Here is a 67,190-nt window from a genome sequence, read left to right as displayed (position 1 = left end):
GCCAGTTGCCACTTCGCCTTGTTGCCTGCATGCCAGCCCCGGAGCCACAGGAGGTGACGAGACATGATGGACAATGCCATAGCCCTGGAAGCAAACTTCATAGCATTTCAGCCGAAAACTGAGCAACTTCCACTAACTAGTTTAGATCCTGGTGCAGACAAACGTCCTCCAGTGGAATATGCGCCTGGATCTGCTCCATCCAAAGAATGGCCATGTGATTGAAGAATAACGCAGAGGCCGCCACCTTAATGGCCCAAGCCGATGACTGGAAGCTCTTTCTGAGGATCATCTCCGCCTTTCTGTCGTCTGCTTTCAGGTTGTCCGCCACATCCTTGGGTACAAGCGAGGCTGGAGTAGCCAAGGCCACCACAGGAGGATCCATGGAGGGCATCTGCAATGCTTGGGAGAAATCTGGTTTGATATTATAAAGCTGTCTGTCATTACTACCCGGAGTAGGGAAGGGCCCAGGAGTGTCCCACTGCTTTTGTACTACCTCTAGGAATAAATGAGGAGCAGGGATCTCCTCCTTAGCAGTTTTGGGCTCAGAAAAAAATGGAGCCTGGGGCTTCTTCGCTGGCTCCCCTTCCTTAGCCACCTTGCCGCCCCCCCGCCCCCCCAACTGCGCAGTGGCATGCACCTTGCACAGGAGGGATCAGAACAAGGTTGGAGGGAACAACCCCGTGAACGCGGGGGTTCAGGCTCCGGAACCTCCTCATCCTCAGAGAGATCTGGGTCCCGCTGCACCTTCTCCCCCATGACTGACCCTTCACTAGCTAGGGATGGGGACCCAGGGCAGCAGACCACCTGGGCATATGCCTGTGGGGAAGTGATCCTGGGAGCCCTGACCTCGCCCTGAGAAGCAGGACATGGCCCCTGTCACTGCAGGCCTGCAGCAACATCAGAGACGATTGCTCTTTCGATGAGGTTCTGAAGGCCAGCACGCAGATCCTCCATATCCAAAGAGTCCCAGCTAGAGCCCTCTGAGGCCTGACTGCGACTGGGCAAGGGTGCCAGGCTAGGCCTGGAGGAGGCCCTGCTTCCAGGCTGGGCTCCTTGAGAATCTAACTCAGCCTGAGTCTCTGCCTAGTCCTGGTCCTCCATAGAGAGAGAAGAAGGGAAACCTCCCAAAAAAACTCCCTCAAGGAATCTGGTGAATCAGGAGGGAATTTCTGTCTCAAGGCGCCCCCAGGGGTGATCTGGATCTGGACCTGGGCAGGGTGGGACTGATCTTATCCTGCAGGGCCCTCAATCTCTCAGCCCTGGAGAAGGTTTTGGTTAGGGCCCCGTGCCTCCTTTGTTCATCCCTCTGGGAAGCCCGGGAGGGGCGAGAGGGATCTGGAGCTGAAAGCGTCCTGGAGGAGGCAGTGGGACACTGCCTGGAGGAAGTCCCCTCCCCAGAGAATATTGGAGAAGGAGACCTGTCCGCCATTGCTGCCTCTACTTACGACCACTCCTCACGCTTCCGTTGCTGATCCACTTCAGCAGCTGCAGCAGGTCTTCAGTCCCCTCGCAGTTCGCTCTGATTTGAATTTGCTGCAGTTGGTGCGCTCTGGGGCTGCTGCAGCTTCCCAGGGAATCTGCTGCCACCACGCACCTTCCCAGCCACTTCCACAGCTTCCTGTGATGCCATAAACTTCGCACTCTTCTCTGTGCTGTCTCCACTCTCTGCAGGCAGGCTAGCGGTCCGTTTGAGGCTTTAGGGGCTGTCAGGTTGGAAACCAGAACCCATTAGCCCCAAAGCCGATCTCCAGGCTCAAGGCACCACGTGGCTGCCAGCTAAAAATAGCCGCTGGAACAACAAACAAGACTTCGGAGCCTCCAAGTCTTGCGTTTCCAACCCCAGGCAGCTGGAAAAACTGCAGCCACCACCAGGGTCTTACCATGTTTCCCCCGAAAATATGACCTATCCTGAATCTAAAGCCTTGCCACATATTTCGGGTGGGCAAAAATATTAGCTCCCCCCCAAAAAAATAAGCTCCCTGGACAACCTCCCCTCCAGCCAGGCAGAGCACCGCTCGCCAACCTAGCGGTATCCCAAGGCACCAAGCCTTGGAATGAGGTGGGGGGCAAAGGCGCTCACATTGCTTGGTGCTTTCGGGATACCACTAAGTTGCCCGCTGCTTGGGTTTTTTTTTTTTTTTTTGCGGCTTTCAAAGTACGGAAGACGGATGCCGCTCTGGGAGTACGCTCTATGGTTGTGGGCTGCAGAGCGTACTACCATAGAGCATACTCCCAGAGTGGCATCCATCATCCGTTGCGGCTTCCAAAGCACGGAGGTAGTATACCGCTCTGGGAGTAGGCTCTATGGTTGTACACTACAACCATAGTGGCATCCATCCTCCGTGCTTTGAAAGCCACAAAAAAAAACCCAAGCGGTGGGCAGCACCAGCAGTGGAGATGCCCTGGCTCTGCAGGTACTGTAGAGTTAGCCAAGGGCATTGTGAGCCTGCGAGTCGCATAAGCGGGGAGCGGAAAAGCTGCTCGCGCAACCCCCCTTTCCAGCCATGCAGAGCCCCATTCACTCACCTAGAGGCATTCCGAAAGCGTCGAGCTGTGGGAGGCGGAGGGCGTCGAACAGGCATTCGCGTTGCTTGGTGCCTTCCAGGTACCGCTACGTCGGTCAGCGGTGCTGTGCCCACCTGGAAAGGGGGGTTGCTGGGCGGCTGATCGCAAGCGTGGTCACCTCATGGCTGCTGTGTTGCTGCTGCGACAGCGCAACACAGCCATTCAACCCTGAGGCTGTGCTCGGCTCTTCGGGAGCCCGTTCGCAAGGGAGCAGCCGCCCGGCAACCCAAAAACAATAAGCCCTCCCCTTTAATAAGCCCAAGGCCATATTTCATGGGTCAAAAAAATATAAGACCCTGTCGTATTTTCAGGGAAACACGGTACATTGATGTGGAGGTAGGGTCTCCGTGAGGAAGGAAGCCGGGTGGGTTGAGGAGGGTCCAGACATGGTAACTTTTCTCAGGTGTCAAAAAAGTAATGTTCTCTCTGGCCAGACTGGATTGAAACTGGAGTCAGAAGGGGGAGCTCAGGGGTGTGGCTTCAGCTTCAACCCAATCTCGAGGCCTATTGGCTGTGATAATACCATTTCTGGACCATCCTGCAAACATTTCTGGAAAATGGCTGTGTTCAAAGTTATCTCCAAAGAACCCTCTTCCCCCAGGAAAAAAAAAGATTGGAAGATCATCTCATTAAAAAACTATCCCTAAAAATTGAACAAATTTCTCAAAAATTCTATACCTTATCCCTTCTCAACAATTCATATATCAATCAACAATCCATTGTTTCAAATCAGTGACCTTCCAATGTTATATAATAATTATTTTGGCCATCCACCATGTACACAAATATTCTACAGTTCTAGATGTACCAGTTGTTGATAATATGATCAACATCTGATGTCCTGTGAACAATCTTATATGAATTTCACCTAAAAATAACATGATAGTAGGACAGATCCAGAACATGTGAATTATTTTTTTCAAATTCTGAAAAATAAGGCAATTGCTACAAACTTATATTCTCCAAAGCACCTGGAGACAGGACAAGACTTAACAGATGAAAGATTATCAAAGAGGGATCCAACCTAGAATTGAGTAAAAATTTCCTGTTGGTGAGAACAATCAGTGAAATGGCTTGCTTCCAGAAACCATGGGTAATCCTCATAACTCACTGGAGGTTTTTAAGAAGGGATTGGACAGCCATTAGTCCCAAACGGTACAGGGACCCCTACTCAAGAAGGGGTTTTAGACTGCAAAGTCCCTTCAAAATCTGTTATTCTGTATTCTGCTTATGATATCCAGTACTCACAAAATAAGACAACATTTATTGTCTTTTTTTTTATTGTGAGTACACTGGCCCGCATTAAAAAATGAAACTCTGTTGCCTCCTTTCAAAAGAAAGTATATAGTTACCCATACCCATACATAACACACATACATGCTATATACATACATACATACATACATACATACATACATACATACATACATTAACGCACACACACACACACCTATATGTCTATTTAAATTATATGTATGTGTGTCTATCACTGTCCATTTTGAATACATAATGGAAAGATGAAACTTTAGAGTTTACAGAGTTGATGCTCTTTTCACAAGGTGGATGCTGAATTTGCTATTGTAATAAGGTTTTAAGCTTCATTTTAAGGTTTAAAAAATTTAAAGCAACTCTCTACCGGTTCTCAAGAAAAGGAGCATTTAAGCACCTTATTCTAACGTTTATATAAATATTAATTCTTATAATACCAGATTAAAATATTTTACTTACAAACGTATTGCTTACTCAGTATGAGACTATAGAGACATTTTCACTTTTTTAATATTAGAAACTAGGCTAATCCATTCTTTTTCTGTTCTACTTGTACTAGTTCAGGAGATAGCATAGCACTGTTTTCATTGTAATACATACATCTATTCATTTTTTTTTAGTTGAAAACTTCTTTTTTGTTCCTTTTTTTTTTAGTTCTGGAACAAAAATAGTAAAGATATACCAGGGACTATCTGGATTTCCAATTTATCTGGAAACGCTGCAAAAAGCACTGATTACACATTTAGTAACTTAGGTTCACAGGCCAAAAATTGAAGGAGCTCCTTTAGAAGTGGAGTTGACCCCCTCCCCAATCCGCCACGCTTTGATCAGCAATCCTCATGTCACAAACTGCTTTTGAAATCTCATCTGTTTCAAGCGAGACTTGCTCTGTGGGGTGAGGGGCTGCAGTTTGAAAAATCATGTCCAAAGTCCCATTGGGCACATGGAACCAATTGAGTGGTTCACTGGATACCAGCTTTAAGAGACATCTAATGGCGTGTATATACTGAATATTTTAGAAAGACCCTTAATATACTATACTTTCCCAAAGTAATTTCCGAGATCATTAAAACAAATATTTGAAGGCATTCTCTCTCCTTGTTTCCTTCTCTTTCAAGTATGCACACAAAACATCTGTCTCCGGGTTTCTCTTGCCTCTGTAAACATACCACATGTTCCTAGAACAGATGTTGGACAGTCCTTTGCATCAGACAGAGGCTGAAGAGCTTTCATGTCATAAGAAGTGATATGTGGGAAAGGGTGCACACTCTAATATTTGTGGCATTTCCCTTTCCTGAAAACAAAAGCAAAACTGAACACTTACTTTTTTATTATTTTTGAAAAAGAAAAGAAACAGTCTGTTCAAAGGAACAGATTTCATTCCCATAATTCTCCAGTGAAAAGCATTAATGAGATCCTTTGTACCATTTTGCAGTGAACTCTCTGACCCTCATAAACTAAAATTACTTTTAAAAATCCAGGATGTTTCATCCTAATTTTCCAGTGACTGTTGTTTCCGCATTTAAATATGGAACAATTTTCAGATGTATTAGAAGCAGGTTTTGACAGAGCTGAAAAGATGAAAACATAAAGTAATAGCAACTTCAAAGGAAGGTATAAAATTAGTTGTGACTCAAAGCCAAAGTCTATTCCTTTGGTAGATATTTTAAGAGAAGTCTTAAATATTTAGTTGCTCTCACCATTGTGCTCTGAAAGATAATAAACACATGTGCCATTAGTGTTACTTGTCAGGCACTAAATGAATTTTGAATGTTTCAGATGGAGGCATCACACTTTTTTAAAGGGGTTAGCTGGAAGGTACAGAACACAACCATTTTTCTTATGCTAAGCAGATCAAATTCTTATGTAAGAAAAAGGTGAATAAGAAATGGCAACTGTTCTATCAAGAAGCAATTGCAAAATGTGCACCAAATAAAATGCATTATTTGACGGCGTGGGATGGATATAGTGCTAAATGAGCATATAATGTACACATGAAAGCGATTCACACAGGCAAACAGCCTATGTAGTCCTCATTGTATACCTGCTTACACTTGTGTAATCTAGGCACAGGAGAGTTTGACTATATAAATTGCTTTCCCCCCCTCTCCTCCAACCCTTCGGGGGCATAGCCAAGAGAGTGTGGAGAGGAAGAGATGTGTGGCATGCTTAGGGCTGCCAGTGCCACTGCATTTCACATTATGTATATTTCCCACTGTGTGCTGGGTTACTCTCTTGTGATCTCTTCATCTCCAATGAATATAATACAAGCATTAATTCCATTGTTGTTAATTATCCCAGTGCCAATGTGACTATTCCAAATGACAGAGAAGTGGTTAGGAAGACAATAAAAGCCCAAGATTTCTCTTCTCACTTTTGAGCTGGCTACCCAGCACCCAGCTAAGGGGAGAATTATGAAGAGTGGGGAAAGGGAAAGCACAATCATGAGAATGTGATTTCTCAGTTAGTTGTCAGTCCCAATTGTGGAAATGCAAGGACTACCTGCAAAGGGAACTTGGCAAAGACTGGAAAGTTACCTTAATAAACTATAGTTCCAGAAGATTTCTTTTAGGAAGGAATAAGCTTCCTTAAGGCATTCTAAACTGCACTTACAACACAAAAGAGGGAAAATAAAGATGAACCCAATAATTTTTCCATTCTTTCCATTTCCATTCTTGTCGACTTCCTCAAATTTAGAGTGAATCTTTGAAGCTAGAATACTACATCCAGTTTTGCTCACTAAAAAGATGTTGAGACCCTGGAAAGAGTGCAGAGAAGAGCAACGAGGATGGTTAGGGGATTATAGGCTAAAACATATGAAGAATGTTTACAGGAACTGGACATGGCTAGTCTAGTGAAGAGAAGGACCAGGGGAGATATGATAGCAGTGTTCCAATATCTGAGGGGCTACCACAGAGAGGAGGGAATCAACCAGGGACGTGCGGTCAGGGGAGGCAGGGGAGGCAGAGCCTCACCTCTCTTCATGAAATAATAGTATATAATATTATATACTATATATATTTATAATATTATAATATTATATACATCCATCCGGGCGCGCCCGGGAGCTGCAGAGGCAGAAATGTTGTCGGTGCTCTCGGATGACGAAGGCACGAAAGCGACTGGGGAACGACGAGAACCTTCCTGCCTCTGCTGAATTTCGCGCGCTGGGTTGCCTTCGTCATCCGGGAGTGCCGACAACATTTCTGCCTCGGCCCTCCGCAGCTCCCAGGCGCGGCCGGACGGATGTAGCCACAGCGACGCCGAGGCGGTCCGGGCGGATGAAAGAGCGAGCGAGGCAGCCTGATCCTCGGTCGCTCGCCTGCCGGACTGCCTCGGCGCCATTCTGGCTACCTCCATCCGGGCGCGCCCGGGAGCTGCGGAGGGTGGAGGCAGAAATGTTGTCGGCGCTCCCGGATGACGAAGGCACGAAAGTGACTGGGGAACAACAAGAACCTTCCTGCCGCTGCTGGATTTCGCACCCTCCTCGCGACTGCAATATGCAGTCGCGAGGAGTGCGCAAAGTCCAGCAGAGACAGGAAGGTTCTCGTCGTTCCCCAGTCGCTTTCGAGGATTGCGGAGCGCGAGCCGGCGGAGCACGCTCAGGAAGGTGGGGAATGGGATCACGTGTGCTGGAGGCTGAGGCAGCCTGAGCCTCCAGCACACGTGGTCCCATTCCCCACCTTCCTGATGACGTTACCAGCCTCACCAGCCATAAACCTCACCGCACGTCACTGGAATCAACCTATTTTCCAAAGCACGTGAACACAAGGAACAATGTATGAAAACAGATAAATGAGAGATTCAACCTAGAAATAAGGAGAATTTTTTTGACAGTGAGAACTATCAACCAATGGAACAGCTTGTCTTCAGAAGTTGTGGGAGCTTCATCACTGGAAGCTTTCAAGAAGAGACTGGACAGCCATCTGTCAGAAATAGTGTAGGGTCCCCTGCTTGGGCAGGGGGTTGGACTAGATGACCTACAACAGGGGTGTTAAACTCACATCGTCACTGCATCATGACATTTCATGACTTTTCCCCCTACACTAAATTGTTGACTATGGCCAGCGCATGATGTATCCAGCCCACGGGCCATGACCTACAAGGTCCCTTCCAACTCTGTCATTCTGTTAAATTAAGCTACAATCTTTTGTTATTGTGGAAACTTTATACCCGTGATGGCGAACCTATGGCATGCTTAGCCATTTGTCAGGGCAACCCAGGCATTGCCCTGTCAGCTGCAGTGCACATGCGTGCACTGGTCAGCTGACTTTGGCCTTTTTTGGCCATTTTTCACCCTCCAAAGCGCCCTCCACCCTCCTGAAGCCTCCAGAGGGCAAAAAGCAGCCCTATGGACAAACTGGAAGTTACTTCCAGGTTGCCCGTACGGCTCTTTTTCACCCTCTGCTCCGGATGGCGAAAAACGGCCGTATGAGCAACATGGACATTCGGGAACTGTGACTTCCAGTTTGTCCGTAGGGCCGTTTTTCTCCTTCCGGAGGCTTCAGGGAAGCCCTCCCCCCACTTTTGGCATGCGATCCAAAAAAGGTTAGCCATCACTGCTCTATATAATTCTCTGTGAGGTTTTTCTTGTGTGGATGTGTTTTTTCATCTATGTTGTAATGAGTTAGGCAGCTTATAAATTTGATTTATGAATAAATAAACACCACTGTGGAATACTTTTGTATGGACAAATAAAAACTAGTTAGCAAAGTATGCATACAAATATGATTTATCTTGTATTTTCTAACTTGGCACTTGTTACGCTTCTGCACCCCATGCATTCTATCAATGCATCAACTTTGTCCCATAGTGGTAGCATAGAGAAATGCTTGCTATCTTGCCATCAAATGTGAAATAAGGGACATGCAATTAAAAAGAAATCAGGAATATATAGTATTTTATAACTGAATATTTTTTGCTAGTTTAAATAAATCAGTTCATTTACTATGGCCATCAGGTTATCTGTTGTACTCTTAATAGGACTCACAGCCTCACTGTTAAATAAAAATAATTTAAAATCACTTAAATTGACAACATGTTGTGAGATTGGATAGACCAGGGGTCAGCAACTCATGGCTCTGGAGCCAGATGTGGCTCTTTCATCCCTCTGTTGTGGCTCCCTGTCTCTGGTCGGCGCCACAATTTTGAGAGGAGCTTCTGTTTGGGAGGGGAAGCAAAGGAGGAGACTCTATGGCAAGGAGCCAGTTTTCTGATCAGCTCTATAATTGACAGGGCTTTCGGTTAGGACAGGTAGAGGAAAAAGGACGCCGCGCTAGGAGGAGACTCTATGATGGGGAAACCAGACTTCCGGTTGGCTCCAGAATTGAACAGGGGGCTTCCGGTTAGGACTTTTCTGGCTCTTTGAGGGTTTAAGGTTGCCGACCCCTGGGATAGACACAGGCAAGTTAACTAAGACATACATCAACTGATATTTCCAAACACAAGAATAATGGCCATGATCCACAGCCCTCTTATGGAGGATTCCCCTGGTTTCTTACTATAAAAGCTGATATTAACCATAATGAAAAGATGAGGCGAATTTAATATAATTGACTCTCCACTTTTAAAGGGCCAAAAATGGGCAGAACAACCGATCATAAAAAGGTCTGAACTTCCATTTGTTGGACTGCAGTTTGAAGTAGTTTGTCCAGACCAAGGTAAAAGATAGAGATGCCTAAAAACAGAAAGCAGGGTTTCTAAAGAAGCCTATCAGCCCTGAGCTTCAGAAATCCAGATAATGAGCAGAAATATTGAAAGCAGCAAATTCTTATGTATGTTGCTGTTATCATTACCCTCCTTTCTTTACATTGTGAAGATCTGAAGATTATAAGTCAGTGTTGGCAAACCTTTTCCACACCGCATGCTTGCCTTCCAGTTTCTGACGCGCATGCATGCATGAAGACCAGCTGGCCAGCGTACATGGAAACCACATGCGTGCCTGGGAGATGCTCTTCCAGTTTCTGGCGCTCCTGCACATGCGAAGATCAGCTGGCTGGTGCACATGTGCCTGCTGGAACCCGGAAGAGCAACAGGCAATGGCTGGCATGCCCGGAGAGATGGCTCTGTGTGCCACTTCCAGCACGCGTGCCATATGTTTGCCATCACAGTTGTAGCTAGTTCAACTTTTGTCTAGTTTTTACATCTTGACACAGGATGCAAGGTTTTTTTAAGGGCAGGATAGCTATCAGGCTTTCATCCTTCCAACAGAAAATTAGAGATTTCTTTGGGGTGGGTGGGGGGGAATTGAGTTCCAGACTGTTATTTCCTTAAAGTGCAAACAGAAAATACTTTCTCACATAGTAAGCAGCTGCTGTAAATACACTGTGAAAATTGTAAATTGCCTAGATTGATAAGATATAAACATCGTCTTCATATCAGAGTTAATTGACTAAAATCAAAACAGACTTGCAGAAGATTCCTATAGTATTGCTAAAAGGTACATGCAAATATATTTGACACATTAGAATAGAAGGTTGGTAGGGAGGGAGGGAGATAGACAGGCAGGTAAAGAAATAGCTAGATGGTAGTTGATCAGACAGATAGGCAGATAACCAGTTTCTCATATGAATGTTTTGATAGAATCACCTGGTATTATGATTCTCCTGATGATTCCCCAGATATCTCTCTAGATGTCAGCTCGGGAAAGGATGAACTGGTTCCTGGCACAACTGAATTGATTGATGGCTCCAAACAGCTGTCTGTGAGGGATTTGGCTGAGGCTCCAGGTGGAAAAAGCATACAGCTGCCACCAGTCAGTGAGGACAAAGAGGAACTGCCTTCTGCAATTGATCCAATAAGAGGTAGGGCAGAGAAAAGACAGGAGCAGAAAAGGTCAGCCAGACTATTCAAGAAAGCCTTGCCCTTCTTATTGGGCCGCACCAGAAGATGGCTATTTAGCATAGTAGACAGATGGAGGTGATGCTGTTTGGTTCCTAGCAGTGTGTTTTCTGGTCATTGTGATTCCTGCCTCGATTTGGATTGACACCATGTCTTGACTTGGATCATGCCTTGGAAACTCTGGACTGTTCTTGGCACGTGAGCCTCTCACGTTGTGGATTTAAGTTTACCTGGTGGATTTATTTTAATTGAGAAACTTTCAAGTGCCTTGTGGACACTGACCATTGCTCTGTGGCCAGCATTGGTCTGCTTGTGGCTGAACTTAATTGGGACAGTTCTGGGTTTTTGTTGAAGGGAATTGCTGGGAAATATTAATACACTCAGTAAACCACAGTTATGCGTACATTTGAGTGAGTGGGACAGGACATCCGATGATGCTGTCACTACATGGTCCTCTCATAAATCTTTGCATGTTCTCTCGGTTATTTAGACTTAACTTGTAGGTAACAGTGTGTTGTGATTTGGTGCATCAAATTATAAGTAGGTGATTATGGTGGGGTTGACAGGTGTTTGTACAGTGCAAATGACCATTGAAGGCAGAGAAATAGGAAAAGGAAGAGTGGCCTGCCAGAGCACACACCAGCTGGAATGGAGACATTTGTACAACACTGAATCCAATCAATCAGGTAGACTGGAATGGGCTGCCCTACTCTTGTCAAAAGAAAGGGGGAAATGCTACTTTTGGTGTATGGCAAGAATATTCAGATGAAGATCACCTTCTCAACATGCTATCAGTGGACTGAGAAGAACATCCTCTCCTCCTGCCCTCCTAAAATAGTAAATGGTATTAACCCACCCATGCACTGAGACAGGGGAAAATGAAAATGAACCCTACGGTTGATTCTGTCTTTAATAACAACTTTGTTATTTGTTATCACTGTGTCAAAATGATGTATTGACACATGGAGCAATAGATATTTTACATGGTTAGATTTAATATCAAAAGCCTAAGCTAGTTCCATAGTAACATTTGATGGATGGTTTCTATAAATGTCATTCACTTAGTAATTGTTCTGTTTTTCCTGATTTTATTAGCGCTGCACTTAGCATATCTTCTGATTGCTATATTTATACACACCCAGAATGTAATAAAAAGAAATAAGAAAGACAAAAGTCACTTCACTGCAAAATTCTATGCATATGCAAAAATGGTATGCCATGGTAAAATCATTGCCATAGGATAGTACCGATTAGTACATACATAGATTTATATGCATGAACCTGTGTGCACACATACACACTAAACTATATAGGTGTCTGTAATGTGATTGAGATACTCTTGATTGCACCTAAGGGTCACTTTACCATGATTGCAATTTATGATTATAATAATACTTGGTCACATGACCTCCACATCACAAGATCCATCACAAAACCTTCATCTGATGTGACCCACACCTGACCCATCACAGGACCCTCACCTGACATGACCCTCCCATCACATGACTACTGACCACACAAAGCCCTCATAAACAGTTGAACATTGATATTCCCTAAATTTCACTGAAGATGTTACCTAGCCTGATAACTAAATGTTCGGAAACCAACCCACAAGCTTGGAGAACAAACCTCCACCCACACCCTACGCAGATATTGGCCAGGTTGCAGAGTGATAGGGAAACCAGAAAACATAGTTAAACCAGCAGAATGCACGTGACTTTGTGGCAATAAGGTAAAATCAAACAAAAGATGAAGAAGGCATTTGACGTAAAAATGAAGTTGAAAAACAGAAGCCTTTTCTGCAGCGGGGAAAATAATATTTTGGCAATTTGGAAGTACAGATTTCAACACAATAGCACTTCTTCTGCACATGATAAAAATCCGCCCAGAGAGAGCCGATGGTGCTTTGCATCAGTGCTGCAGTGTTGTGTGCTGCAGTATGTCAGGCAGACATGCCAACATATTGCAGTGGGACTACCAGTTGAGAAGGAAGATTTAAGCTGACCAAGTAATTGAGCTGCAGTTCCTGGAACCCTTGGGAAATCTCATTAGTTTCAATGAGAATTACATAAATATATCCAGAAAAATATATATTCCACCTCAGCACAATTACAGTGAAAAATCAAGGAGAAGTTTTAAAGACAAGAGATCTGAATCAATGTTAAGCAATGAGTGTCCAAGGATTTTGATTTGATCCCTGCTCTGTGGGGTTCCGTCTGTTATTTAAACCATGTGTTATTGGCCTGGTATTTAGGTCCAGTCTTGCTGCTGTCAGCATTTATTTTAAAATCCGTTGCAATATATTAACTTGATTTGAAGAATAACAAGCAGAATTTGTTGGTGTAGTAGGAGGGGAGATGTGAAACAAAGAGCCGAATAAGATGGAAAGCTTATGGAAATAATAAAATCTCCAATGCTAGAAAAAGAAATGGAGTCTTCCCAGGAAAGCAAGTTTACAACCTTCTTGGCAAGTTCTAATCAGACGCATGTAACAAAAGTACATAACCAGCTTCTATATAAACAACAAGCATACTTACCTTCTACTTCCAACAAAAGGATTACATTTTAACGTTACCATATTTTTCACAATTACCATATATAGAAATACAAACCTCCGACTCTTTGGCACTGAGTTGGGAGCAAGAATTAACCACAGTTGAAAGAGCCGTTGATAAGGCACTTCTTTTTCATCAAGACATCATTTACTGACTTGTTATTTCATGGTGAAGAGGAATATACTCATCATGCTAACATTTACAAGGCAATTCTATCGCTTTTTCCACATAAGAAATCTCTTGGGAGACTTTTGCCTTTCTGAACTCCTTAGAGAGACAAAGCCTATATTGTTGGAGGTAGAGTCTTAATACAAAGCTCCAGTACTCCAGTGCTCCAACAAAGGTTTGTGACAAATGCCTGTTTATATTTCTCTGACAGATATCTTGATAGATACTGAAGAAGATAAGGGCAGACAGAAGATTTCCAACCCTATTGATCAGAAATATCACATACCTTCACCCTGGATTCCACTTAAATTTTACTCCTGTGAAACCTATACTGAACCTAATGCTTATATACTTTGGATTACATAATGAAAAGGCATGACTTATTGGAGAGATCAAAGGCAATCAAAAAAGAGGCCAATAGAAGACAAAATAGCTCAACACATGCCCGAATGAAATAAGCAAGAGCTTACAAGAACTCCAAGAAGAAATTTCTGACAGACCAACTTGGCAAAATGATGTCCGTCAGGTAACAAAGAGTTGGAAACAACTGAACAAGTGAACAACATCAACAAAAGTAGCCACCTGGGTTTTTGCAGCCCAGATCTGGTAGGCGCAATGCATGTATAAACATGTCTGCAACCCCCAACCCCAAAGTGGGTACCAGATGTGGCTTTTGGACCTAAATGTCTACTTTAAACAATTATTTCAACCAGACAAAACATAAACAACAAAAATCAGTAACCATTTAAGTCATGTTGGCACTCAACAATCCTTGGCCTTAGTTTAAGGCTTGCAATGCCAGCAAATAAACAACTGCATGAACTCAAGAACTGCCATAAATCACACAATTATGCCAACAGTGGACCGCATTTCATGTACTTAAATTAACAGCTAATCTTATCATATATTGCTTATGTATGCTTTGTTTTGTCAAGCCATATTTTATTGGTATCTATTAAAATGTTTTCTTGGCAGATATTTTAAATAAATGTCTCCTTTGCTAATTCTTTTTTTTAAAACAAAGATTAATTTTATGCTCCATCATTTCCCATTATAGTCCTGGATTAAAGGTCAAGGGGCTATTTATTGGGCTAGGTTGTAAAGATTCATACTTTTTTGACCTTTACTTGTTCAAGTAAAAATAGCCACTGACAAAATAGTCTTGGTTACATATAGTATATTACCACATTTTCTGGGCATTTTCTAAATAAACCCAAGATATAGTATCAAAGTGGACATAGTAACACATGGTGAATATCTGTAGCTCAGGTGAAGGATAAGAGTGAAGGTTCGTTCTCTGAGCTTGTGGTATGGTTTCTGAAAGTTTCTTTACCAGGATAGGTAACATCCTCAGCAGAGCTTAGGGGATGTGAGTGTCAGTGTTCTTCTGTTTATAGGGGCTTCAGGTGTGGGTGTGTCAAGTGAGGGTCTTGTGATGGGTCAGGTGTGAGTCATCACTGGGAATCTTGTGATAGGTCTTTTGATAGGGAAGTTACATCAAATCGGGGTTATTGGGAGGTGAACTGCTGGTGGGGGGAGTTGTGTGGGTTGGTTGAGTGTCAGTGCTGTCTCTGGTTGGCTGTGCAGTTGAGGCACAAACATCACATCAATTAACACTGGCTGGCAGTCAAATGCCATGATCCCAAATCCTTAATCTCTACCCACACTGACATCAAACAGCAGCAGTTCGATTGGAGCAACACAAAAATCATTGACCATGCTAACCCTCACCATGCTCATGAGTTCATCGAAGCTTGGCACTCCACAAGAAATTTCATCAATAGACGCATTGACCTACAACCAGCCTACAAACCTGTCAGAATCCAAATCACCACACCCATGCAACCCCCCCCCAGCAGTTTACCTCCCAATGACCCTAACCTGATGTAACCTCCCACAAGTTCAGAAAACGAATCTCCACCTTCAAGGTGCAAATGATTGGATGCTCATTTCTTGGAAGCTTTTTTAAAAAGTGCAGTTACTTTTTGTGAGAAAAGTGAGAAAAGCTCAATTTTTTTCCCAATTTAACCCAATATATATCAGAGAGTGTGTGTCTGATTTTCATTCCTTTGGCTTGAGTGGACAAGTCTGAACACCCCTATTTCAGTTCTAGATCTCAGAGAATCTCCATGCCTCCTCTCTTTTTCCAGGGATCTGAAGAATGGTGGCATTGAAGCTACAACGCTAAAAATCAAGAGGGAACAAAGGTCAGCACTTGAGTAAAATATTGTGGGGGATGGAAATCCTGACTACATGAATGAAGATTTCCCCTCAGATCAGAATCATCTTTGTGATCAAGTCCCCTCATTGGTCACTCAACCATAGCCTCAATGAGGTATCCATAATACCTTATTGTCACCAATTTGTTGTGCTGCTGTTTTGTGAATTTAGTCAGCTAGTAGACGAGCTGAGGAACTGAGGTACTTTTTTTTTGGAACCTTGAGTTAGGTCCTTATGTTTTGACCTTACTCCACCTATAATGTATCATTACATTCAGGAAGAGGCACTGTAATTCCTTACAAATGGCTCTTCTTTTTGCACAAAGCCCCCAACGTTTCTGCTTGAATTTGACAAGATATTCTTGATGATATGGGCCATTATTGAAACATGCTTTCTCATGGTTGGTCTCCCAAACAATATCACGAGCAGTATTTTAACATATCAGTCAAAATAGCACAATCAACTGGACCAATTTTTATAAACCATATTTCACATTTTTTCCCCACCATAATCCCTAGTTGGTATATAAATTTCGTATTATTCTGCTTCATTTAGAACAGGGTGTCAAACTGGCGGTCCACAGGCTGGATGTGCATTCATGTGTTAGCTCTGGAATGGTGAAAACATGAAATGTCACATGACGGCAATGTGACATGGTGACTTTGACACCCGTGATTTAGAAAAAGTTACCTCAGAAGCCCCACAGGCAAGTGTCAGACCTAATTCCGAATTAGGTTAAAGTGGATTGTGTAATGTCACTATTGCCCTTGTTTAATACCTGGGAACACTAATGAAGAAGTTGCAGACAGAATGTGTATACAATTGTTAATTTCTAAACCCAGCTGAAAAGAGGTTCCACAGCGGAAAGCACATTAATCTTTCTAGAAAAAGAAGTTCACCCCTTAGAGCAGGGGTCTCCAACCTTGGCAAGTTTAAGACTTGTGGACTTCAACTCCCAGAATTCCTCAGCCAGCTTTCTGGCTAAGGAATTCTGGGAATTGAAGTCCACAAGTCTTAAAATTGCCAAGGTTGGAGACCCCTGCCTTAGAGGATGCTGTCCCAAATAGTCATCAGGTCATATGCAGAGTTGATTTCAGAAGAGAGAGCCTATGGTCATATGGATATGACACTACATGTCTTCATGATGGAAATAAACTACAAGTCAAGGTGAGACATTATCACACAATAAGACATTTCAGAATAGGCCATGATTTCTTCTTGGTTTTATAGAAAATCCTTTGCATTGATACATTGTGATTTAATTCAAATTCTGATAATGAGGATGCAAATTCATTCTTGGCTTAGTTAACTTTTACCTTCTACTTGTAATTTTCAGAAAGGTTTCCTGCCATGTTGTTTCTATTTTAATTTGGAGGGATCCCTTTCTGGGAAAGAAAAAAATAGTTTGACAAACAACAGCCCAAATCTGGATCCACTTGCTTTCTCAAGAGTCTTCCAAGGAGAACTTTAATGAGGAAAGATATACATTCTTCATTTGTCTCCCCGCTGAAGGGAAAAGAGAGGGTGCCTCAAATTTTCAGAATTATTTATGTGCTGTATTTGTTTTGGGCACGGATTTGTGAGCCTATGTGTTTTGCTTGTTGCAGGAGCATCACATAAGTCAGGATGCCAGCCAAGTCCTGCCCCCCTTTTTATGATGCAATACATATAAAAGGGATGAAGCTTTGATTATAAGGCTGTTGTCTCCATTGTGATGTTTCGTATCCCCTCCTTGTAAACAGTAATCTTGTGAGACATTTGCCTTTCACTCTGTTATTTATTTCTCAGCCTTTTCCTGCTGCGAAAACATAGTGTAGAGAAAAGCAGAAAGATGATTAAGTAGGTATGTCTAGTTTAATAGAAAGAAGGACTAGGGGAGACATGATAGCAGTGTTCCAATATCTCAGGGGTTGCCACAAAGAAGAGGGAGTCAAATTATTCTCCAAAGCACCTGAGGGCAGAATAAGAAGCAATGGGTGGAAACTAATCAAAGAAAGAAGCAACCTAGAACTAATGAGAAATATCCTGATAGTGAAAACAATTAATCAGTGGAATGGCTTGTCTCCAGAAATTGTGAATGCTTGAACCTTGGATGTTTTTAAAAAGAGATTGGACAACAACTATGAAATGGTATAGGGTTTCCTTCCTGAGCAGAGGGTTGGACTAGAAGACTGCCAAGGTCCCTTCCAAATCTGTTATTCTATTATTCTGCTATCCACACTTCCCTAAGTCAGCAAAAAACTATACTGGCAGGAAATTCACTGTCCTCTTTGCCATTCTGATCATGCCCTGATTGTTAGATTGGGTAATGGATAGGCTTAACAGTAACAACAGCTCTTTATTAAGTACAACAAGTGAGAACAAACCAGCAAAGGTTGAGAATGACTTTTATAGGGAGCTGTCAGACCCTTCAACCAATAGGATTAAAGACCACCATCTTTAAAGCGCTCCATGGCATAGGGCCCAGTTACCTGTGGGATCGCGTCCTCCCACATACATCCCAGCGGCCAATTCGCTCTCACAGGGAGGGGCTTCTCCTGGTGCCGTCCGCTAGGCAATGCCAGCGGGTGACGCCAAGGAGTAGGGCCTTCTCTGTGATGGGCCCAACCCTCTGGAATGACCTCCCCCCCGACATTAGAACCACCACCGACTTCCGCTCCTTCGGGCAGAAACTAAAGACTCACCTGTTCCGACTGGCTGGCCTGGCATAATTTCAACGCCTATCTCCTGGCATTTATATTTTTACTGGTTTTTAAGGGGATTATTCTGTAGACTTAATTTTATTGGGTATTGGGATTTTAATGTCTGTTTATTTTAATTATTTATTAGCAATACAGTCCTGCACATCTTTTATCCTCCTCTTATCCATCTATTTTATATTTGTATATATATATATATATTGTCCATTTAGTAATTTTAATTGTTTTAATTTTGTTCTTTGACATGGACTGTACACCGCCCCGAGTCCCTTTCGGGAGAGGGGGCAGTCTATAAGCGCTAATAAATTGAAATTGAAATTGAATTAAACCTCTGTTCCCGCTGGAACAGAGGACCTTGGTGGAAACCACTGTAGTTAGAACAAGTATCTAACACCCCTCCCTCTTGGATGGAACAATCCTACTTGTTACATAGTCACGCAGGTCGGCAGGCTTTTGGGTAGCTCTTCCTGACCTGCGCAGTTCAGTAGGAGGGGTTTCCTTGGACAGGTCGGACGGACCTGTTTGCTCCACAGCTCCGCTTGGTGGAAGCTCCTGGAACCTTCCACAGGCTGTGGCTGGAGCTTCTAGAACCGGTTCGCTCAGAGCTCACTGTGGGCCTGCAACATAACCAGATAAGTTTCCTGGTACCCTCGGGCTTGAGCTGGGCATGGAAGGAGTGAGTGTTTGCTCCATTTGGGTAGGGCTTTGGCTAACTCATGCAGGAATTACCTCTGGTTGTCTAAAAGTGGAGTTGGAGAGGCAGCCACGGAGTTGGTCAATATGCCTTCTCCAATTCCTACTGTCCTTGAGCTCTAGGAAGTAAGAGCGAGGGCCGGTGATGCCTGTCACTGTGGCAGGAATCCACAGAGTTCCCCCGACGTAGTTGTGGGCATATACCGAATCCCCTACGCTAAACATCCGAATCTTGCTTGTGGAGTTTGGGGGCAATGAGGCAGAACAATTGGGGTATAGCCGGTCTAAGTGGGACCTTAGCCGGCGACCCATGAGAAGCTCGGAGGGGCTTCTCCCTGTAGTGGCAGTGGGTGTGATGTGCTGAATTAGCAAATAGTAGTCAACCCGTGTTTGCCAATCTCCCAGGCCCATCCTAGAGAGGACCTCTGTTGCAAATCTCACCATTCTCTCTGCCTGACCATTGGAGGCCGGATGGAATGGCACAACCAGGGCATGCCTGATTCCCTGAGCTACAAGGAAGGTCTCAAATTGCATGGCTGTGAATTGGGGCCCATTGTCAGAGACCAAGACGTCGGGCAGGCCGTGCATGGAGAAAAGTCTCCGTAGCACCTTGATGACCACTTCTGCCGTAGTCGAGGTAATCAGGACTACCTCTAACCATTTCGAGTAGGCGTCCACAACTACGAGAAATGTCTGGCCGTGAACTGGGCCAGCAAAGTCAATGTGCACCCTAGACCATGGTGCGTGAGGTCGCTCCCACTCCTTAACGGGCGCTTCTGGGGAGCTGGTCTGGACTCCTGGCACAGTGTACAGGTAGCCACCCGTTCTTCGATCTCCCTGTCCATGTTAGACCACCACACATAACTCCCAGCCAAAGACTTCATCATGACAATTCCAGGATGCCCTATGTGTAAAGCCTCTAATACTGCAATGCGCAGTTTGGGTGGAACAACGACCCAGTCCCCCCACAGTAAACAGCCTTTAACAACAGAGACAGGTTATTTCTCTTATGATAATACATTTTGAAATCAGACCCAACAGGCCCCTTGGGCCACCCCCTCCACACCCAGTTCAAAACCTATTTGATCATGGAGTCCCTGCAGAGTGGGAGGCAACATCACTAAGCGAGACGGAACCAGTCTCTAAACAGTCAATGTGAAAAACTGGCATCTCGGGGGTAGAGTTTGTGAGTAGTTCATCAGTGCTTTCATTGACACTGGTCACTTCCAGCCCCAGGGCTTCAAACCAGTCAAGCCCTAGGAGGGTCTGCACTGTCACCAGGAGCTGACTTCTGAAGTTGTTGACCACCATCACCAGGAGCTGGCTGCTGAAGTTGTTGAAATTCACCCGGAAGGTGCCTTGGCCCACGATAGGGACTCGGTTCCCCTGGTAATCGCAAAGGCGGATGTCAGGGGTGAGTAGATGTTGTTTCTTCAGGCTAGAGATAGCCTGCTTCAGGGTAGACCATGGCATGATGGTCAGTGATGACCCAGTGTCGATCTCCAGCTCACATGGAGAGCCCTCGATGAGGACTGTGACCTTCAGCTTATTTGACCGCCTTGTGCGGGCTTGGCCGATTGAGGTGTGATGGATGACTCTGTTGTCATCCTCTGAGCACCGTGGTGGTGGCCGTCATGCCCCTTGGTCAGGCCTCTGCTGGCGGTTAGGTCAGCTTTGTGGCTGCCAGGTCGTCGGGGGGGGGAGCTTGCTTTGACAAACCTTGGCGATGTGCCCCTTTCGCTGGCAGCGCTGGCAGATAGCGTTGCGGAGATGGCAAAATGATCTGGCATGGTCTCCTCCGCAGCTAGTGCAAGGTGGGAGACGCGGTTTGAATTTGTGCGCCAGCTGGGTGCGGCTACTGCGCATGCGGCAGCTGTCATCCTCTTCGCCTTCTGAGCTCTCAACCTCTGCAGCCTTGCGATGTAAACGTGCGCTCTTCCACGTGTCCTGTGAAGCGCCCTGGCACTGCAGGGTTTCTGCAGACTTAGCGGCCGATTCTGATGCCCTGGCTTCATCCAAGGCAATTTGTAGAGTGAGGTCAGATGTGGCAAGTAACCTCCTCTGTAGGTTAATGTCCCACACGCTGCAAATTATGTGGTCCAGAATCAGCTCGTCCAGGTGTCGGAATTCACAGTACGTGGTGGCCTTGCGCAGCACCGCAATGTACTCATTTATCGACTCGCCCTCTTTTTGGTTTCTGATGTTAAACTCATGCTGGCAAACGTGCTTGGACGGCTTGGGGTCATAATGGGTCCTCAACATTTGCTGGAGCATGGACCAAGCGACTGATTGCAGTGGTGTCAGCTCAGAGAGGTCTTTCGCTGTCTCAAACACTTCCCAGCCACAGTATGCGAGGAACATGTTCTTCTTGCGGCCTTCAGAAAGGCCCATGAGGTCATTTGCCTCGAGGAAGCAGTCAAATCGTAGCATGTATGAGTCCCAGTGCTCGGTGACTGGGTCATACAGAGTCGGTAGGGCGTGCATGGCCATTTTGTGTTCAGAGGGCGTTTTGAGTTTGCCGCTCAAAAATGGCTGCTCGAAGCCACGTTGAGCTCCAGGCTGGATGTACTTGCTGGATTGCTACGCTCTTTTGCCTTCCAATCCCATCCTCGTCGCCAGTGTTAGATTGGGTAATGGATAGGCACACACAGGCTTAACGGTAACAACAGCTCTTTATTAAGTACAACAAGAGAGAACAATCCAGCGAAGGTTGAGTCTGACAGCAGCCCTTTTATAGGGAGCTGTCAGACCCTTCGACCAATAGGATTAAACCTCTGTTCCCGCCGGAATCTGAATATATATATGTGTGTGTGTGTGTGTGTATGTGTATATATATATATATGTATATATATATATGTGTGTGTGTGTGTGTGTATGTATGTATATATGTGTGTGTGTGTATCAGTGACGTGCGGTGAGGTTTATGGCTGGTGAGGTTTGTGACATCATCAAACCGCGTGGTTGCTCCGATCGCACGGGCACAGCCCGACCGGAGAAGTTTCTCTTCTCAGAAATGTCAGAAAGGGACGGGCAGGCTGCCACAGCTCCACTGAGAAGACATTTCTGAGAAGAGAAACTTCTCCTTTCTCCTCCTTCCCCCCGCCCCCCACTCCCTTCTAGCACTGATGATGTTACCTAGGCATTTTTTGCATCGGGCGAGCCCGGGATCCTTGCAAGGGGAATGGGATCACGTGTGCAGGAGGCTCCTCAGCGCCAGCCTCAGGTCAGCACAGCCATGGCCCCCTTCCCCAGCACACGTGTCCCATTCCCCTCCTTCCTGAGCAAACATGTAGGGGACCGCGGCTGCGCTGATCTGAGGCTGGAGCTGAGGAGCCTCCTGCACATGTGATCCCATTTCCCTTGCAAGGATCCCGGGCTCGCCCGATGCAAAAAATGCCTAGGTAACATCATCAGTGCTAGAACGCGGTTTGATGACGTCACCAGCCTCACCAGCACGTCACTGATACACACACACATACACACATATATATGCATACATACATACACACACACACACATACACACACACACATATATATTCATATTTTAAATCTTATCTATCTTATGTAAATATATGTAATACAATAAGCAAGAAGGATGAGATGTAGTCATCTGAAACGCTAGTTTGGGGTAAAAAATAATGGCCCTTGGACAACTGTTTCTTATTTTCATTTTTGTTTTGTTTTCAACTGACTTAAAGAACATACATTTAAGTACAGGGCTTTTGTGCTTCGTTCTCTCTGGGTAGAAATGTGTTCTGTATTAAAGTTCCTGGATAAACTTGAACAGTCCCAAATCTCAACCTTCAGCTTTATAAAACACAAGAGACTAAGGAAGATAGTGAATGCGGTTTTATGACCAACAGATGGTGTAATTGGTGTCAGAGATGTTTTTATGTTAAAGGGTCGTAGGTTCAGCTTCCATCTGGAACCTTCTTAGTTCTACTGTATATCATCTAAATGATTAAAGCTGCTCCAGGTACAAAAAGGTCAAAATATCATCACCTGCCTGGAGGAGGGAAGCGTTACTTTAAAGGTGACCATTAATTACTGTGCTCCTAACTTGTGAGAGTAGACCTTTTAGGGATTCTAGTGCTAGAACTAGGTAGGAAAGAAAATCTTCTGTTCAAATGACTAAATCTCTTCGGTGTGGGGCATTTAGATTCATCAGAAATGTATACCTGAAGGATTTACATCTAGCAGTTCCCAGACCACATTATCTTCCCATGAAGTGGGAGTAAACAAAGGATTTGCCAGACAAGGCTGGGAATAATTTGTTATAAAGAATGGGTCAGACTCTATGTGATGCAAGAAATGGATACTAATGCTTCATCAGACGTGACATATATACACCCACATCATGCTATTCCCTTTTACAATAAGTAGCATTCTACAATAAAGTGAAAAATGCTACACAATATAGGGCAGGGCATTAAGACAGTAGACAGGGAACTCTAAACAAACCTACTTTACACCAATACCACTCACTATACTGCTCCATATCTTTGTACCTTTGCAACTTTCTAGTTGAGAAGGGTGGCAAACAAATTTAATAAATAAACTATCATTACTTCAGGGATGCGGTGGCTCAGTGGCTAAGATGCTGAGCTTGTCGATCAGAACGGTCGGCAGTTCGAATCCCTAGCACCACGTAACGGAGTGAGTTCCCGTTACTTGTCCCAGCTTCTGCCAACCTAGCAGTTCAAAAGTTAAAAATACAAGTAGAAAAATAGGAACCACCTTTGGTGGGAAGGTAACAGTGTTCTGTGTGCCTTTGGTGTTTAGGCATGTTGGCCAGACGGCCATGGAGACGTCTTCAGTCAGCGCTAGCTCTTCGGTTTTGAAACGGAGATGAGCACCGCCCCCTAGAGTTGGGAACGACTAGCACATATGTGTGAGGGGAACCTTTACCTATGATTACTTCATCTTGTCTGTACACTCTGTATTGCCATTTGGTATTTACACTTCTTTCTTTTAGCCTTTCTCATCTATCCAACTATGACTTATGTGGTCTTTCCCTTCCTTGTGGCCCATTCACTCTTCTTTCCTGTATTTGCTTTCTCATTAACTCCCTCTGCCTGATTAAACATCTCACTGTACATTTGTCATAGTATTTAATTCACTTTTATACTCAATCCACATCCATTTCTATTCATTGCTGTTTTACTATATACACTTTTTTTGAAAACATCCCATAAAGGATAGGTTGCACAAGTTTATTTACTTGCTCTAAGTGTCTATGGAGATTCTCAGTCAGTCCCAAAGGTGCTTTTTCAAGAGGCAACTGGACTTTCCTGTTCTTCTTTGAAGACGTTTCACTTCTCATCTAAGAAGCTTCTTCAGCTCTGACTGGATGGTGGGGAATGGAAGGATTTGGACTCCTTGCAGACAGTTGGTCATTTGCATTCTTTTAGAGAATCGTTAAGGCGACCTGGAGGTTTATCTGTGTCATCAGGGTCACCTTCTTGAAACTGTATTGTAGACTGTTGATAGATTATGTCTTATCCCTCCCCTTCTGTTCAAAGAGGGCTGTTCAGTTTTGACATAACAATAGCAATAGCACTTAGAGTTATATAGCACTTCATAGTGCTTTTACAGCCCTCTCTAAATGGTTTTACAGAGTCAGCATATTGTCCCCCAATAACCTCATTTTACCCACCTTGGGAGGATGGAAGGCTGAGTCAACCTTGAGCCGGTGAGATTTGAACTGCCGAACTGCAGCTTGCAGTCAGCTGAAGTAGCCTGCAATGCTGCATTCTAACCACTGCGCCACCTTGGCTCAAGACATGGATGGCCTCTTTGACCCCTCTTTCAAACCAGTGGCCCTCTCTGTCCAGAATGTGGACTTTGCTCTCTTCAAAAAAGTGGCTTTTGTCTTTTAAATGCAGATGGATTGCTGAATCTTGTACTTTGCTCTAAGCTTTTTGCCATGCATGCATGCTCACTCCATTTTTCTATCAAATGCAACTACTTTGGTCTTGAGACTAATTTTTAAATATATCATCCTCATTTCATCATCCAATGCAATTAATACTCACAGAAAATAATTGAGGTTTTCAGGCACTAACACACTCTGCCTACAGAGCTACAATTTCACATTCTCAACGAAGATATCATTTCCCATAAATAACAATATCAAACCATAGAGGTTTATTCCCTGCTTTGTGTTGAATTATGCACAAGGATTTCCATTTATTTTCACGCATGCTTTACTTCCATCATTTCACTGTCATCAAATTTAGCAACCAATTTTCAGCTTCATATTTGAACAAAACATCCTTAATTCAAACCTATTGTGCACATTCTGTAAATCAACAATTAAACAACTCTTCAGATCATATAAAACAATTAAACACTTTCTCATCTTCCTACATTCCTTGATGAATTGCTAAAGCACAAAAATAAACTCTGGTCCACATAAGCTCTGCACATCATAAAATTACAGCGTTCTTCTTAAATTTTTCTAAGTGTCACTTCTCATTTTATTTCAAAGTAGAAGATCTTTTAACATGTTGAACAGCACAGGTCTAGAAAGGAGCTATGCAGTACTTCATTTAATACTTTCCTTCAATTTGATAATGAGGTATTGATGCACACTCACCTTTATCTTGTAGCTCAATCAAGTGTTGCCCTCCTTCCATTTTTTCCTTGTTGAAAAAGTGTGCAAGTGCCCATACAGCATTTTATTTCTGAGAAATTGCCAATTGTCCTGTAATCTGTTTCACATTTTCACTGAGTTTTTTTTCCCTATCGATTAAGGACAGGTCAAAAGAAGTGATCTCCTTATGCCTTCTTTAGTCCTCTGGAAAATGAAACAAACTACACCACAATTGACAGGGCAAGCTATAGTACTGTATATAAACACCGTTCTCTTCCAGCACTGAAGATGTTACTTAGTAGGATAATGGAATGACTGCAAGCAAACTGTTGTGGTCCACTAGCGGCCAGCAGAGCTGGCAGCAGATTCGGACAATGAGGAGGTTGGGGAGGAACATGGGGCAGTCCTGGAGTCTGGGGAAGGCTTGGATGAGGGCTCTTTGTTGGAGGCACAGAGTGGATCAAGGCCATCTGGTAGTTATTTGCTGCCTAAGGAGCAGGAGTGGGTTACCGCCGGCATTACTGCCGGTTCAGTGCGCATGCAATTTTGTTTTTTAAAAAAGAGTCAGAGTTTCAATCATGATACTGCAGCTGCCATCTTGATGTCTTTTACATTTTTCTGTCTTCCCGGTGTATGCCTTTTGTTGGATTGCAGCGGTCCTGATTTTGGAGTTTATGAAAATGAGGCTCAACTTGGCTGTTTGTCTGAAATCTCCAGACTCCAGCCTTATAGTCATATGTTGCTTGTAGAGAGAAATGTTATGTATACATATACATAGATGCCTGACATAGAGGAAAAAAAGATTCTGAGAAAGTTAGTGTTTAGTTTCACTGTGACGAGGTGTAATTTAACATGTCAGCCTTTTGGCTGAAAGAGAGAGCTAGCAAGCCTGTTCCAAGCTTCAGAAAAATATTTTAGGTCTTAGGCCAAGTGGAGAATGAAATTGTTAAGGTTGTTTCCTCACAAAACACACTGTGGGGGTGGGGGGGTATCTCTCTCGCAGTTCAACCGAAATATAAGCAGACTGGCTGCTAAAACAGCATGAAAATAGTTTTCCCTTGAACAATTTTCTGTAATCTATTTTCGGTTAGAAAATAGCACCTGTGCACTACTGACCAAATGAGCACATTTAACCCAGTGCCAATGATTTCATTGATATTTGGTAAAGCCGTAGGGCAGATTGTTTCTGTTTCCTGTGCTCCTGAATGTACTAAATGTTATTTAAATACATTCCAGAATTGCACATTGCAAGAACAAACCCCCTGGAAAGGGATGAAGTGAGGAGAAGACATGGCCAAGAGACAGATTATTCCAGGGAGCTCTGGAACTAATGTTCCAGAAGGACAGAATATGCACATGTGATCTCTTCTCATGGAGATCACCAGAGCTGAACTGATTCCAACTAAGCGTGTCAATAGGTCCATGCCCAAACTGTAGGCATGTGATTTCTGACACATTTTATTAAGCCAGGCTTGCTTACCCATAGCTTATTGAATAAACCACTGCTGGCTCAGTTCATAAGCACTAAACCACAAATCCTTGTTTACTATCCAAAGGACTGGATGAACGTAGCCTTCTAAGCCAAAATTGAACAAGCCATAGGAAGGCTTATCACAGTACTAGATCCCATCAGGGATATGCAGATGCAGGTACACACATACCGTTTCCCTGAAAATAAGACCTCTCTGGATAATAAGCCACATCAGGCTTTTGAGTGCATGCGCTAAAATAAGCCCTCCCTGAAAATATTGCAACACAGCAGCAGCCATGAGGTGACCACGCTCGCCGGCCCTGCACCTCAAAAATAATACCACCCCAAAAATAAGGCCAAGCGCTTATTTCAGGAGTCAAAAGAAAATAAGACCATCTTATTTTCGTGGAAACATGGTACACACACATTTATAGTCAAACACACAGACATTTGGGGTATGGGTACCGGATCAAGGCTGCAAAACTCTGAATGATCACAGAATCGCAAAACAAATTAAAATGTTCTGTCTCATCATGTTCATCTGCTTTTTGCAATCTAGGTCAGAATCTGAGTACAAAATAGCAAAAGCTGTTTTAACAGCATAGACAAAGAGTTGTGTCTCTAAACGGTCTATGACAGCTTCCACTAACTCAGGGGAGAAGCTTGCAGGGATTCTCAACGATGCTGAGGTGAGAACGCCAATGTCCAACACTGTTGTAAAAATAATTACATTAAACTAAATTAAAACATCGTGGGCTTAACTATGCCATGTGGAAAAAGAGGGAGGATGTCATGGGTAAGAGATGGCACTAAATGTCATTGGGATGCAGCAAGGAGGAGGAGAGCTCAGGAAACAGAGGATGAAAGGGTTGAATTTCTCCAGAACTACAAGAAAAGATAGAGAATGAGGAAACAAGAAAAGATGGCAGAGGAAAGGGAAGACCAACTCAAGAACATGTGGCAAACATTAATTATTGTGAGAGTTCCTCAACCCAACAATATCTGCTTTCAAGAAGACCTCAAGAGAGAAATAGCAAGGCAAAATGCACAGTGCGCATGATATAATATTTCTGCTAATGTTGGTGCCGTGACCAAAGTCTGCCCTTCTGCTTCGTGCCATGCGTTCCTATTCTCTGGAGAAACCCCCATTTTCTGCTGCATGAAGGGAAAGGTAACAATAAGCTATCTGCAATCTCTACCTAAGGAACTGCTCAATCTATATAGCAATGATGAAGTTACTGCAAATGAGTTCAAGAAGAACATCAGACAAAATAACTGCCTTTCAAATGACATTCTTTGGTGCCAAAGGTCTTCCAATGAGGAACAGATGGAATCCTATGATTATACAAAGACAATTCCATCATTATATTGAACAGTTAATGCCAGATCTAACCAGCGAGTCAAATTTATTCAAATTTACTTCATGGATCCTCAAGACAGCTTAGAATTGAGAATCGATATATCCCACAATGATGGAATTCAACAAAAGATTGTTGAATTATTGGAGAAACTATTAAAACTGCAAAAGAACAAATATGAAACATGCCAGAAGTTTCCATTGTTATCGATCCTGATTAGAGACCATCATTTGAACATGAGAGAATATTTAATGCAAATTGCCAATGAAGTCACCATCACTGAAGTTGTAGCCACATACATATATCTTCATTATATATGTGGCAAAAATGAGGCTTTGGGGGATGTGGTAATTTCTGTCAGCTTCTACTAATTGTGAAATGAGGAGATGTGGATGTGCAGAATTCATGCAACAACAAAAATCCTACTTATGGAAATGCTTTGCCAGGTTTCAATTAGAGAAATATGTGATTGAGAGAGGGAGAAGGAAGATATGTACTTGCAACAGGAAAACTACAGGGAAAATGTTTGAAGTAGTGCTGTTCTGTTGATTTCCCTGTTGCAAGTACATAATTCAAACACAAAATAGTGAATCTGTGGACATATTTACCTCCGGGTATCCTTTTTGAAGGCAGGTGGTCACACTTAAGATCCTTTCAAACAAAGCCCTGTTATTTTCTCAGAACACCATTGGAGCTAAAGGCCCTAAAGGCAATCTTTGAAATGAAGATAATGCTAGAGTCCGGCATTGTCCTTTCAACCTACCAGCTGCACATTATTTACCTTCGAAATAAACTGATTAATGTATAATATTATTTTAGTCAGATAGGATAAGAACACCAGGAGCCAGCCCTACAGGGTAATTGGGATACCACATTGTCTACTCCTACACTGGGCTAACCCATTTAAACTTATGTTTTACAGTTCAGCACTATGTGGAAATATGGCAGTGCCTGTCTTGATTCCGCTTGAACTGAGGCTTTGTAAAGGATAGTGGCAATAATGTTGAGGAGCAGGAGGAAGAGCCGCAACAAGACAACAATCAGGCAAAAGAAATATGAGGCCCAAGGCAGAAACATAATTTGAGAAACCTCTCAAGACTTCACCTTCCATAGTTCCCTTGAAGATGGGAGAGAGGTGCATTCAGACTTTCAAGATTGATTGCAGCCTTTTGAGGTAGGCCAGATTGGGAAATCCATGTTATGAATCTTTATGCTACTTTCATTATAAGATTACATACAGGATTTTGCACCTCCCACTCTTTATCTTCCAGAAACATAGGAAGCAGAGGGTGCTCTTATTCCAGGTATATTCTCTGCTGTCATTTCTCAATATATGCTGAAGCATTCTTTTTAGGAAACTTGCCTTTTGTTTTTCCCACTTTCTCTTTAAAATTCTTTTGATATCTAGATATCCGTCTTTATTGCTATTAAAAGGGAATCTCTCATTACAATCTTTCCCATATGCAAAACTAAACATTACATAGCTACTCTTGTGGTTCAGCATTAGCCAATTCTGCATTTCAGGGTTTGGAGCAGAAAGAAAAACACCTTTTTTCTTAGCACTGTGGTGTTTTCTTAATGGCTTTAGAGGATTTCCTTTACAAATTTTAGTATTTCAACAACCCTTTCCCCTCAGGTGTGTATTCTATTCCATTCCATTCCATCACATAAAACATTACTGTTTCTGTTATTAAAACCCTTGATCACCCTGCCCAGAAGGCTGATTAATGTGATTCAGATTCATAAATCCAAATACTATTGAGATAAAGACTATAAGGTTGGTTCTAATTGCAGCCTCAGATTATGCTCCCATACTATTCTGTAACCTTTAAACAATGGTTTACACTGCAAATATTTCCAGAAAATATATGCAGGTAATATACTAATGGCTTAAGAGATACTAGAAACACCAGATCAGATGCTGCACACTCAAATGTGATACATAAAAAATAATCTTCTCATTTTCTATATTGCTAAATAATACCTGGAGATTCTGTTTGGTCCATTTTAGTATATTCAATTTGCATATCATAAATTTCTGATTTGGTCCATTTTGGTGTATTCAATTTGCATATCATAAATTTGCCTTCATATTTGTTAAATTGGTTCAAATCTGAAGAACACTGTAATTATTTATCTTTGCAACTTAATTGGCTTATTCAAGATAATAGGAGTTGGAGTTCAATTACCACATACCGTATATTGATATTTATCTGCTGGGTTGGGGGGGACAATGTGAAAGAGGAAGTTTGACAATATCATCTAATTATTAGTAGATAACAAAAATGAAGCTAACTGTTGATTTAAAATAACTGTCAAAAGGATATTTAAATTTGTGGCAGAAAGTGCTCTAAATCAGTCCAAATCAGATTCAGCTTTTTTTTAAAAAAATCAGAAACAATTATTGTAATTGATGCACACAATTGGGTACAATATAATAAAGACTTCAGAAATAACTGAAATACTGGATCAAATATATGCTTTTATTAAAAAATATGTCCAAATATAGCACTGGAATCCATTTAGCAGCAACCAAAGAAGGCACAAGGGTAAAGAATCCAACCTGGACATATTAGAAAATCTTAAACATAGTCTTAATCATGACTTTGGAATCCTACTTGTGGCAATTCACATTACATATATCACAACATCTCAGCTGCCTTGAAGGTTACAAGAATATTGGCTAATTGTAACTTCTCTGGTATAACTGACTGTTGGTTTACTGTAATCTCTTGCAAATCTATGCCAAAGATTTTGTAATCTCAAACAATTACATTCTAGGTATAAAGTTTGGAAATACTTTAGTACAGATGATAAGAACTCCATGCAATGACTTGTACAAATTTCTAGTTAGTTAATTTTTTTAGCAGTAAGTATATATAACATAGATACCTTTACTAAACTAATTTATCCAGTGATTAAAGCATCTACCAAATTACTGTTGTATTCTCTTTGTGTTCAATTTTTATTCTTGCTGCCAAATATCGGCTCAAACTGTATTTCATGAAGACATCAACCTTGTAAAACTCTTAATATACAAACTCACACTCCATCTGAAGTGTAACTAGGTAACTTTATGTCCATATTATGGCTTTAAATGAGTAGTTGGGGCACTGGTGTAAAAGTTAAGTACATAGTAAATAAAGATAAATGGCAACTCATAATGATACTGGAATGAAATGACATGCAATTTAAATTCAACAAAGATGTTTAAAAAGCTAATGCTTTCAAGAAATTCAGAAGTGGAATGATTTAAACAAAAATTCACATACAAGTGTAATAAAAGCTCCTTAAATACTTAATTCCATAGGATCCCATAATATCATGTTAAGTATCTATTATGACAACAGTTTTTTTTTTGAAAAATGTTCAAAACAGTATATTTTACTAAGAATGATTAAATTAAGAGTATTCTGTAAATTTTCATCTTTTTTTCCATATACTTTAACTTATTTTTTTAAAAAGTTATGCATTTAGAAAACTAGGGGAAAAAAGACTTTGAGAATGAAGACATCTTTCTCAAGTGAAATATCAGTGTAACAATGATCCCCAATTTAACCAATCTAAAAAGAGAGTTAAACTTTTATATAGTGTATGTTCAGTGTTCCAGTATCTGTATATCGGTTTTTGTGTGTGGAATGACCCGATAAAGTCCAACTTTCAGTTCCATCAGATGATAATCCAAATAATTTAAATCTCTGAAGTGCAAGTCAACACACTGTGAAAACACCAGCATCCTAGTGTTGTGTGAGACAGAAATCAAAGCAATCCAACCTCAGTTTAGTACACATTCTGCAGCTTCTCTGATGAGGGAGGCAGCTTTGTCCAATTCCTTCTCTGTTTGTTCTACCGTCACTACCACCCGTATGCTGGAAGGGACAAAAACAGTCAATTGACATCTATTTGCTGTACAGTTAAAAAAAAATAGCCTTACAATATCTAGAGATTAATATAATTAGACATGTACATATTGAATGAAGTTAAAATCTGAAGTTAGATTGATTACATCAATTGTATTGGCTATTGATTTCTTTCCTAATGCAATCAATAGTGTGGTTATTTTCCAAGCCCCACAAGTTATTTGAGAGATTATATTTGTCTGTACCCTTAAACTCATGCAAACATGCAATCTTTTAAAATCAATCCTTAGATTCTACCAAGACCTTCTAAGAGCGAGAGACTCTAGCCTAAGAATGTAGATTGTTTTCTCCGTTGAGGTTCTATTCCCAGTTTAAGATTTCCCTCTTTAGTAAAATTCAAACTTTAAAGTTTGGACAATCATTTGACTGAGATGGTATAAGGAACCTTGCCTTGGGCAGGAGATTGGACTAGAAGACCTTCCAACCCTGATTCTTTGATAGATTGAATGGCTTGTTTTATTTGTACCCTTTGTAGATGTTTTACTTATAATTATAATAATGCAAATAGTTGTCATTATTACTATATTTACTGGACTGTGCTAGTTGCTTTGCCTGCTTCTATTGGGAGAAAGGTAGGTTTTTAAAATGGATAAATAAAAATATACATAAATGGGATAGTCAATCTGTAAAGAAGGCTTGATACTCCAAACAGATAATATTGGAATTAATTGGCTAATAGAGTGACTTACTATCAACCATAGTTTAACACCTTTCATGATTCCATCAAGTTTGAGGGAGCTTCATATAAAAAATCTTGTTTCTTATTTTTTACATTCCATTGTTTAGCAAGTGAATAAAATATGAACCCTGTAACTGTCTTATATTTAATGGCAATCTAGAAACATAGTAGAAATATTTATATGTATAAATTCCAGTACAATCTGCCATAACTGTACCATGTAACTGGACTCGAAAAGTTTTATTTTAATAGAATGAAGTAGTTACTAACCTGGGTGGAGGGAGATATTTTTCTTCTTTTTCCAAATAACGAGCCTGAGTTAAAGCAATACCTCTGTTCATACACTGGAAAAAAGACATAGAACCAGTTATACACCTAAGTATATGAACTGCCCATTATTTTTTTTATTTTGAAATACTAGCAACATATAATAGGAATTTTCTTTGGTCTTAGTTTTTATCCTAGTTTCTGCTGTTGCTGTTATCTCTTCCCTCACACACACCCCTTCCAATAATGCACCTCTCTTCTATCAGTTCTCTCTACTATTCCTTTCTTTCAATTAGTAAAAATACCCTTCCCCTTTGTGCTTTGCTTATTGTCTGCTTCAATTCAGACCTTACTTCTGTAGTGCACCTTGAAGCATATAGAAACTCTGGTTTCATGCCGTAGCTCAATTAATAATAAAATACAGTTAATGTAATGTGAAGTTTATTGAAACAAACCAATATTGTGAAACAAAACAACGTTGACATAATCTTGGTTTGTTGTCCCCTCTTTGTAAATATACTGGCAGTAATTGAAGACAGATGCAACTTAGTTTAAGACTCATGACAAAGCATGAAACTATTGGGCCATGTTTCTTGCTCAAGTTCAGTTTTGAAGGATTCAACATTTTTAAAAGAAATCTTACATATTCTACAATTTCTTTCAGTAGCCTCATATCACTTTCTCGAGATCCAGTACTTTCTTCTAACTGGAGATGTAATGCTGGGGAAAAGGACTGTCCCACGAGTCGTAGACCAGGAATCCTACAAAAAGCAACCACGTTAAATAAAACATAGGATTACTGCTGTAACAGTGAACTGAATGTAACACACTGCTTGGTTTTGTGCAAGGCTGCAAAACAGAAATTATATAATCAAGAACACACTTCACCTCAAGGCAGATGACCTGACCACTAAGTTTACTACCCACAATCTTCCATAAGAGTAGAAACAAACAGAACGTAATAAATCAGGTTGTTCGTGTTAGCTACAGATAACCATGTATAGTTCTTCTATCTAGCCTGCCTGATCTACTTATCTGTTCCAGTTAGGTTAGCTATATGTTAGACATACATACCTACATACATACATACATACAATATATGCCAGGCTTTTCTATATGTACTTGGTAAGCGTCAAAAGGAAAACATTCCTAGATTAGTTGAATGATAATTTTCCTAGGATACCATCCAATTCTAGGTGTTTTAAGGGGCATACCATGCTACTTTTGGGCATGCTCCATGAAGCAGTATGATTAGGCATTGTTCCTGCAGTTATCTCTTCTCCCACTACTACACAAGCTAGCGTTCTAGCTTATGGCAGACAGGTTGAAAGCCTTGACCTCACTGGACCACTTAAGAGTTGTATATGCCAAAAATATACTTCTAAGCTAAGATGAGCAGAAAAAAAGGCATTTTCTAAAATGTATTTTTACTGCTACCAATTATTCACAAAAGCATTGCCAACACAGAATTGCTAAACTATTTAACTGAATTAAATCAATGAAATCAAAATTGAGAGCAAGTGGACAACATCCTAAATCAGGGGTGTCCAAACTTGGGAACTTTAAGACTTGTGGACTTCAAATCCCAGAATTCACAAGTCTTAAAGTTCCCAAGTTTGGACACCCCTGTCCTAAATGGATTATATAAAGTCAATCCAAAGGTGTGCATGGGGACTTGAGGCCTTTATTGTAGAAAGTGGCTGGGTTAACCTGTAGAAAATCTTAATTCCAAAGACAACAAATAAAAAAGCTACCAATGTATATTTGTGATTTTGCAATATAGCAGTCATTTGTTATGAGAGCTATTTATTAACAGAAAGACATTATCAAGACATTACCAGCATCTACCTTAACATTGTAATGTAAGATAACAATGTAAACATAGTAACTTTATCTAAAATTTAGGCAATTTTGGGCCTAAAATATATTTTATTATTCAGATTTTTATACAACATAAATTTCTTGATTATTTACATGTTACAAAAGTATACTATTTAAAGAAGAATAATTCAATAGCCACAAGGAATCTAAGGAGCTCATAATAAGTATGTAATCAATAGAGATCAGTTTGTAATAATGTGGGAAGTTATAATCTCAATGCTGTTGGCAATTATACAATTTATTATAAAGCTTTCCAAATTGCTACTTGGTTCAATAGATGTGATTCTTTTTAATAATGAGAAAAGAACAGGTCCAGAATTAAAATAACATGTATGTTTAATTACCGTATTTTTCAGAGTATAAGACGCAATTCTTTTCCCCCCCCAAAGGGTGAAAATCTGGGTGCGTCTTCTACACTGAATACTGGGGGCTGGGAGGGCAATGAGCAAAAACTGGGCCCTTTTTGCTTGTCTCCCCCCCCCCCCCCCCAGCAGGACTCTACAAGCCTCCCAAAGCTTCAACATGCTTTTTAGCAAAGAATTTTTTTGCTTATTTTTGCCCCCCCCCCCAAACCCCCAGGAGGACTCTACAATCCTCCCAAAACTCTGCACGCCCCACTCCTTTTTTTTGCAAAAAGCGAGGCGTGCAGAGGGTTTGGGAGGCATGCAGAGTGCAAAAACCTTTTTTTTAAATTTACCTCTTCAAAATCATGGTGTGTCTTATACTTTGGTGCGTCTTATAGTCTGAAAAATACGGTACTAACAAACAAAACCCTATTTTATTAAGGGCCACTGTTACTAGTACACAGTAAGATGAAAATTGTGAAATCAATATACTCTTCTCGGAAGCATGCATATTGTTGAATTCAGTCAGACATTTCTAACAAAACAGTCTGTTAAAATATTTCTGAAACTAAAATAATGGTTGTAAAAAGGAACAGCTGAGGTAATGTGAGAAGACACCTTTGAACTTCAGCCAAATCAAAGCTTTGACATTTTCAGGTTTTGGCCAAACAACACTCTGTAATAAACATAGTCTGAATTTCTAGAGGCTGCTATACAAACCTCAAGTTGATTTCTATGTTACTTTCGTCAGTTACTTAAAATAAACTGTCATCTGACTCAAGTACACATCTCGTCAGAAAAGAATAAGCAAAGCAAAGAGACAGACACTGGCCCTTTCAGACAAAAGGTCAATCAATTAGAGTGTGTGAGAGAACAGCAGTTAGCTTTTTATAAGCAAGCTGATCATATTCTAAAGCAGCAGCAGTACTCAAAGTGTGATCTGGAAATCCCGGAGATCCCTTTCAGGAGTTCAAGAAGTCAAATAAATACCTATTTTATCATTTCTCAGTTTTAATTTCTAATACAGTATATATTGATAGATGTAATCCACATAAATCAAAGCTCCTTGGTTCCTCGACCATTTTTAAGACCTTTAAGGAAGGAGTCTTGAAGCCAAAATGTTTGAGATACACGGTTCTAAAGGAGCACAGTGGAAATCCACACAATTTTTATGCAATGAAAATGAATAGGTAAGACAAAAAATGTATCAAAAAATTAGGGTTAAAATAGAGATATGCCAAATGATTTATGCCCAGATTGTTCTGTCCATGGCACAGCTAGTTTTGTGGGTGGCTAATGCTGGAACATACATATTTAGTCTGGATGTGAAACAAAGCAGGAGTGTTTTGTTTTGGATATAAACTGCAACCCCCTAATTCCAGGAAGAAGTGTCTGGAGAAAAGTAAAAGTGCGAAAAGCCAAGAGTCTTTTGGTAATTGAGAAGAGGCAGGATAGCATAAAAGAAAAAGCTATTGGTGCAGGTGAGATGATGAGTTATATCAGGCTGGAACATCAGTGGTTGATAAGAAACAGGGAAGGGCAAAATGAAGATAAGGGGTTGTTCCTGCTGAACCATGGCTGATCCAGAATAGATCTGCAGGACATCTGGAGTAGGATATTTTGGTTTTAGGTCTGAAACAAAATGTTTTCTGTTTTGTTTTAGAGCTTTAAAGGAGAAACCAAGTACAGATTGATGGATAAGAACAGCAAAGACCCTAATGAAGACTCAGAGGACTGTAACATGACATCACTTGTTTAAACAATATACTGGGATATACAGATGTGATTTTCAGACAAGGGAGGTTCAAATAGCTGCACTTCAATAGTCTGGTCGATAGTCTCTGCATTAATACAGGAGCTAAGCCTCCTTAACACAAAGGGGATATTTTTCAAGAAGATAGTAAAGAAGCTTAGTAGTAAACCTGTTTTTAAAGTAATTATATCTTAATTGTGTGTCCCAACTTTCGTTTAAGACCTATTGCATTTCTATTATTAATGTTGCATTTTCTGATAATAATGCAACTTCCAAAGGAAACTAGCTATGGTTGCCTAAAAACTACTTTTTATAAAATGCTTATTATGCTTTACAATTTATAATACATGTCTACAGTATCACCAAAATATCTGAAATACTTATTTTAAAAAATTTCTACATGTAGTAAGAAAATATGATCTACACTGTACTACAATAAACTGTTTTGAGCTCAAAAAGATTTTGAGGTTTTTTTTTTTTAACTACACAGCTCTAGGCTATAGCTATAGTAAAAAGCAGTTGTTCTTACTAAAATAGCTTAAATATAGAGCTTAAAACAGTAAATGTTTCCTTTAATGTAATCTCTTTAAAAGTCATTTTTCTCTTTAAAGTCAAGTTTTAAATAAGATGACAATGAATTTACTTACCCTTGTAAAGCTTTGTATATTTGCTTACATTTTTGTCTTAAAACCTGAAAAATGCCTAAACAAAAAATAAACAAAAAAAACCTTGAATAAATTAGTTAAACATGACATACCAATTTAAATAGCTGTTTAAGGTTGTCCACTCTTTCTGTCTTTTACTTACCAAAGACACCAGAGAAAATACACCGATACAGCTCTTCTCTGCCCTTGTCTCTGCCCTATGGAAGATTCTTCCCTCTGAAACTAGATCAGCCCCATCCATCCCTTTGGATATTCTGAAAAGCTCTCTATGCTATGACTTGTTTAGGTGGCTCCGCTGTTGAGATAGGCATTTTTGTTTTTCTTCTTCCACTGTTATAAACACTTACATACTGCTTTACAGTGCTTTACAGCCTCTCTAACCAGTTTTACAGAGTCAGCTTATTCACCCCAACAATTTGGGTCCTCATTTTACACACCTCGGAAGGATGAAAGGCTGAGTCAACCTTGAGGCTGTTGAGATTTGAACTGCCAAATTGCAGGTATATTTATTAAAATGGATTTTTATATTTTAAAGTTTTGTTTCTGTTGTTTTTATCTAATTGTTGTGCACTTGCCAGAGTTGCTTTCGATAAGACAAATGGCTTTGTAAGTTTGATTACTTTAAATATCAACTTTTAAAAAATTAGTTTTGTTCTATGCAACTATTTTTGGAATATGATTTTCAGCTTAAGGCTTAAAGACTAAATGTGACACTCATCTTAAAACATTCTACATTGTTGCTCTAGAATCAAGCACTTTTTCTCCTTCTAGTCACTTGCAAGAAGACAGTGGGCTGTAGTTTCAAAGGAAAAATAGTCTCTCTATGAACCTTTTAACTGCACATCTTCCATTCCGTTCTCATTTCTCCAATATTCATTTACAACACCTAATTTTGTATGATGACATCCTAAGAGTTTTTAATGTTATTAATTTTATGTACTTTTTGTAACAGATCCTAATGCTGGATTTGATTTTTCCGAGCCAATTTCTTTTCATAGGATGCCTTTCTTTAACAAATCTGAAAGTTAAGCATAGATATAAAATACTGATGGCAGTGAATTCTCTAAAGCTCTTCTATCCATTGTGCTGCTGAGACTACATTTAGTGCTACAATATCTGAAAGCTGAACTTTTTAAAATCATTATTTTGGCAAACGCGGAGTGCTCAGAATGTGGTGATGACGATGATATAAGGATAGGATTTGTACTTATTTTACTAGAGAGACAGGACTTCAACATGAAAATGGAATCTTTAAAAAAGGCAGTGTAGATGCCAACTGGGCCCTATATAAACACTGTTTGGGTAAGAAGAATTGAGAGAAAAATAGTCAGACCCATCAGTTTGTGAAGGGTGATACATATTAAGACCAAGAATTAAAGATGCAAGAAAACAATTCCCAAGACATATCAAATCTAGAAAAAATTATCTCTTCCTGCTAATACATTTGGAAAAAATGCAATTGAAAAAACAATTATTAACCTTGTGATCAAACTTTACACATTATAGAAAGAAATTCAATATTCTGAGTATGCGTGTGCTGATAATATTCTCATTCATCCTTTCAGCCTATGGAAAGAGGACCAGAAAGGGAATCAATACAACTAGTCCTTGGCTTACAGCAGTTTGTTTATGACAGTTTGAAGTTACAAAGCCCTGAAAAAAGTAACCGATTGTCACATTTAACAAGCGTTGTGGCATCCCCATGGCCATGTGATCAAAATTCAAGACGCTTGGCTCATATTTATGGTAGTTGCAGTGTTCTGAGGTCATGTAATCACCTTTTGCAACCTTCTGATCAATAATGTCAATGGGGAAGCCAGATTCACTTAACAACCATGTTACTAACTTAACTGCAGTGATTCACTTAACAACTGTGGGAAGAAGGGTCGTAAAAAGAAGCAAAACTCACTTAACAAATGTCTCACTTAGCAACAGAAATGTTTGGCTCAATTGTTGTCGTACGTTAAGGACTACTTGTATTATAGATCAATAACAGGTCACAAAAGTGACTTTCACAGGAGAGATCTGATTTCTGGAAGCATGGGTTTGAGTTCTGAAATGCTGAAATGTTGAAACAATCTGGAGTTGTATTTAACAAAGATGGATAAAACTCTGTCTATTGTGAACAGTTCTGAGTACCACATTTTAATAAGGATTCAGAGAAAATGGGCCAAGTTCAAAGACATGGGGGTACAGATGTTCATAGAACTAAAAATTAATCTCTATGAAGAAAGACCAAGGATTTGAAAATATTTAAACTTGGCAAATTATTGAGTGGAGGACATAATAGTGTTTTTCAAATATTACTGTTCTCTCTTCTATGGCGCAGTGCATGAAATGAAGATTGAACATTTCTTATAGTCAGTTAAACTGCTAGGAAGACTTTTATGCAAACATGCATCCTCTGAAAACTCTGTTACAACATTATGCATTCCTCACTGCAATTAAAACAGACATAAGTGAATATAAGTTGTGTATGAAATATACACATCATTCTGAAAACTCTCAGTTCAAGTCAAATATGAACTGCAATCCCATATTACTTTACAGGCAACTGTGATGGACAATCAAAATCACCCAGTAAATCCATGCCAGTGTATGAATCCGTATCTCTCAAAGCTTTTCAATCTCTCTAAAAGTACTGTTCAAAACATAACTTGATTCTCTAAAATTATTAAATTCTAGAAAAATTACCTGGATTTTCTTGCATGATATTGAGAGCTTCAATGGCGGCGGCAGCTAGGAGGGGAGGCAGAGAGGCTGAAAAGCAATAGCCTTGACCAGACAACCTCTGAGAACAAAAGTAATAATATTAAAGGGCAAATTTCCAAGTGTTATCTATGTACAGAACCTACTGGTAAAATATACAACTGTTTAATTGAAAGGAAGAGAAATCTAAATTTAAGAACATTTTATCCAAAAAGACAGCAATCAGTTAATTATGTATTTTATCTAATTTGGCTCTTGCTAGTTTAAGCAACATATACATTATAATAATAAATGTTTTTTTTTCTTCCGTTCAATCATGTCTGATTCTGAGCAATTGCCAGGACAAGTTCCTATAGTTTTCTTAGCAAGTTTTTTTTCAGAAGTGTCCCTAAGGTGCTTTTTACAAGAGGAACTGGATTTTCTTGTTTTTCCCTGAGAACATTTCACTTCTCATCCAAGAAGCTTCTTCAGCTCTGGATGAGAAGTGAAACGTCTTTAAAGAAAATCAAGAAAGTCCAGTTGCCTCTTGAAAAAAGGTTGCACTTTGGGACAACCATGACCTGAGAATCTCCATAGACATTTTTCAGAAGTGGTTTGTCATTGCCTCCTTCCTAAAACTAAAAGCGACTGACCAGTCTAAGGTCACCGAGCTGGCTTTATCTCTAAAAAGGAACTAGAACTCAGTCTCCTGATTTCCAGCCTTAACCATTGCACTAAACTGGCTCTTATATGATTGCATTAACACTTAATAAATCTAACTTAACTTTTCTATTTCAAAACTATTTGAGAAGTAAAACAATATTGCTCTCTGTAAATACAACAGTTAACATATAGCTGTGTCTACATTCTTATTGGCAGCATCTACATGGTCTGATTAATTCAAAACAACATCTTTGTCAACACTGGCAAAATCACATACATAACATGACTTGATGGATCACTTTCAAACATGCCAAAAAAAATCTCAATGTGCAATATTTAAAAATTCTATGCAGTTACATCTTCTACACAGACAACCTCCTTGTCATTGCAAAGGGAATATTATGAGCCTAATATCTATGATAATTGAGGTAGTTATATCAGAAAAGGAACAGAACAATTATCTGTTATTCTAATATCCTTCTAGTGATATTTTCTCCCCACCTGTCACCTGTCAGCTACAACATGTCAAGGCAAATTCATTCTTGGCAAGGAAGGTGCATCAATTCTTCAGTATCAAATAAAAGCTACTTCTCAGCATCTGATATTAATACAGTATTTCCCCAAAGTGTAGTGCCTGCCAACAATTGATATAATTCTGAATTGACAACATGCAGAGCAAGCAATTTGTAGCAAATATGTACAAGATTGAGAGGATGTGTATTCATGTTCATCTAAAACTTCTATCTGGAATAAGCCTCCTCAAAAAGGTTAACTTAGGAGAAAACATCTAATAGTTTCTCATTTCTATGAAGTACAGGTACCGTGTTTTCCTGAAAATACGACAGGGTCTTATTTTCTTTTTACCTACAAAATATGGTTTGGGCTTTATTATGGGGAGAGGGTTTATTGTTTTGGGGTTGCAGGGTGGCTGCTGTCTTGCGAGTAGGCTCCCAAAGAGCCGGGCACAGCCTCATGGGTGAATGGCTGTGTTGCGCTGTCGCAGCAGTGCAAAACAACACAACAGCTATGAAGCGACTACGCTTACTAGCAGCCACCTGGCAAACCCCCTTTGCAGCCGGGCACAGCGCCATTCACTGACCTCGGGGTATCGCCAAGCCGCGTGAGCACCTATTCGCCGCCGCCCAGCTTGGCGCCTTCCAAATGCCAGTGAATGGCGCTCTGCACGGCTGGAGAGGGGGGTTATGCGAGTGACTGTTCCGCTCTTGCTCACCCTCCTCCCAGCCTCACAATGCATGGCCCATCTCTCATTACGGAGCCAGGGCACCTCCGCCGCCCTGGCTTATCACTTATCTGTTTTGCTTAGCAATGGAAATTTTGGGTTCAACTGTAGTCGTAAGTCGAGGACCACCTGCAAAGGAGTTCAAGCTAAATGATGCTGCTTTTCAATGGAGCCCCCTGGGGCAGCCTTCTAGCAGGCTGGCCACCTTCCTAATTCATGAAAACATTTAAAACAGCTATTTCATGAAGTGCTTAAAATGCAGAATCAGCCATCAGGTATATACAGTATGTGTGCTCAACATGAAAATGTATGTTTTCTGGTCTCTGATTGTTCTTACGGGGTTTTAAATTGATTACACATGTTTTTATTTAGATCATAACCCAGTTATTTTTTATAGATCTTGTAAACCACCAAGGGACTTATTTTTTTTTTGCAGTGGAATATAATTGTTACAATCAATAAATAAGTATACAAATAAATACCCATATTGGCTACATAGCTCCATAAAAAGATAACTCTGTCATAGTTGTCTTTCAAGGTCTATCACATACCTGGTGGTCAATAACAAAGGATCGTCCACAGCAAAATCCTCCAATAGAAGCCAGGGAATTTTCCATATTTGCACTTATAAGATCAATGTCATCAATCTAACACAAGAAATGCCAATTGCTTAATGTTAAAAAGTGAAAGCATAGTTTCAGTCATACAGGTGTAAGAAAATAAATCCTAACTCTACAATGGGTTTATTCATTTATAGATATATAATACTAAAAATACTTAATGAGAATACATTACAAGAAAGAAAAAATACAGTTCACATTTCGGTTACCACATGTATCCATTTGAAGTTTATTCTACCATCAAGCTGTAAAATAGCTAAGTGTAGTTCAGACTATTCTAACCTATTTATTTTCCTCTCGCCTTTAAAAAATATTATAATATATAGAAAAATCAGATACTACAAAAAAACCCCACATTCATTAGTACAAGACTAGGGAAAATTCACTAGTTCAGCGTTTTTATTCTGCCCCACAATTGTTTTATGAACTGTTTAAATACAACTTAAATTGTAAACCATGGGTTCCACAATTTTAGTTAAACAGCATGAAATAACAGGATTTTGTAGCAATTTGTAGAGTGCTATTTCATACTACTGCAAAGCGTACAATAATTTAAAGTTATCTGTCAGTTCGGGATGCAGTATACTGATAATGCCAGCTTAATAGCTGAACTCCAGATTGCCCAGGTGAAGTTGTTGGCTGTTTGACTCAATGTCTGAAGGCTGTTTAGGTCTGAATGTGATGGGGCAGACTTTGATTGAAACATGGCAAGACTGAGTAGCTGTGGCTGTTTGACTCCTTGGGTTGGGGGCATTTTCATCAATGTCTTGGGTAGCATAGCACTTTTCCATTTGAGGCTGGTGCTCAACTTTCAGATCCTTCTGGAATGCAGTCCCCTGAAGGATTTCAACTCTGTGTATGGAGGGGGAGCTGAAATCCATCAGTGGTCTTCAGGAATGTTTGAGAGCAAAAGGGCTTCAGAAGGCAGCTCCTTCCCTCTGTCCATGTAACAAGATTGCCTAAGAACCATAATCAGGAGTGCAGGGATGAAGGTCATCAAGCAGCAAACAAGACTACCATCTACATGTTTATACTGTTCTTTATTTTCTTTGATGACATTACCATAAAAAGATACCAGATCAAAACTTTACTTTCTGGTTGCTAGCATTAGGTTCTACTATCATTTACATATGATATAGACTTACACTTATTCCAAAATGTTCTGTAACTCCTCGTCCATGTTCCCCCAATACTCCAAAGGAGAAACTTTCTTCCAAAAACAATCTCACTTTGTATTTATATTTTAACTTTACCTGCAGATTATGGATTAACAAATGACACAAAGCAATGCATGATTAATGAATGCTCAGGAAGGAACAATTTATCAAAATAACAATAGCAGTAGTATTTAGGCTTATATACCGCCCGATAGCACTTTACAGCACTCTATAGGTGGTTTATAATGTGGAAGCATGGTTTGCATATTGCCCCTTCCGGGTCCTCATTTTACCAACCTCAGAAGATGGAAGGCTGAGTCAACCTTGAGCCCCGTCAGGATCGAACTGGTGGCCGGCCAGAGTTTGCCTGCAATACTGCATTTTCACTAATGTGCCACCAGGGCTCCTCAAAATACTCTACTGTTGACTATCTTCAGCTCAACACTCACCATGTCCCAAAGGTCCTTTTTTAAAAAGGCAATTGGACTGCCTTGGTTTTGCTTCCCATCCAGTTAGAAGTAAAGAAGATTCTTCATGAGAAGTGAAATGGTTTCAAAAGGAAAAAAACCAAGAAAGTCAAGTTGCCTTTTGAAAAAAACCACCTTTGGGACAACCATGATCTGAATGATTGAGAACACTCATCCTTCATGCATCCATGGCACAGGGCCTAGTTATCTGCGGGATCGTGTCCTGCCCCATACATCCCTGCGACCCATTCGCTCACACAGAGAGGGACTTCTCCGGGTGCCATCCTCCAGAGAGTGTCAGAGGGCGGTGCCCAGGAGTAGGGCCTTCTCTGTGGTGGGCCCTACCCTTTGGAATGACCTCCCCCCAGACATTAGGACAACAACCGACCTCCGCTCCTTCCGTATGAAACTGAAGACCTACCTGTTTCGACTAGCCGGCCTGGCATAACTCTACAACTTCTCCACCCCTTGGTCATTTTTTAACTGTTAATTTTAGTTTTTAATGTTATTGGGGTTTTAACTTTTTCTAAGCACTGTAATTTATTTATTTATTTTTACCTCCTCTATATGATACTGTTTTGATTGTTGCTTTTGTACGTCGCCCCGAGTCCCTGTGGGGAGAGGGGGCGACTAATAAGTTCAAATAAATAAATAAATAAATAAATTAGTTGTTAGATGTAGATTTCCTCTGATTATGTGGCAATGAACAGACTGAATGTCTTCTAGAACCATTTTTCTGCTTGTAAAATAACCTCAAGGCTACTTGCTTAGTACGTAAGACAAATTGCCTTTTGTGATATTTATACTTTTAATTGTTCTATTTTGCCAGTTACCTTGGTTTGAGGGGGCATCCCTCAAAATGCAGATACAATTTAACACATTTTCTCACTCACATGTCATGTAATGGGGGGGAAAAGTAGAATCTTGAGTAGCTAACCATAGGAAATGTTTTTAAAAGCATTTATACTCAACATCCTCAATATAAAATGAGCCCAGGAATGCAGACCTTTCAATGTTTATATTCTATGAAGAAATATTCCTTTGCCAAGAAACTGAATTTATTTATGTTACATAAACTTGACAATTGTGAAAGTGTTTTCTTAATTAGTGGAATCTGCTGCTGCTTCAAGATGGTGGAAATTGTACTAGGCTACAGAGGCTACTGACACATTCTCCCATTACTGTACAACCTTTCAAGTGTCACAGTAGCTATGATTTTAAACTTGATTTTTCAAAATCATAAATAGGTACTCAATTTTAAGAAACTGAGATTTTCTAATGCTGAATGATTTGATGCTGAACTCTTCGACTTTTCTTCAGTGGAACACTTAGCATATGTTGTAGACTAGGTTTACTACTTTGCCTACAAGAGTAGAAAGTCCAGGGGCTGACCCTCAGAATCCACGGAATGGGACAATTTGCCACAGCCAACTCGCTGTGGCCACCTTGCCACGGCCAATTCTCCATGGCCAACACACTGTGGGACAATTTGCAACAACCAAATGGCTGTGGGACAACTCAACATAGGACAATGAAACAATTCAATTATTTATAATTTTTAAAAAAATATTTTAATTTTTGCCATTCACATTTCATTTTGTGCCTCCTTTTGCATCTGTTATTTAATTATTCTATTTCCCCATTTCTTTGATATTAGTGTAACTCTTGCCCCTGGCGAGTTGGCTGTGGCAAATTGTCATAGACCCATAATCCAAGTCTTTAAATCATGGCAAACATCTGAACATTAAATAATGTTTTCCAACAGGAGAAGAGAATGAAATACAGCAGAACCAGGACAAGAAATATTATCTTCTGACTTGCCATTAACAAATCTTTTCTTCAGCCCTCTGTATCAGCCACCATCTTATTGGCAGCAGCATCAAAGCTGGGAAAGGGAAGACTACACTTAACATCTATTTATAGAAGATTGATTGCATTTTTAATAAGCAATTTACCATTATTTTCCATTTTTTAGGTTTGCAGTCTGTAAAAGTTAGTTAGATATTAAAAGAAGGAATTACTTACCAATTCTGGCAGAGGACAAATATCCCCAGTATTAATAAACAATCCCTCTACTACGATAAATTTTCGTGTTACACGGGCTTTTCGAGGGTTCTGCAGAAAAACAAACAATTTAATATAAATATATATCATTTTTTAATGAAAAACAACTTTTTAGCTTACTTTTCAAATGTTATCAAAAGCAGATAGAATGTTGAAAATCAACTTGTTAACTTTATCAGAAGTGCAATAAGCATATTTGTAACTGAGAAAATGCTCTATATATACAGTAAAACACTATTTTAACATTAAAATGGTTAGTGTTTTTTTCTTGATCTTGCAAAATAAATGTTGATGGGAGTTTTACTTCAATAAACATTTTACCCAGAAGAGAAGCATGGTACAAGGAATTGCTATCTACTATTTTGCTCAGAAGCAAAACGGTTTACTGAGCATTTTTACACTGCATTATCAGTGCCACTTTGGCTGAGCACATGCATTCATATCTAAAAGGAAAACTGCCTCCAATTCTTTTTCTCCTGTTTGTTATGCCATTGCCTTTTCCAAGCAAAGCAATGACCACATTAAATACACCATCTAAATCTATTTCAAATGTTACCGTTCAGCATGGTTACCATTGGAAAATAAATAATGAAAAATGAAGTTATGCAAATATGCTATCTAGCTAAAAATGTTTGTTATACACTATTTTTTTCTAAAACCCAATACCTTTTGATCTTCAATCTCTTGCTCTTGTAGTAGATACTCAAGATCAGCCATATCATTATGCTTAAAAAACTTAATGTTACTTCTGGATGCTTGTAACCCTTTCTGAACAGCAAAGCAGGCTGCTTCGTCACTGTAAATACACAATAAATTCTCTCAGTTCGCTCACGGTTAGGCTAACTCTTAAAAGATTGATGTTTCCACACAATGCATGCTAAGATATTGATGTGTTATTTAACTATTTTCTATTTTCTTGCATTCCTACTTTTAAATGAATTATGTTCAGACATTAAAAAATTATAAAGTATTGTTATATTTTTGCACGCCATGTAGGCAAAGTTCTTAAAGGACAACTTTTGCCCATGTTGGCATATTAGAGAGGCAAATCAGAATGTGGTCTAATTGGTTAAAAAAAGGAAAACCTAGAGCTTATGGTTTCAAGAATTGTTAAGGAAAGAGTTTTAAAATTCCTTCTATTAAAGCCATATTTTCCCAAGTTTATGATGTGGTAAATGATATTGTACCTCATATCATGAGAGGGCATGCTATGGGTTATGCCATTTAGGGAGCTACATTTGGCGGGCCTTCATCTGTGGAACATTCTTCTCCCTGAGGTGAAGGTGGAACCTCAGAAACAGTAAATTAAATGTATCCTTTAAAGATTATTTTTAGTCTCCTACCTTATTGACTATGAGTAAGGATGAATTATTGTTACTGGGAAATTACCTTTACCTTTACTTCGATTTTTATACCGCCCCCTCTCCCCAAAGGGACTCGGGGTGGTGTACAGTCAAATAAAACAGATAAAATGGAATACAAACATACAAACATAGAATTCTTAGCGATTACAATCATTCAATGCAATGAACTGCACCAAGGGTTACATTCTACCTGCAAAGTCTTTAAGAGTAGTCCCTCAAACTTTCCCCAAATATGGCTACAGAACTGTGTGTGTGTGTGTGTGTGTGTGTGTGTATGTATGTGTATGTATGTGTGTGTGTGTATGTATGTATGTATGTATGTATGTATGTATGTATGTATGTATGTATAAAATTTCTGTAGATTTGCACGGGTGTAGGTATGCTAGTCTTGTTGTATTCGGGTCTTTTCACTCACCATCTTCAGGCTGGTGTTTTTGGCTTAAAGCGTGGCATGGGAAAAGACCCGAATACAACAAGACCAGCATAGATAGATGGATGGATGGATGGATGGATGGATGGATGGATGGATGGATGGATGGATGATAGATGGATGGATGGGTGGATAGATAGATATATATGCAGGTCTTGGCGTATTCGGGTCTTTTCCCGTGTAAGATTGAGATTGTCTTGGCAACGTTTTGGCGAGGTCCCACTCGCCATCTTCAGGCTGGTGCCTTCGGCTTCATGCTTGTGAGAGCAAAGCGTGATTGGAGCTGCCGTCTTTCTATAAATATTGGTGGGAGGGTGTGGAGTGCTGGCTTTGTTGCTGTAAGCGAAATGATTGGCTGTGTTGTAACATCTTGATTAGTTGATGGAGTTGATGTTTGCAGATTAGTCAGCTGTTTCGTAACATCCTGTGTGGCTGAGGTACTGGCTGTGTGCCTATTGTTCTTTTGTGTTGTAACGACCTGGGTAATGGGATGTGTGATGACATTGAAATAGAGAAACACCCCCACAACATGAATAAACATGACGATACCTCCCGCCTATCAGACATCTGGAAACTAGCCCTAGTGAACAAACGAGTCCCAGCCACGAAAACCGACACCGGACTCAGAACAACACAGGACACAACCACCAATCACCCTCACCAGACTCAAACCCAAACCCATCCCATAGACCAAATGCAACCACCATCCAGAAGCCAAACCACTTCGGCATCACCAACTGCTGCACCCCCCTCCGACCCCCACACAAAGCAAACTGACACATGCCATGAACACATGGCCAGACCGCAAACTTGGAGCCAAACCAAAGCCCGGGATGTTACACCACAGCCATCTGCTCAGGACATTACATCACAGAACTCAGGAGGTTACAACGCAAAGGCTCAGGATGTTACAACACAGCCAAAACCCAGGAGGTTGCAGCACAGGACTCAGGATATCACTACAATAGAGCTCAGGATGTCATCACACAGCCCATTACCCAGATTGTTACAACACAAAAGAACAATAGGCACACAGCCAACTAATCTGCACACATCAACTCCATCAACTAATCACAATGTTACAACACAGCCAACCATTCCACTTACAGCAACAAAGCCAGCACTCCACACCCTCCCACCAATATTTATAGAAAGACGGCAGCTCCGATCACGCTTTGCTCTCACAAGCATGAAGCCGAAGGCACCAGCCTGAAGATGGCGAGTGGGACCTTGTCGAAACGTCGCCAAGATACTCTCAATCTTACACAGGAAAAGACCCGAATATGCCAAGACCTGCATACCTGTACCCGTGAAAATCTACGAAAACATACATATATCTATCTATCTATGGAAATCACTATGGAAATAGAAGCAAACAACCAACTCTTTCTGGACGTCCTAATCTACAAAAAAATCAATGTCTCCCTGGGACACACCATCTACCGGAAAAAAACACACACCAACTGCTACTTAAGCGCACAATCCCATTATCACCCTGCACAGACCCTCATCTCCAGAACCAAACGCCTAGCTGACAAAGACCACCTGAAAACTGAATTACACACTCTCACAAACATATTAATCTCCAACGGATTTCAAAGAAAAACAATTACCAACCTAATCCAAAGGGAGACTCCCCCCAAGAATCGAGACACAGAACAGGACAACGGCATCGCCCTCCTCCCTTACATCAAAGGCACCACAGATAAAATCAGAAAAATACTCCACAAACACAATATCAAGACAGCCTTCAACACTGACCCAAAAATAGCCAACATCTTAAGAAACCCCAAAGACAAAATCCAGCTAGAAAACCAAGGAGTCTACGAAATACCATGCAAAATCTGCCCTGCAACATACATAGGACAAACGAACAGGAGAATAAATGCACGCATCGCAGAACACAAGAACGCAGTAAGAAAAAAAGAAAAAACTTCCTCCCTTTTCCAGCACCTTAAAGCTACAGGGCATGAAATTAATTTTGAAGGAAGAAAATTAATCTCCAAAACTGAACACTTCAACAAGAGAATAATTATGGAAGCTATCGAAATAGAGAAACACCCCCACAGCATGAATAAACATGACGATACCTCTCACCTACCAGACATCTGGAAACCAGCCCTAGTCAACAAATGATCTCCACCCACCACCCAGGCTGTTACAACACAAAACAACAACAGATATACAGCCAGCACCAATCAGCACCAATCTACCAATCATGATACAACCACACCGCCAATCAATCCACCTGCTTAAACAAAGCCAGCACTCCACACACCCCCATTAAGATTTATAGAAAGACGGCAGCTCCTACCATGCTTTACTCACACAAACACAAAGCCGAAAACACCAGCCTGAAGATAGCGAGTGAGACCTCGCCGAAACGTTGCCTAGACAATCTCAATCTTACATGGGAAAAGACCCAAATACAACAAGACCAGCATACCTACACCCATGAAAATCGCTGCAATCCTACACACCTTCTTGAAAACAAATTTGATTGAACTCAGTATTTACTTTTGAGAGTATGCATAAGATTATAGTTATAGGCTCAGGACAAACATAAGCAATTCAACAAAAATTTCCTAGATGAAATTCTTGTCTGATATTAATTTATTTTAATCACTCTTGTCAACTGCACTTTTTCCTTGACTATAGCCTATGGGAATACTGACAAAGCATTTGAACAGCTGTTAGTAATTTTTAAGAGTTGATTTTGAAACAGCAATCTATTCTAAGAAGTAGTCATTTTAAAAGTATTTCATAAATGATTAAAATTGTAGTTTAACAAGCATCTGAAAATATCAAGGCACTGCTTTGAAACTAACAAGATCAAATGAGTTCTTAAATAAAACTTAAATAATTTAAATGAGCTTTGAAAAATTATCCCCAATTTCACTAAAACCTTTTTTCTTATGGAAAAGCTTTTTAAATAAGCATATGCTAATTAATACATTCGGTAATCTTACTTGATCATAAAATTGATGTTTAAACATTTAATCTTTAACAATTAGAATTCTTTGCAGATTATTTGGTGTTTTTTTTAATATCAAGAATATGTACATACACAAACAAAATGTCTCCCCGTTTTGAATAGGCAGGAATAGCACTGGCAATTGTAGCAAATCCATAGGAATATAGGATAGCTTCCTCCGTCTTCATAAATCTGGCAAGTTGCTCCTCCAGTTCCAAATGCACATCTGTTTAGGAAGTGTTCACACATTAATGAGCAGAATTTTGGCTTTAAAATCTCACAAATACTGTATTAAAGATTACAGACACAATGAAAAACCCATTCACAATTCAAAGTTCTTTAGTATTGGAAATGAGACAGTATTATTATCAGTGGTGAGTTCCTAACCGGTTTACTACTGGTTTGCTCGTGCTCGCGCATGCATGCGTAGAAGCGTCCGGGCAAGTGGGCGGAGCTGCCACCACTACCGGTTCAGCCAAACCGGGAGCAACCCACCTCTGATTATTATCCCAAAAATGCTGTTCAAAACTGAAGAAGCTTCTTGAATGAGAAGTGAAACATCTTCAAGGAAAAAAAAGAAAAGAAAATCCAGTTGCCTTTTGAAAAGCACATTTGGGACAACCATGACCTGGATGACTGAGAATCTCTATAGACGACACTATTATTATTTATTTCCATACAGAAAGCAGAGGAACATATATTCGGGGAGAGGGGGCGGTCTATAAATTCAATAAAATAAATAAATAAATATTAACTGATCCAATTCTTCAACTTCACATCATAGTCCTAATAATATTTTACAATAACTACTAGAGCATTCACCATGTGAATATTCTGTTCAGTGCTGTCTCTACTACAAAAATGTTTTCTGCAAACTTTTCTATATTTAGAGGAAGTCTAAATATTATTACTAATGCAAGGTCCAGGCTTTGTTGAAGTCATCTATATATGCAGCTGTATTTATGAAGGCCTCCTTTAAATATCCCCAATGCAACAATAGCAGAATTATCCAGACCATTCACATACTATGAGTTACAGTTAAAATGCTTAACAAGGTTAAACTTATTCACTGTTCTGCTTTTGTCCCTTAAACTCCACCACTAATAAAGTAAACATAAGCTCCAGGACTGCAAATAAATATATAAGAACAACCAAGTTTCATGAACAATACCCAGTATTCAGAACAATACCCAGTATTCAAGATACATACGTATCACTGATTTCTGTAAAGAAGCAGTTTTGTTTTCACTTACTTTCCTAATGTTTCCTAATAGGAAGAGGATTTTCCCCCACAGTCATTAATCTATTTACAATAAAGCTAAGACCTTTTTTTGGTTAAAGACATTTCGGATTCCAGAGTTATAAACACTTATCATGGCAGTTCTTAAACAATCAATAAATGATCAATTCATATGTAGTGCCAAAATCATGAATACAAGCATTCACAAGATTTATACGTCCAGAGAATCAGTCCATGAAGATAATGTGAATGCTTAGGTCCATAGTATTATCTTTAAAAAGATATACAGTGGATTTTATGATTAAGCATAGATTGGGATTTTCATATTAGGATTTGAATTACAAAAATCTTATGTTTCAGGCCTAAATTAAAATAGCATGATCATCACAAAAATATATTATTTTAAAGTATTTGCATTATTGTGTAAAAAAAACTAATTTAAAGCCAGTCAGTATACTGCCCTCTTGTGGTCTCTCTGAACACAGCACAGCAATATTAGAGATTTCAATCTTCAACATTTAAATCTCGCTATATAACACTTCCACAGCTATGGAAATTAAACAAAAAGCAAGTAAATCTTCATCAGGATCATAAGGAGGGCATAATTAAAGCTCAGCATGCCATCCAGCATTTTTTTTGGCTAAACAGCAGTATGCAGAAAATTACATGTCCACTGCTGGTGGAATGTGTATGAATCATTAATCCTTTTTAAAAGCCTCGATAAAGTCTCTCTTTCCGTGCATCAACTGCTCTTGAATAAACTTAGAAATCATAGGAGAAGAGTGCATGCCCTTTTATGGATTGATAACTGGCTAAAGAAAATAACAATTAGGAATTTTAAAAAAGAGTTTAGTGTTGTGGTTAAGGTCCCAGCAGCCTTGAAACCAGGAGACTATCAGGTTTAGGACTCCCTTAGGCATGAAGCCAGCTGGTTGTCTTTGGGCCAGTCACTTTCTCTCAGCCCAATACATCTCAAAGGATTACACGGTGGTGGTTAAGGACAAAATAGGAGGCAGGAATATTAGGCATACTCATCACTTTCAGGTGGTCAAAATATATAAAAAGCAGGATAAAATCATCATCATTATTACCATCATCATCCCACATCCTTGTGAAGGACTTGATAGGTAAATCCAGTCTAAACTTCAGGGTGATTGTGTGACCAACCATAGTAATAAATAGGAATAGGAATAAACAGACAATTTTCTGAATGGAGGGGAGTTAAGAATAGAGACTAATAATTATTTATTAAGCTTCTATGTTGCCTGACTTAAGAATCTGAATAAGGACCAATGCTTATTAACTTGCTCATAAAGGATCCTGACTTTAGAAAAAGCAGCAAACTGCCCAAGTTGATAAATACACTAAATTATTCTGCTTGGTTAAAAACCAAGATTATTGTAAAGAACTTCAGAAGCTGTATGAACAATTTAACGCCAGGCTTTCCCAGCTTCAATTCGTTCTTGTAAAATTAAAATCAAAGTAATTCTTATTACATTCAAATCTATATTGAAAAAGATGCAATACTTACCAAAAGTGCCATAAAATCCTCTCGGGCCACATGTGCCAACACCATATTTTGCCAGAGATGCCTGGGCTGCATTCTTTAAAGAGGTATAAGAAGAAAATCATGTTACATGTAATCATATTGTAGAATAAAATCATTACTACATTGATATTGTAATTACATTGTTTCTTTCCTATCACCACTATTATTATACATAACTTCACTCTGCATTCCCCAAAGAGTACAGTAATCTCCTGGGGCTCATATAAGATAGTATATGGGACCAGAGATACTATTCTTTTCATTCTGACATCCTATCATCTCACATAACATATGTGGATTGAATTTTGACAATCTTAAGTAAAAGATGATGGTGAAGAGGTAACATTCTTTGCTGGGGAAATAAAATTTATTCCATGAAAAAAAAAGGGGGGGGGCTGACAAAGAGAACCATGAATAGCACTACAAATTAAACAAATAAAATAATTTGGTATAAAATTGAAGTGAAATTGCTGGTAGATGTATTTTTAAAAATTTGTGACGGCACTCTAATATTGAACAGTAGAATTAAAATGCTGATGAAAAGGAAATCATAAATATTTGAGAACACTAAAATGATAAGGTTGCAGGTATAGAAGGTGCAACTTATTACATATAACATACAACTTATAACTTATGTGTGTAAAGAATAAATCTTTTGCCTGATGCCTTAAAGAGTATCATTTTGGTTCCTTTACTTTTTCTACCACTGTATTTTCTAAAATATTTTTTAAAGATATATGCATTGATTATTATATGTATTAATACAGATATGGGAGAAGCAAGACAGGTTTGAAAAAACTAAACATACAAAGAGGTACAGTGCATAATGTTGGTATAATTTAGATTGAGTTACATTTTTTTTCTTTTATCTTCTTTATTTACATTTTTTTGTTTATTACATCTAATTCCTTTTCTCTACTTCATATAATATTGCTTGTCCAACAAGGAGTAACATGATGATCACATATGTATACAAGCATGCATGCTATGGACACACTCACTGTCACAAGGCTGCTGGACTATTTTGAAAATGAGACTTGATTTACCATAATCTAAATGGAGATGTGTACTCTAACTTCTCTTTAGTCCAGCACAATACTTCCTATTACTACAAATTATCCTTGGGTTTTTTTCTGGGTATGTGCACTCTATAGGCTCTCTTTTAAATGAATGTAATACTAAGAGAAATCAACACAGATTTTATACAAGGAGAAGAAATACTAGTCACAATTACATTCCAAAAGATTATAAGCATCCATGCGTTATTCAAATAGTTCTTTTAACACAAAGGCTACCCAATGAGATCTATGGAGGTACTTACTTTAAGTCTTTCATTATCCAAAAGCCCAAGAAAATTAAATGATGCAAAGTTTATGCATTCCTTGTCATTCACGATAATATTGTGAGTTGGAGGCCTTAAAGTATGAAAAAAACGCAAAGTGAACAAATTTGGACAACTAGAACAGATTTAGATGCTCAAAGTATTGTTGAATACAAAAAAACAACAGTAGTATTCTCCAATCTGGTACTGTATCTAAATGTGGGGATACTGTTTGATGTAGAGATCTATATCTTAGTTAAGAATACTTGCTCTTTATGCTATTAATACGAACATCTTTGTTCTAATGAATCACTTAATCTGTTGTTAAATTCCAAAGAAACCTCGTCATTGCTGATAGTGATGCTTTATACTACTTTTCTTGGAATACTTTTCAGAATTTTGGGCACATATTTCATTTTTTTGAAAGAGAAGCATTTTAGTTGAGCAACAATAATGCTATCAGAAAATATATATCAAAATTACATCCTAAGGAAAAGTTACCCTGTCACTTAAGAACATTCAGTGTGTTTGAAAATTTGTTTCACTGCTTAATTCAAGGATTAAGGGATGAGTTAATTTTAATTAAATCTCTGAAGAATCTATTCAAGCTAAGGGGTTAGAGTCAGTCAAATAAACTAGAGATAAAACTCATTTGAAAGCAGTCATCTAGCAAGAGACTGTGACAAGAAGCAGTCTTATGAATATTCTACCTTAATTTATCAAAGTGCCATTCAATACATATTGCCACACATTATGGCTTAAATCCCAAGGAAAAAAATGCATCAATGCCTGTCAGTTTTGACAATCACAAGAATCATTGAAATTGGGCAAACTTGTGCTCAGAAGTAAGTTGACAAAGCAATGCTTTTGGCTGACATTGCAACATCTATTTTCATTATTCACATAGAATCTAATTTCTGAAAAAAATGCTTAGATGCTACGCTTCCTAGCTCAGAACTTAATACAATTGAATTAATGGAGCTTCATCATAACTATGCATAGGAAGGATTATTCCTTTAAACATTAAATTTTGAGGATACTTGTTTACTGTGCCATAAGTTTTAAAAGTCACAGGAATTTCAGTACACCTCTAAGCTCTCTTTCTATTCTAAGTAACATTCATCGCTTCACATTCTTTATATAAGGATGTCATATTATATTTGTATTTCCTTATGTTACTCTGTTATCGGTTTAAGTCAGGAAAATTTCTGAGCAATTCATGGTTTAATCACTGTTTCAAATAAATGCCAAAATGTTTTTGAGAATGCCATTTTATATAGTAAATTATATGCATGGAATACATCAATATGATGAATACAATATTAATATTAACTATGACATGTTTTCTTTCTGAGTACAGTATGCGGCTAGATTTACTCTAGCAGAATAAGTGCCTTTTAATGCAGGATTGCATCATGTCTTAAAGAAAAATACTACATTCTTTAAAACTGTATAAATGATCTCAAACAATAAATGGCAGCATGACAAAATTATATTTGTACTTATATGGGGTACCATAATAAATTGCTGTGCTGAATTAGTGCTAATTTTTAGACATAGTCTTTTTCAGTTATAGAGAATAAAATTCATGGACATATTTTATGACACAGGAATTCAAGCAGTGCGGTCTTCCAAACCTCTTTAATGAGATTGGTGAACCTGAACATCATGAATGATTTGAATAGTGAAATAGACCAAACTTAAATTTTAGTATATTTTTGTTATGTTTCAAAATAAAGGATAACTGATAAACATCAAAAAACACTTAAGTGAAATGAAATTATCTTTAAACTTAATGTAAAAATAATAGAAACCAAACAAGAAAATAATAAAATCTTTAACATGTGTTGGAAATGCAGCTTCTAGAACTTCTAAAATGCTACTTGGGAATATTAAGAACTTAATCTGGAAAGAAATATGTAAATGAAAAATAGTCAACTGTTATAAATAATGAAACATGCTGGTTTAGACAAAGTAAGTGTGTTAATAGCAGTTGATAGGTAGCTTGAAATTTGGCTATAGTGCCTCTGATCTCCCTTTCATTTGGAAGAACTTTTTGGTGTGCTGTTATTTGGAGATACTGTACCAAAAATGACTTATATTTAAAGGAAAAGGTCAGAATGAGTGCTGGGCTAGTAGAATTGTGGTTTATGTTTTAAGAGAAGTTGCTGTACTATTATGTTTTTTCAATATTAAGGAAGTTGGGTTATGATTTATGTTGCACAATTCTTTGATATTATAATGTTCATCAGTTGAATGTGGAGATGGGTAACATAAAACTCTCTCTATAGCCAGAACTTCCAAACAGTTGTCATATGCTTTTTGATGTGCTTGAAGGGGACATATTAAATGCCCATGGATACTTTTACTTTACGTTAGTTAAGATAGAGTAAATGTAAGGTACATCACATTTTATTTTTCTCTTGATCATTCATTTCTTCCCTTCTGGCTTTGCTCCTTTTACAATATTCAAGGTAATATATAACTCTCAACCTAAAATTTGTGTGTAGCCCTAGTCTAATGGAAAACATTCAGGTTCTTATGGAACTCTGAAGGTTCCATAAAATCCAGATGGAAAAAAAATCGTATTTAAATATGCTGCAGGCATGCGCACGCTGGATGGATTCAGCAAGGTTCTATTTAACTGGGCACATATAAATTTGAAAGAAAAAAAGAGGACAAATTAAATATTTGATGCCTATGGTAGAGAATTAGTTTAAGAAAAGAGCAGTAGTTAAAATCCCCCTTTATTATAGAAACTGTCCTTTTAAATATTACTGTAAATAATTTTCCCTTTTCTATGTTTATTAGAAGAAAAAAACCCAGAAAGCTACCAAAGTCATATTAGCCCAATATAGTCTACAATGACTGATAGCATCTTGCCAGGACTGTGGATAAATTTTGCAGCGTTATGTGCAGAGTTTGAATCTCAGATGTCCTGCAGTCAAAGCACAGGCTCTACCACTCAATTAACAAGGAAGTGTTAAAGTAAGTATGGAATAGAAAATACCATTTAGGAGTATCTAAAATTACCTGTCTTATCCTGAGATATAATACCCTTTAAGTGGATAATGCCTGTTATTACTGAAAAATTTAATAAATTAAGTAAACCTGGAATTACTAGTTCTAATAATGTTTGAGTAAATTAATAACAGGAACATGTAAATTGTTTTATGCATTCAGTGTCCAGAGCAGCTGATTCCAGGTGACCAAAACAGAAAACAGGTCCAAAATATATGAATTCTAGGTAGAAGTGTTTCAGACAATTGGTATCCAATTGGCCCACTTGATCTCCCTTAAAGGGACATACTAGAAAGAAAGACTGAGAGAGGAGCAGACAGCTAGGCACCTTGTTTGAAGCAAGGCATAACCAATTAGAAAGATTGGTGGAGCATACCAGGATGGTCTTGCTTGCCCTGTGAGATCCCGCCAAACTTTTTAGCCAACATTTGGAACAACTAAAAAGTGTTCGGTTTTAGTTTAACCAAACCACAGCCTACCAATAACAATTTAGCTCAACTTCTGAGACAATCTGTTCAACTCCAAAGAAACCAGATTTTTTTCATTTCACCAGGATTTTGAAGGACCATCAGGTATGCTTATTTTATCTGTTAAGCAGAGTGATAAAAATGAAGTAATTTATTATACCTACTTGATATCTTTCACAACTCAAGTCTAACATTACAATTTAAATTTGTGCTGAACCCAGTTCTCTGAATTTGCAAGATAACAATCCATAATTATTCTACAAAATGATCAAGCTCACAATCCTAAACATATCTGCTGGAAATATATACCTTCCAACGCAGTTATATTTCTTGTAAACATGTAAAAAAAAAACTGAGCTGTAAGTATAATATGAAGTTATGATAATCCAAATTTACCCTTTAACAATATTGTAGTTCAGTGCTGGGTGATCTTTTGGTACTGGAGGAACAAGAGGTTCTGGCTGCCATTCTTCAATCAACTCTTCCTTTTCCTATTACAAATAGAAACAGAAGTACTGAGCAATGTATTATTTAATAGATAGCTATATCTTGTCTTTCCTCTTAAAGCTCAAGCAGGAATATATAGCAGACCCCCCTTCAATTTTTTTTTATAACAAGAATCCTAGGAAGTGACTACTTGTCAGGTGAGAAGAATCAGGATCATATGTTAAATTCCAGTTAAGCTGATTTATTGCTCATGCCTAAATACAAGAATGTACTCAACTAACATCACCAAACTGATGGTAGATAGAGTTAATGGAATTCAAGGGGGGCTGCGCTTGGATTACTTGTGGGAATGTAACAACTCCAGGCTGATTCCTCTCTTGACACTGTCCTCATGCTTTGCCTTTTCTTCTCTTACATTACTGTAGTCCAAGGTCACTCCCTGAGCATCTATAGCTGAGAGTGGACTTGAACTTGGGTTACTCTTGTCCTAGTCCAACAATTTAACCCCAAGTTATTATGAAAAGGATGAAAAGTTGGGTCTAAGCAATTCACACACACACAAAATTTGTAAGAACTAAAATAGATTAGGCTGAGATTGAAATCATGTTCATTTTAAATCTACTAAAGGTAGTTTTATGCCATTCCCTTAAATTCTCCTTTATATAATTCATAGTTCTTCTAAGAATATTAGAAATACTGCTTGGTTGTTGTATCTATTATAAAAACTTCTTTTTGCACAACTTTTACATAATTTTAGAACATATTAGTAAGTTAACTAGCCAGTATGCTTTTGAACTGAACTAAATTTCTTCTTCTTATCCCTTAATGGATTACTGCCTTGTCATGTCAAAAGAGCTTGCGTAGATCAATGAAACTATGAGCTATGCTGTGCAGGGCCACCCAAGATGGACAGGTCATAGCATAAGGCTCTGACAAAACATGGTCCACCGGAGAAGGAAATGGCAACTCACTCCAGTATCTTTGCCATGAAACCCCATGGATAGCGTTGTCCATGGGGTCGCAATGGGTCAGACACGACTTCGCAACTAACAACAAAAAATTTCTTCTACAACAGTCTTTGATGAACAGATGAAACAACACACAAAATTGTAACATTAAAATCCAACTATGCCTAGAAACTATAAAATAAATAATTATACTATGAAAAGGAGATAATCCTCCTTTTTAGATGCTGAGATGCTTGGCACTGACTGGTCAATGAAAGACATGCATCCCTCTTTATATCCCCAGGGCTTCTTGCAGCAAGTACAATGTCACTATTTTTGGCATTACTCATACTTCAGTTTGTTTTTCAATTAAATTGTTCAGCTTATATGTTATATTAAAGGTGGAAAATATTCTGAAGTGATGTATCTTGGTCTGATTTTTTTATATTTAAAAAACCTGACATTTTAACAGGGGGTATATAGACTTTATAGCTACTATATATATGTTTGTGTATCTGTACGGATGGGTAAGTTGGTGAAAAGAGAGAATTTTAGAAATCCAGACCTTAGGTGTAAGATCAGATCGCTCCTGAAGTTTGTATGTTTTAGAGAAAAGCAGTCTGATTATCCATAGGATCAGAATACCTTCTAAAATAAGATGGTACGCTGGAGCCTAGAAATTAAACAACAAAAAAGGAGAAATTATTAATGAACAACCTAAGTTATTTCAAAAAGCACACGTAACAAACAGGCAATTTCTGCAATGCTGAAGCTCTATTTGAAACACAACTTATATGATTGCAAGAATGAATTTTGAAACAGAATATGACTGAGGAAAATTCATTAGGGATACTGAAAAAGGACTGCATCTATTTTTATGCATGCCTCATTGGGATGCAAAAACTTCTATAACTTTGAAGCTGCAAACTAAACTGCCTACAGCTGGAACTCTAATCTGAGGCTAATAAAACTAATATGATTTTAAATTTTGAATCATAGTTTTAGAACTCTATGATCCTGATGGATTTTATTTCAGACCTCTGCCAAGACTTCAGTGCCCAATACCTGGTTAGAAAACAAATTTGTGCTTGTGAGTGAATGCCCACTGTGAGTGCAGTGTTTTATAATCTCTGTCCTCTCATGTAATGTCCTCCAAAATCACAAGGTAGAAATGTATACATTTCAAAATGTATTTAAGTAATTCATACAGGACTATGCTGACCAGCATTAAATGAATTCATAACATACTTACTTTGTAGAACTAAACAGATTAAATGGACATCTCCATTCCTAAAGCATAGATCAGAAAGTTTCTCAGCTAACAATCTATGTACTGGTGGAGCATTAAGTTCATAGCTCATAGCTACAAATCATATGGTCATGTTTCTGGAAATAAAATACACCCCAACCTAACAACCAACCTGATTTAAATTCTTGGTTCTACCTACCTACCTGTTTGTGTATATGTGTGTGTGTATTTGTATGCATGCATGAATTTATTTTCTATCTTTTCTACAAGAACCAAAGAAAGGATACAAAACAGTTTTCTTTAACTTTCCTCCAAAATAACCCTCTCATGAGGTAGATGAAAGCAAGCATGAATAGGTCCAAAGTCATCTAGAAAGCTTCCCTGGTTAAGGATGACATTAACGCAAGTTTCTTTGGTTGTATTTGGCCATTATAGCATTATCTAGCCTTTAGAATTATACTATTAGCAATTTAACCCACATTTGGATCCTTGCCATCTGCATATGTTATGAATGTTGGTTTTCTCTGGTATAAACTTCTAAATCTTATTTTTAAATGAACTTTCAACATTAGAACATGAATCAGTCACAGCTAATATAAATCCACAAACAAAATTCAGTGAATTAAATCAGTCTAACAAAATAAATAAAATGGAAGCATTTAAGTACCCCTTTAAGTAGACCAGAGAGGGTGACATTTTCTAGGAAGCGTCCTTATCATTACAAACTAATTATTTTTGTGTTTTTCTAAGATATATTTAGTAACACATCCATAGAAATAAGACATATTTTCATTTTGTGCAAAACTGAACAAGAATTTTCAAAACAATACCCATACGTATTATAGATATTGTGGCATTTCAAGAATGGATGTAGGAAGATAGTAATAATTCTTGAGCAACAGCATCTTGCCTGATCTAAAGCCAAGATATCAAGATGCATTTGGAAGAGGCCGATATCGGAAAAGTAACTTTACACTTGAGCAAACCATGGGCTTCCTTCAAAATCAAAATCAAAACATAAAGAAATGGGGGAGGGAGAGGGATATTGGAAAGACATAAGATAAAAACTTCCAGGCATTTGTCAAAATCTAATCCCAGGAACGGACAAACCCTAAAAGCAATTGTAATAAGTGGGTAAATAAATCCTCCGGTTCGCTTCATTTGTTGGGGTCACGTACAGGGTAGCGAATCCCCACAATACATTTCCCCGAATGTAACCAACACCACCATGCCTTCGCCTCCTAGCCCAAGTCCCTTTTACCCCCCTCCATCCGTCCTTAACAATGACCGGACCATCTTCCCTTCCCTTAAGTCCCGAGCCTTTTTCAGCCATGGCTCTTAGTTTGGGGGGGGGGGGGGGGGCGGGGAGATGACATGCAATATCGCCTGAGCTTTCGGACTCCCGCGGGGGGGGGGGGGAGGAGCTGGAAGTGACAGTCACAAACCCCTCAGGGCAGCCACCTTAGCCGCTCACCTCATAGAAGGCCTGGACCATCTCCACCAGCACCCACTGCTGCCCCATAGGCTCCGCCGCCATCGTCCTCCGTTCCTTCCGGGTAGGAAGCGGAGGTAACGTCGCCAAGCGTGAACAGGAGGAGGGAAGGGGGGGAGGAGGAGCCGTGACGTAGGGCGCGCGAGAGCAGTCAGAGACGGTTGAGCAGGTCTTGCAAGCTTTTTTTTTTTTAAAGCGAGAACGGAAGGAGGAGGCGGTTCTCGTAGGGCGCGTGTAGTCAAGCGTGGAAAGTGATGGTCTAGACATGCTTCACCCAAGGAAACCTTATTGTCTCCCCTGTTCCATGCATGTAAGGTTTTCCTTAAAGCATAAATGTTCTTTTATTCTGACAAAGGAGAAGCGATTTTTCCTTTCGTTGTACCGAAAAACGGAGCGACGAGGCTTGTTTCCCCCCCCCCCCCGCCACCCCCCATAGCTCTGTTGCTTTCCTACAGGTAGTTCTCGATTTACAATAGCTCATTTAGTGTCCGTTCAAAGTTACAACGGCATTGGAAAAAAGTGACTTAGGACCGTTTTTTCACAGTCACAACCTTTGTTAGGATCCCCCCCCCCGTGATCATGTGATCAAAATTCAGCTGCTTGGCCACTAGTTCATACTTAGACCGTTGCTGTGTGATCACCTTTTTGCAATCCAACAAGCAAAGTAAACAGGGAAACGAGATTCATGATTCACTTAACAGCTGTGGCAAGCAAGGTCATAAAATGGGACAAAACTCACTTAACAAATGTCTCACTTAACAATAGAAATTGTGGGTTCAAATGTAAATTGAGAATTACCTGTACTCTGCTCTAATGGGATTTTCCAGATTCTCCTCCCCTGACAACACTTAAGTCAACAGCCCAGAGTTGCTGGGAACTGACATGCACGTTTAATTAAATATCTTGGTGTGTAGCCTAGCAATGTTCAGGCAGGTGTCTCTGAAGTATTAAACCATTTGAAAAGTATATCAGCCTCAAATAAAGATCATGATGTCCTGCATACAGTAGAAGTTGAAATGTTTCTCAAGTTTTCTCAAAACAACTTAGTATGACTGGATGATTTTTCCTTTTATTTCAATAAATAGGAAAGTACTGTTTTAAAGTGGTGATTCTGCCCATAATCCTGTACATCCTTAAAGCTCGGCAGTAGGCATCCATAGGCTTGTATTATTTTCATTAATAAAAACAAGACCAACTTAGATACGTAGTTAAAATGACATCCTCACTTTTGGCATCAACTTTGATTAATAATTTTGCAAATGCATGTTGCAACCGTTTAACTAAACAACAATGATTAGGGTTTGGGATTCCACTTCCAGTTTCTGGGGACGACGGACATGCTGTCCGCCGTTCGCCGTCCTGGTGGACTCCCCCTGATCCAGGGGGGGGCACAGGGTGCCTTGTAGGGGCGTCCTGCTGAGGGGGCGGCTTGCTTTACCCTAGGCACCGGGAGGCATTAAGGGGTGCGCAATGCCACACGCGCCTTCGTCCTGAGGAGATCGGAAGAAACGCTCTACGTGAAGGCAACAGCTGAAATGCGGTGAGGGGGGAGTTCCCCCGGGGTCTTTTTTTTGCTTTTCTGAACAATAACTAAATAAGGATTAGCAGCTTTCTTAAGACTCTTCGATCTTGGTAAAGTGTTAAGATTGGAGAGGGGTTCCCCCCCCCTCGGAAAAGCGGCTTTACACGATCTCACTCTCGGAGGAGAGAGAGAGAATTGGGGGAAAAAACTCTTTTGATATTCACTTTCAAGCAATGGGACAATGACTCTTTAGAACAATTGCGAAAGAAAGAATGTGAGCTGACCTTATAAACTATGAATGGAAACTTTTTGAATGGTTGCTTTCCGATCTCCTAGGAGGGCTGAGCCAAAATGGCGTTTCTTCCCCCTTTTTTACTGCCGCTATAAATGAACTGTCGCTTTTGAAAAATCTTCTAGTTTGGAATTACTATACCCCAGTAAACTCTAGAGCAGCGATGGCGAACCTTTTTTGGCTCGCGTGCCACAAGTGGGGGGAGCGCAGGGGGGGTCGTGTGCGGGCGTGCCGCACCCATAATGCAAGGCGCCCCCAGTGCGCATGCGCGCACAACGCGCCCATTTTTGCATGATTTTTTCGCCTTCCCCAGGCTCCAGAGGCTTTATAGGAGCCTGGGGAGGGCGAAAAGAGCCCCCCCCGCCCCCTCCGGAGGCTTCAGGGAACGTCCGAAGGCTTCCCTTACTACATCGCAAGGATTAAGGCGAAACGGGGGGGACGGGGAAAGCGAAGAGGGCTTTGCATGATTTTTTCGCCTTCCCCAGGCTCCAGAGGCTTTATAGGAGCCTGGGGAGGGCGAAAAGAGCCCCCCCACCCCCTCCGAAGGCTTCAGGGAACGTCCGGAGGCTTCCCTGAAGCCTTCGGAACACTTAAAACCACCCTCCGAGCAACCCGGAAGTGACTTCCGGGTTGCTCGGATGGTCGTTTTAAGCGCTCTGAAGGCTTCAGGGAAGCCTCGGGACGGTCCCTGAACAGGCACGAGACGTGTGTCTCCATCGCCCGGGCCCGGATTGCCTCCGCTGCGCGGCGCCTCAGGCTTCACATCGCTGCCGCCGCCACCGCCGCTAGGACGGGCTCGGCCGAAGGGAAGTCCGTCAGGGTTCGGCTGCGCCGCCCTCGCCTCCTCCTCCTCCTCTAGCCGCGCCATCGCAAGGATTAAGGCGAAAGGGGGAGGACGGGGAAAGCGAAGGGGGGGTTGTTGTCCTCCTTCTCCTCCTTTCCCCCTCCGGCTCGAACGTGGCGCCGGGGCCCGGCAGGCAGCGAACGAGTCGGAGCCTGCCGACTGGAGGAAGAGGGTGAGAGTCGGGTCCTGTGAACGGCGGCAGCAGCGGCGACAATAGTCGCAACTCGGCTGCCTGCCGCCTTTCCCTTCCTTTGTCTCCCAGCCGGGGCGGCCCGCCGCCGAGTTACGACTTTTGCCGCCGCTGCTGCCACCTTTCACAGGACCTGCCTCACCCTCTTCCTCCAGTCAGCAGGCTCCGACTCGTTCGCTGCCTGCCGGCGCCGCGTTCGAGCCGGAGGGGGAAAGGAGGAGAAGGAGGACAACAAAGCCCCCTTCGCTTTCCCCGTCCCCCCCGTTTCGCCTTAATCCTTGCGATGTAGTAAGGGAAGCCTCCGGACGTTCCATGAAGCCTCCGGGGGGGCGGGGGAGGCTCTTTTCGCCCTCCCCAGGCTCCTATAAAGCCTCTGGAGCCTGGGGAAGGCGAAAAAATCATGCAAAGCCCTCTTCGCTTTCCCCGTCCACCCCCTTTCACCTTAATCCTTGCGATGTAGTAAGGGAAGCCTCCGGACGTTCCATGAAGCCTCCGGGGGGGGGGGCGGGGGAGGCTCTTTTCCCCCTCCCCAGGCTCCTATAAAGCCTCTGGAGCCTGGGGAAGGCGAAAAAATCATGCAAAGCCCTCTTCGCTTTCCCCGTCCACCCCCTTTCGCCTTAATCCTTGCGATGTAGTAAGGGAAGCCTCCGGACGTTCCATGAAGCCTCCGGGGGGGGGCGGGGGAGGCTCTTTTCGCCCTCCCCAGGCTCCTATAAAGCCTCTGGAGCCTGGAGAAGGCAAAAAAATCATGCAAAGCCCTCTTCGCTTTCCCCGTCCCCCCCCCTTCGCCTTAATCCTTGCGATGGCGCGGCTAGAGGAGGAGGAGGCGAGGGCGGCGCGGCCGAGGCCTGACGGACTTCCCTTCGGCCGAGCCCGTCCTAGCGGCGGTGGTAGCGGCGGCGGCAGCAATGTGAAGGCCGGGTGCAAGGACACCGAGCCTGAGGCGCCGCACGGCGGAGGCGATCCGGGCCCGGGCGATGGAGACGCACGTCTCGTGC

General features: G+C 40.2%; 1 protein-coding gene across 1 annotated transcript; it reads right to left on the bottom strand.

Moving 5' to 3' along the window:
- Window positions 1–30,897: 30,897 nt before the first annotated feature.
- On the bottom strand, window positions 30,898–63,626 carry SPTLC1 (serine palmitoyltransferase long chain base subunit 1). Its single transcript, XM_081945243.1, has 15 exons — window positions 63,327–63,626; window positions 61,169–61,276; window positions 59,606–59,700; window positions 55,722–55,815; window positions 54,383–54,455; window positions 51,705–51,837; window positions 47,510–47,639; window positions 46,805–46,894; window positions 44,301–44,408; window positions 43,087–43,182; window positions 40,639–40,735; window positions 37,927–37,981; window positions 33,945–34,062; window positions 33,305–33,378; window positions 30,898–32,304 (listed from the first exon to the last, which is right to left on the bottom strand). Exons 1-15 carry the CDS (start codon window positions 63,609–63,611, stop codon window positions 32,211–32,213), a joined length of 1,650 nt encoding a protein of 549 aa, XP_081801369.1. The 5' UTR covers window positions 63,612–63,626; the 3' UTR covers window positions 30,898–32,210.
- Window positions 63,627–67,190: the final 3,564 nt, after the last annotated feature.

Source organism: Natrix helvetica (assembly GCF_964273705.1).
Source record: "Natrix helvetica genome assembly, chromosome: 2".
Lineage (NCBI taxonomy): Eukaryota > Metazoa > Chordata > Lepidosauria > Squamata > Natricidae > Natrix > Natrix helvetica.
This window is presented reverse-complemented; position numbering and strand designations above follow the sequence as displayed.

Excerpts from the sequence above, each read along its gene's own strand:
- SPTLC1 (XM_081945243.1), bottom strand. The coding sequence starts at position 63,611 with ATGTCTAGACCATCACTTTCCACGCTTGACTACACGCGCCCTACGAGA. Across the intron at positions 59,701-61,168 it reads GATCTGATCTTACACCTAAG|GAAAAGGAAGAGTTGATTGA; the intron begins GTCTGGATTTCT and ends TATTTGTAATAG. Across the intron at positions 54,456-55,721 it reads TGGATAATGAAAGACTTAAA|AATGCAGCCCAGGCATCTCT; the intron begins GTAAGTACCTCC and ends ACCTCTTTAAAG.